Raw genomic sequence first — 51,719 nt, 5'->3', positions numbered from 1 at the left:
ACGAGGAAGTAAAATACGACCAGGCCGCTGCCAGGCCCCCCTCTCCTGGTCTCTACGAGCCACCGATACGCCTCAGCCCGCGATCAGCGAGAAGAGTGAAAGCGATGCCTGAGAGACCGAGGACTTTCGAGGAATTTGGAGAGGCGCCTCGCGCTCCACTCCAGTTCGAGTACGACTACGTCCGCACTGCTGAACCAGAACCTCTGTACGATGAAGTTGCACCGGAACCTTCCACGATGCCACCTTTTGATGACGCTGCTACTTCCGAGTCGGCACAATACCTGAAGGTTCTGCCATGAACATCATCGGTGCTCCGTTCTAAAGATGAATATTAATAAATTCACATTAGGTTGCGGAAATTAGACGTATATTCCTTTATCTCGTATTTTACTTATTTCGGAAAAAACCTTGATATTTTTAAGTATTTTATTATATTTTAATGTAAGATCCGTTGATTTTGATTTTTTACCTACGGTCTATTTTATCGGTTTTCTGCTAGCGTTGTAACCTTTTTCATTTTGTAATTTACCTGACCTTCTACGTTATATTATATGTATTTAAGACTTGGATGAGAATAATCGATTATAATAATAAAAGAAAATACCAGTCAAGTAGGCAGTGTAAAAGCCAACAACTTTTTCGATTTCTTTATTTTTTCCTTGATCTCGGTATGAAATGAGTCATGCGGCGATAAGAAAATTTGATCTCGATTTCACTTGCTTTATCCTTCGGCACATTTTACAAAGTAAATCTTTCAAAACGATGAGGAGGCTCCTTTTTGGGGCGATTCAAAGAATAAAAAAATTTTAGCCTCTTTTCTCCTTCATTTTTCAGTATATCCGTCATTTGAACATGTACTTTATATTCGGAAAAAAATCTTTCAACTAGTCTGCCGTACTGCTTGAATTTTGGAATTGTGGCGGCTGCAATTTTTCCTTGTACGTGCGCAAAGCAAGGCGAGGTGCGCAGGCCTGTTTCTGCGTTTTTTCCCGGCATCGATAGCAGCCACTCTTATCACCCCCGATTGACGCAAACAAATTTCCTGCTTCAAAATCGAAAGCAATACAAAAGTGCGGCATAAGCTTGATCCGTATTACATTTTAAACAGCTTATTTTTCAACTGTATAAATTTATCTTAGGCCCAGACACAGCGCTGGAGGCACTTGGTGTGACGTCACAGAAGGAGGGGGAAGTCGGCCAAACAAGCAGACAAGAGACTTTGAATGGCATAGCTAAGCTTGCGGAGGCGGAAACGAATGAAATTGAATCAAGAGCACAGAAGGTGGCGCTGGGAAATAAAATAAAAGGCACCTGCCGTTTTGAGAAGAGTAGAATCAAGCGGACCGACGCGCATTTGCTCTGCGCAGATCCAAAGCCTTCCCCCTTAATTAAATAAGTTTTCGCAGGTGGCTCTATATTAAAACTAGTGAAAATCTAAATTATTAAAAAATAATTGCATGTTATGCATATTACAAAGGCACTGAAAACCATAGAAAACCATAGATTAAAAATATTATTTTGCACTGGCCAAGTGAATTGATTGAAATTTAAAGTAATCAACTTTCAGCAGCTCTCTATGGCAATTTTTTAGACAATAAGTCAGTCTTGTTGCTTGAATTGTGGCTGCAATTTTTCCTTGTACGTGCGTTAACGTGCGCAAAGCAAAGCGATATAGGTGCCGGCCTGTTTGTGCGGTTATGCCAGCTGCTATTCTTATCAAACCCTGACGCAAACACGTATCCTGCTTCAAAAAGAAACTTAATCTTAACTGAGAGAGTCAACCAAAGAGAATAATGAGAGCTGAAATATACCTCCGCTCGCAAATAAAATGAGTGGTTAATCTAATAATTATTGTTTCTTGTTTCATCTATAGTTTAATAGGTAAAATTAAATATTTCTATAAACCATATCGCAAATTTTATTTTAAAATGCTGATTTCTGTGCACTAAAAGAGCCGATTTTAAATTAGTGATAGTCAAAAACCTTGGAGAAATCTTTTAAATTATTGTATTTTGAATTTTAAAATATAGGATCGATTTTATGGATTTTTTGCTGCTCTCAGTTTTCCATGTTTCGTGCGCAGGAACGTATTGTGTCTGCTATTTGGCTTATCGCACCTTCTGCGTTATGCTTTTATCAAAATTAATTGAGCCAAGTGAAAATTTCCTGGTAGGCTGCTTTTGAAGGCGAGCTCGTTGCTTCTAAAAGCCAATCAACTTACTGCAGTTTTGCCTCCGTTTATACCCAGCGAGCAGGTTCGTATTTTTTTAAAGCAGTTTCTGAATCTTTTTAGAATTTTAAATTTTTTATGCATGTTTTGTTTTCTGCTGCTACATTGTATTTATATCTACGGGTATAATTATTCTTTTCCAGCTGTCTCCACTTTTCCTTCCATGACGACCGAACCCAACAGTAAGTGTCCATCATGCGAAGGGACAGCGGGGCGAACGGAAGAATCCACAAACTATGCTTTGATCGGCTCGCTCGCCCTCTTCCTGGTCTTGAGCTGCATTATCAACCTGTGGCTCACCCTGAGGATGAGAAATTTGCAAAATTCCAACAAACAACGCAACTTGGGAAAGAAAATGCCAACTCTCCCGAATCCTGTCTCCCCGGAAATGGTGCACGAGGAAATCGAAAATGATTGATACGATATTACCTATGTTAAGCCACAAAAAACATCGATTAAAATCGATAAATATCGTCAGAAAAAATATCGATATTAAAAATCGATTTTTATTTGGCCATGTCTAGTAGAGGAGGCGGAGATTGCAAAGCCAATGCCAAGAGATAAGAGAAGGGGCCTGATATTGGTTCAGCAGTAAGTTGCCTTAATCACGGCGCTGGCAACTCTAAAACTCTTGTGACGTCACGAAGAGAGAGGGAAGTTGGCCAGACACTAGGGTTGGGACTTTGTGAAAAAGCTGCAAAGATTCGAGCGAACGCCTTGGCGGCATGCGTGCAGCGGTGGCGGGGCGGCAGGCCAGCATAACAGAACAGCGACAAGAATAAACCGTGTCCAAGTTTAAACTCGAAGGTCTTAGAGAGGCCACCAGTGGCACTGTTGTCGCCACAGCCCGACCGTGTTAGTTCCCAAGCTGCCTGAGATACGCCGCTGGTGGCACTTGAATTGACGTCACAGGGGGCGGGGAGAATATGGAATGTAGCAAGACTTTATGCGCGTGACTCTGAATAGCATAACGCAGGAGGGGAGCGAATGAAGTAGAGGAGGCGGAGCTTGCAGAGTAAAAGCCAAGAGAAGGGGCCGGTCGATAGTTCAGCAGTTGTTGCCTCTGATACGGCGCTGGAAGCGTTTTGTGTGCCAATCAAGCGAACACGTGACTTTGGATGGCATAGCTGAGTGTGCGCAGGGGAAATGAATGAAAATGAAACAAGTGCACAAAAGGTGGCGCTGGGGAATAAAATAAAAGCAAGCTGCCGTTTTGAGAAGAGTCTGATCTGATCAAACGGATGAAACGGACGGGCGCGCATTTACCCTGCGCAGATGCACGCCCCTCCCCCCTGTTAAACGAGTTTTCGCTGGCGGCTCTGCGTAAAAATTACTGAAAATAAAAATTATCTGGCTGTATTGCATTTTTTACATTTCTGGCCTCTTTTGACCATATTAGACAGTATATCCATCATTTTAGCATTTTATTTAGCCCTAGTCTGGTGTATTTATCGAAAATTTAATTACAAAAACTAACCATAATTATATTTTGGTTCGTAAAATATTTAAACCAGCTTGGATTGCGGCTGCAATTTTTCCTTGTACGTGCGCAAAGGAAAGCGAGGTGCGGAGGCCTATTTCTGCGGTTAGGCCGACGTTTGATAGCAGCCACTCTTATCATTCCCGAGATTGACGCAAATAAATTTCCTACTTGAAATTTAAACGCAATCTAGAGCAGTGGCTTAGCAGCTTGAAGTTAAATTTTAAACTATCTTTAGAGTAAAAAAACAGCACTCACCAGACGGCAGGAATGGCAAGAAAAAGCAGCTCGCCGTCAGAGGCTGCGCCTTTTTATTTCGGACAAGAAACACAGGGGATAGGGAAACCGGACTCGTGTGTGAGAACAATCTCTGATTCAATTGCATTTCGTGCACAGCCCTTCCTTAGTGTAATATTTATTTCTCTTCATCATAATAAAAAGGATGAATATTAATTTATGGAACGACATATATTTATTACATGAACCAGTTCGGATCAAAACAAAAAATATCATTACTCTGCTTGGTTTTTGAAACATTAATTTTTTTATACGGCATTGATGATTTGTCACCTTGTCGCCAATTTTGTATGCAGGCGTTTCTGAAGTTTACATCAAGCATTGGGAATATTAATTTAGGAACGCTTTTTCCGATCCCGTAGAATCCTAGCTGCACTTGCGCTGGAGTCATTTAATAGTTCTATTTTATACGACATATTGATACCCTGATTAACTTTTCTTCGTTAACAGTTTTTTAAGGAAGCAGCCGATCGCTAAATCAGCATAGCAGTTTTAATGGAACTCAATTTCTTTTTATTTCCTTCCTTCCATGTTTTATGTTACATAATTACAATAGAAGGTAGCTGTAAGCTTTTTTGACTCAGAAAACGCACTGGATGTTCAGAGAACGCCCGATGAATGAGAGAATGTCCGTTTCCTCTTCAATCTGAAACATGCTTTTTTTTCAATTTTAAAAAATTGGAATTGTGTTCAGATTAAGAAATCATAGAATTTTTCAAGCTTTTTACGTAAGTTTCGAATTGTAATTGACGTAATAATTTAAGAATTTCAACAACTCAATTCAAATATTTTGAAGCAATTAAACGGAAATAACAGTTAAAATAGTAAATAAACCGTGGCGCCAAATTTAAAGTTTTCATCGTAAAAACCCAAACAGATTAGCTTCAAACTATAAAGACGATTTGGGTCTCACCCATTTGGCGGTGGGCTTGCCGCCGCCATGTCCAGCCTTGGTCTCTACCTTGATGAGCAGCGGATTCGTCTGAAGCAGATGCAAAAGAAAAACATGAAGATTTTGGTTTTCAACACATCAAAAGAAAAAAGGATTTAGTAAAGAATGGTTAGTGGCAGGATTGAGTCTAAAATCGCAGAGGAAGTTTCTTAAAACTAAATTTATAACGAATGTATACGGTGGCGACAACTAGTGGATTGTTTATACAACAGGTCAAATCACCTGGAACTGTTGATAGGCATTTATGTCCCGAAAAAAACCCTGATTCTCGTATAGCCACGCTTATATATTTCTATTCAGGATCCGAATAACACTCACCTGAGCAGGGTGATCTCGCAGGGTGTGCTGCAGCTGGGCGATGAACTTGAGAGAGTGGAGGGGCAGGACGCGGTCGTCGTGGTCGGCGGTGAGCAGCAGCGTGGCCGGATACTGCCTCGGTACGTCTTCTTCCAACGGCAACTTGACGTTGTGCAGCGGCGAAATGGCCAGCAGGTTGGGGAAGTGTTCAGGGTCGTCCGGGCTGCCGTAGTCAGACACCCACGCGTGGCCGATGGTGAACTTGTGGAAGCGAAGCAAGTCGAGGACGCCGATATCCACGATGGCAGCGCCGAAGAGCTCCGGCCGCTGGTTGATGCACGCCGCCACCAGCAGGCCGCCGTTCGAGTCACCCTGGATCGTCAGACGGGGGCTGCTCGTGTAGCCCTCCGAGATCAGGTACTCGGCCGCGGCCTGGAAGTCGTCCAGACCGTTCTGCTTGTTCAACAGTCGGCCAGCGTTGTGCCACGACTCACCGTACTCTCTGGAAACAAACAGATGTTGGTTTAAGATTAAATATTGTTCGAATTCATCTGTCTAGGGTGTATCATGTTGGACACTCCGGTCCTCGTTCCATCACCAAAAATAAGCAACATTGAGTGCTGTCAGCAGCTGGACGGGTGACCACGCATAGCTCTACACAAACTCGCTACTTGCTGGTTTCCAGCATGCGTGATTTGGCTTCACGGGACGAATGTCTAGCGTTTCTAAAAGTCCCCCTTGCGGCCTGGTGCGTCATCCGTTCGCGGTGCTATTCAGACCAGGGTTTCAGCATTCGTGCCCTTCCCGGTCCTCGGACAAGGATAAAAAGAATAAAAATGTACTCACCCTCCACCCCTGATGTTGGCATAGACGAAGACTCCATCGAAATGCTGCATGAAGACCAGTCTCGTGACGCAGAAGCAGGGCAGCAGACCGACGTTGAAGCCGCCGTATCCATACATCAAGCATGGACTGCTGCCGTCCTTCTTCAAGTCCTTCTTGCGCACGATGAACATGGGCACCTTGGTACCGTCCTTGCTCGAGAAGAACACCTGCTCCGCCATGTAGGACGAGGCGTCGAAGTCCCTCAGCTCGGTTTTTCTGTACGGCTGAAATTGGAGAATAATTTTTAGATGCTTTTTTCTCGAAATAACTCCTGACCACAGGCTCGATGACCGACTTTGACATGTCACACATGTAAATCACTCCCGGCGTGAGGAACGAGGAGAATCTGAAAAATAACTCTGGGTACTTCCAATATGCAGACACGCTGGTCACCATGCCCACGTCCAGGGGCAGCTGCGTGATCAGATTTCCGGTGGCTAAATCTCGGATTTGCAGCAAGCTCTGCATTAAAAGGCATTAATATTAATTTAAAATCAATCAATCAAGGGTTGAACCGTGACGTCGTGGATGTAGCAAACGACGAGTTTGTCTTTGTTCGAGAGGACGGCCCAGTCGAGCACGTCCTTCGGGTGCTCAGCCACCAGGGTCCTCCACTGGTCCATGTTCGGATTTTCCAGGTCGATGGTAACCAAACGGTAGTTGGGCGCGTCCTTGTTTGTCCGGAAGATGAACTTGGACCCCACGTTTGTCAAGTACTGGGAAAATAATTTTGATGTAAACATCTCTTAAAAAATTCAACTTGATTTCCAGTATTTTTCTTTTTTATCACTTACCTAGAAAACTTTTGCGCAACTAGTAATTTATTGTCAAGGCTAAAATGGTTTTATTTTGCTTAAAATTCAGTTTCTCGTAAGATTGTCGACCACGATCCCTTATTGGATATTATTTTGGGGACCCTTACGACCTGTTCCAGAATACCCCGACCTGAGATATGCTTGACCGATATTTTATGCTTTTTTGGAGCACATTTGGTGATTTTTCACCCTTGCCTATCATCTTCCTTCCTCAGGTATATACTCTTTTGGTCAATTTCTCTTCCTCGACGGACGGTTGCCCCCTCTGGAGGCCATTTATCTTTTAAAGATGACTTACCTTATAGTCAGAGTCCAATTTGTGCACGATTTGGGTGAGGGGCAGCAATCCTTGAGGTCCATCGGGCAGAGAGCCGATCTCGGCAAAGAACACCAAATTATCCTTGCATTCCTTCGATAACAAGACGATCAGGTAATTGCCGCAGTCGCTCACACAATCACCTCTGTTTGATTTAAAAAGAATTAATTACTTGAATTAATAAAACGGTTAATCATACATTAAGAAACGCGGCTCGTCCGGGAACTCGACGACCAAAACGTCCTCCGACTGTGGGGTGTTGAGCCTGTGGTAGTACAGCTTTTGGTTCAACGTCGACTCCGTCTCCGAGCCGTCTGCTTTTCCCTGCTGTTCCGGATACATCTGATTTAAAAAAATAAATGTGAGATACACTAATTTTCTTAAATAGAAAAAAGCTTTACGGCATAGAAGATTCCTTTGTTGTCATGCGACCACGTCAGCGGGGAATACTTGACCTTTTCCAGCACCTCCGGATAATCACACCCTGAATTTCAAAGATTAATAAATTATAATCACGCTCTGTATTTTAATTAATGCCTGTTTCGGCATCTCTAAAGTGGATGGTGTTCCAGTCTGATCCGCTTTTGCTCAGGCTGTAACTCATGGTTTTGCCGTCCTCGGAAATATTAGCTCGAGTCAGCTCCACTGTGCCATCCTCGGACAGCTCGTTCGGGTCGAAAAACACGGAGGCCTCGCCGTGTAAATCATCCTGCACGTACAGCACGCTGAAAAAAAAATTTATGCGCAAAATATACAACTGCTCTTCCATCGGTAACCAGCAATATTACTCTTGATTCTGGAGGCCGGAGTTTTTGTTGAAGTAGTAGCGGTCGCCATGGCGCGAGGGACACCAGTATCTTGGAAAGTTCTTGAGCTGCGTGAGGCGGCTCTTGATTTCCTCTCTGTAATTGAAGTTTTCCAGGTACGGCTGGGTAATGGCGTTCTGCTTTTCCACGAACTCCTTGCACTCCGGCGAGTAGGGATCCTCGAGCCAACGGTAGGGGTCCGTGACCTTGGTGCCGTGGAAATCGTCCACGACGCTCTCGTCCCTCCTGGCAACCGGGTAGTTGAAGGCCATGCTCGCAACACGATCCTGCACGTTGTCCACCTGCTGCAGATAGAAAGGGGCTTCAAGAAATTTGGAATAAAAAATGAATCAAATAAACTGTTTAATTTTGACGAAACCAAATATTTTTAATGGGAATTAACAAAGCACATATTGACGATACAATGTAAACTGGCCAATCCGTGCCTGTTTTTAATTTGTTTGTCCAGTCCGTGCCTGAGACGCTCGCATGCAAAGCAGCGGAGCCGACGGGGGAGAGAAAAATGAACTGACAGGTACACAAGCTTCGCAAAGAAGGAAGGAAGAAAATCCAAATATTTGAGAAATAATTAAAAATTTTATTGCTGCGTTGTGAATGTTGAGATCGCAGAGAATGATTACTATTTATGCCGCAACTAAAGCTTCAGTGTAATAATGGTCTGCTTTTTATAGAAGCAATTCGGATTAATAAAACGAGGATTTAATGGGACGGAAAGGGGGTTGAGATACTACTTACTGACTTATTGATTAACTTTCACAACAACATTTAAAATGAGATTTATTTGGAGACTTACCGTGAACTGATGCTGCACACGGCGAGAAAATGTGGTGAGAATAGGAGAGGACTGACGTGTGCACTGCTCGACGCTTTGACTGACACTGAGCTGCAGTGAGCAGAGGACCACCCACCAGGCGACCGTTAAAAAGGTGAATGACCTGGCGGCTGCATTCCAAATAGGTGGTTTGGAAAGAAGCCGGCTTACAATTATTATTTGCGTGTTTCTTGGCCGGAAACAAATATTTCTGGAGGAAAATCGTAATCTAAGCTTACAAAAAGATATTTTGTGTCAGTTTGTTTCTGTTTTGAAGTATTTATAATCATGAAAAAACAGCGATAAGTCAAACTCTCTAAGCTCCCTTGAATTACCCACCCTAAAGGATTCTCCCTTATGAGACAGCGAAAATTTGAATTTGAGCAAACAGCCAGACGATGGCGCCACAATTCAGATTTGCAGCAACGCCTTATTGTTAGACTTTGACCACTCTTCCACCGCGTGGCAGCTCCACCACCAACTTCTATTTTTCTAGAATAAATTCGTAGTTCAGCGCATATTTTAGCTTACAAATTTTTATTAAAATAATTACACTTTAAGCGTGAATTCCTCCGCCATTTGACACTTTTTATTTTCATGGACAATGCTAGATGAAGTTTAACCACGAAATAAATGAGACCATGCATCTTCATAATATATTGAAAACCGGCAAAATCACCGATGTGACGAGAGCAAAACAAGAGGAGCTCGGCCATCACGCAACATTAAAAAAGGACGACACATTAATTCTCTTGCACCCCTAAAGGAAATCATGTTAAATAAAAAAGGATTTGATTGCCTTCTTCGTCCTTGAATTTCTGTTCGATTTGTTGCTTAGGGTGCGGCTCGGCGCCTTGAAAATTAAACTTGAATCAGCCAGCCTGCGTCAAAGGCTCACAATCAGACCGCGATTTCCTGCGTTCGCCAGCTTCCTGAGTTATTTACAATCGAGCCGAGTGAGCGATTCAGTTTTTCAATTAATTCTCAGCGGTCGAGCCAACTCTGGTTTCTTATCGAACCTCTGTTGACGCAAATCCGGCCTGCGTATCAAAATTACTTTTTTAGTATTTAAAATCTACTTAGTTTTTACATGATGGTAAAACGGTTAAAAAAACTTGCTGAGAAAAAATCGGCGTGTTATTTTGTAAAAATAATCAAAACGGGTGATTAACGGTGTAATTGAATGGAAGGGATGAAGTAGAATAGACGCGGACCTTGCAGAGTCGAAGCTACGAGAAGGGGCCTGACGTTGGTTCAGCAGATGCCTCACAATCAGGCTTGGCGCTGGTAGCGCTTGATGTGACGTCATAGACGGAGGGGGAAGTCGGCCAGTCACGCGGACAAGCAACTTCGAATGGCATAGCCAAGTGTGCGGAGGGGGAAACGAATGAAATTGAATCAAGAACACTGGCCAAGTGTATTGATCGAAAATTAAAGTAACGAACTTTCAGCAGTTGTCTATGGCAATTTTTTTAGATTTTTTTTTGTAACAAATCGGCCTAGCTGCTTAAATTGTGGCTGCAATTTTTCCTTGAACGTGTTATCGTGCGCAAAGCAAAGCGAGCTCCAGGTTTGTTTCTGCGGTTAGGCCAGCTGCTATTCTTATCAAACTCTGACGCAAACACGTATCCTGCTTGAAAATTAAAATTAATCTTAACTGAGAGGGTGAACCAAAGGGAATAATGAGAGCTGAAATATACCTCCGCTCGCAAATAAAATGAGCGGTTAATCTAACAGTTTCTTGCTTCATTTATATTTCAATAAATTAAATGTAATATTTCTAGCAAATTTTGATTTCAAGTGCTGTGTTTCGTGCACTAAAAGAGCTGATATTGAATTAAAGACAGTCACAAACCTTGGAGGAATAATTTTAGTTATTTTATTTTGATATTTAAGATTAGAGGACCAATTTAATGGATTTTTTTTGCTGCTCTTAGTTTTCCTTGCTTGGTGCGCAGGAAGCTATTGCGTCTGCTATTTGGTTTATCGCACCTTCTGCGTTATGCTTTTATCAAAATTAATTGAGCCAAGTGAAAATTTCCTGGTAGGCTGCTTTTGAAGGCGAGCTCGTTGCTTCTAAAAGCCACTCAACTTACTGCGATCGACACTGCTGCAGTTTTGCCTCCGTTTTTACCCGCAGCGATCAGCAGGTTCGTATTTTTTTGGAAGCAGTTTTTGTAGCTTTTAGAATTTTAATTTTTCACATGTTTTGTTTTCTGCTGCTACATTGTATTTATATCTGCGGTTAATTATTCATTTCTAGCTGTCTCCACTTTTGCTTCAATGACGACCGAACCCAACAGTAAGTGTCCATCATGCGATGGGACAGCGGGGCGAACGGTAGAATCCACAAATTATGCTTTGATCAGCTCGCTCGCCTTTTTCCTGGTCTTGAGCTGCATTATCAACCTGTGGCTCACCGTGAGGATGAGAAAGCTGCAAAATTCCAACAAACAACGCAACTTGGGAATGAAAATGCCAACTCTTCCGAATCCTGTCTCAACGCAAATTGTGCACGAGGAAATCGAAAATGATTTATATGGCGTCGTCCCGGCCCCGCCCACTCGACCAAGGCCTTGAGAAACCCAAACCTTCCGCATTCCGATCCTACAGAGTATGGTAGTGCTGTATAATTATTGTACTAGTGAAATATTGACTGTGTTTAGAATATAATAAAGATTTAATCTAGAATAAAACAATGTGTGCTCAAAAAATGTTAAATTGTATTTATCTCAACATTCCCAATTTAAAAGCCATTTTCAAACTACGCAGCATTTAAATCAGACCGGTTGCATAGTAAAAAATATTTTCCACGTCCTCTCAATGATTCAGCAAAATAGCCTTAAGTTAAAGAATTTCTTTAGTCTATGAAGGAAGTATAAAATATGACAAAGAGTAAGCTGATTTTCTGTCACTTGGTCACTTCAATTCTGACAGATTTTTAATGTCAGGTAATCGTAAGTGGTTGTCCTTTTCCTTTCACAGTTGCCACCAGAGGCATCGGGGAAAATAATGGAATATATGAATCATGCGCAAAAGGTGGCGCTGAGAAATAAAATAAAGAGCAAGCTGCCGTTTTGAGAAGAGTCAAATCAAGTGGACCAACAGACATTTGCCCTGATCAAGTCCAACCCCAAACCTCTGATCTTGTAAATTGAGTTTTCACTGGTGGCTCTATGTTAATACTACTGAAAATCAAAAATTATTTGAAATAATATAGGATGTTCCGCATTTTAGCACTCTTATAATTTTTTTCAATATTTCAATCAATTAAATATATTATTTATCACCGGCCAGGTTTATTAATCGAAAATTTTGGAAGAAACTGTCAGCCTGCTCTGCTATCAAAGGCATTTTATTTAGAATAAATATTTGGATCAGTCAGCCCTGTTGCTTTAATTTATCCTCTTACGTGTCAACAAGTGCGTAAAGCGAGGTGCAGGCCTGTTTTTCTGTGGTTAGGCCGACTTTGATAGCAGTCACTCTTATCAAACGATTGACGCAAATAAATATCCTGCTTGAAAATCGACCGCAATTCAGAACAGCGTCTCTCGGTGTTCTCATCTTAATACAAGTACTGAGCATTGTTTAAAAATATTAATCCAGGAAAAGAATAATGCATGGGTGGGTTAAAAGCCAAAATTTTTCTCGGTTTGAGTTGCGAATGAGGTTTTTGTCGCAAGTTTCTGCGATTAGGTCAACTTCTATTTCAGTTACTTCTTATCGACCTCTGACGCAAAACATATAAGCATTTATTCAATAGAAAATAAAACGCAAAAACTCAAAACCTGGTCAATGCATAATATATCATCTCTGTTTGAGAGCACTTTCATTACGAGAAGCGTTATTTTCTTCAAATATGCATCGCAAATTAGGTGTAATGTCGATTATGCTTTCCCGTGGAATGAAATACCATTGAATGATTTTCAAGAGCCACGGAGAAAGTGTTGAAATTATTTCAAGTTATATATTTTTGGAACGAAATATTTATTACATGAACCAGTTCGGACCAAAACAAAAAATATTATATCTCTGCTTGATTTTTGAAACATTAATTTTTTTTATACGGCATTGATGATTTGTCACCTTGTCGCCAATTTTGTATGCAGGCGTTTCTGAAGTTTACATCAAGCATTGGGAATATTTATTTAGGAACGCTTTTCCCGATCCCGTAGAATCCTGCACTTGCGCTAGAGTTATTTAATAGTAATAGTTCTATTTTATACGACATGTTGATACTCCTGATTATTTTTTCTTCGTTATCAGTTTTTTAAGGAAGCAGCCAATCGCTAAATCAGCATAGCAGTTTTAATTGAACTCAATTCATTTTTATTTCTTTCCTTCCACGTTTTATGTTACATAATTACAATAGAAGGTAGCTGTAAGCTTTTTTGACTCAGAAAACGCACTGGATGTTCAGAGAACGCCCGATGAATGAGAGAATGTCCGTTTCCTCTTCAATCTGAAACATGATTTTTTCAATTTTAAAAAATTGGAATTGTGTTCAGATTAAGAAATCATAGAATTTTTCAAGCTTTTTACGTAAGTTTCAAATTGTAATTGACGTAATAATTTAAGAGATTCAACAACTCAATTCAAATATTTTGAAGCAATTAAACGGAAATAGCAGTTAAAATAGTAAATAAACCGTGGCGCCAAATTTAAAGTTTTCATCGTAAAAACCCAAACAGATTAGCTTCAAACTATAAAGACGATTTGGGTCTCACCCATTTGGCGGTGGGCTTGCCGCCGCCATGTCCAGCCTTGGTCTCTACCTTGATGAGCAGCGGATTCGTCTGAAACAGATACAAAAGAAAAACATCCGATATAAAAGCTGTAGATTTTGGTTTTCAACACATCAAAAGAAAAAAGGATTTAGAAAAGAATGCTTAGTGGCAGGATTGAGTCTAAAATCGCAGAGGAAGTGTCTTAAAACTAAATTTATAACGAATGTATACGGTGGCGACAACTAGTGGATTGTTTATACAACAGGTCAAATCACCTGGAACTGTTGATAGGCATTTATGTCCCGAAAAAAACCCTGATTCTCGTATAGCCACGATTATATATTTCTATTCAGGATCCGAATAACACTCACCTGAGCAGGGTGATCTCGCAGGGTGTGCTGCAGTTGGGCGATGAACTTGAGAGAGTGGAGGGGCAGGACGCGGTCGTCGTGGTCGGCGGTGAGCAGCAGCGTGGCCGGATACTGCCTCGGAACGTCTACTTCTTTCGGCGGCACCTTGACGTTGTGCAGCGGCGAGATGGCCAGCAGGTTGGGGAAGTGTTCAGGGTCGTCCGGGCTGCCGTATTCAGACAGCCACGCGTGGCCGATGGTGAACTTGTGGAAGCGAAGCAAGTCGAAGACGCCAACCTGCGCGATGGCGGCGCCAAAGAGCTCCGGCCGCTGGTTGATGCACGCCGCCACCAGCAGGCCGCCGTTCGAGCCACCCTGGATCGTCAGACGGGGGCTGCTCGTGTAGCCCTCCGAGATCAGGTACTCGGCCGCGGCCTGGAAGTCGTCCAGACCGTTCTGCTTGTTCAACAGTCGGCCAGCGTTGTGCCACGACTCACCGTATTCTCTGAAAACAAACAATTGTTGATTTTAGATTAAATATTGTTCGAATTCATCTGTCTAGGGTGTATCATGTTGGACACTCCGGTCCTCGTTCCATCACCGAAGTTAAGCAACATTGAGTGCAGTCAGTAGCTGGACGGGTGACCACGCATAGCTCTAGACAAACTCGCTACTTGCTGGTTTCCACCTTTCCAGTATGCGTGATTTGGCTTCACGGGTCGAATGTCTAGCGTTTCTAAATGTCCCCCTTGCGGCCTGGACCGTCATCCGTTCGCGGTGCTATTCAGACCAGGGTTTCAGCATTCGTGCCCTTCCCAGTCCTCGGACAAGGATAAAAAAGTATAAAAATTACTCACCCTCCACCCCTGATGTTTGCAGAGACGAAGACTCCGTCAAAATGCTGCATGAAGACCAGTCTCGTGACGCCGAAGTCAGGCGTTAGGCTGCTGTTGAAGCCGCCGTATCCATACAGCAGGCATGGACTGCTGCCGTCCTTCTTCAAGTCCTTCTTTCGCACGATGAACATGGGCACCTTGGTGCCGTCCTTGCTCGAGAAGAACACCTGCTCCGCCATGTAGGACGAGGCGTCGAAGTCCTTCAGCTCGGTTTTTCTGTACGGCTGAAATTGGAGAATAATTTTTTAATGCTTTTTTCTCGAAATAACTCCTTACCACAGGCTCAATGATAGGCTTTGACAGGTCACACATGTAAATCACTCCCGGCGTGAGGAACGAGGAGAAGCTGAAAAATAACTCTGGGTACTTCCAATATGCAGACACGCCGGTCACCGTGCCCACGTCCAGGGGCAGCTGCGTGATCAGATTTCCGGTGGCTAAATCTCGGATTTGCAGCAAGCTCTGCATTAAAAGGCATTAATATTAATTTAAAATCAATCAATCAAGGGTCGAACCGTGACGTCGTGGATGTAGCAAACGACGAGTTTGTCTTTGTTCGAGAGGACGGCCCAGTCGAGCACGTCCTTCGGGTGCTCAGCCACCAGGGTCCTCCACTGGTCCTTGCTCGGATGTTCCAGGTCTATGGTGACCAAACGGTAGTTGGGCGCGTCCTTGTTTGTCCGGAAGATGAACTTGGACCCCACGTTTGTCACGTACTGGGAAAATAATTTTGATATAAACAACTCTTAAAAAAGTCAACTTGGTTTTCAGATTTTTTTATCATGTTATTCGAAAACCCTTGCGCGTCTCGTAATTTGCCAAGGCTAAAATGGTTTTATTTTGTTTAAAATTCAGTTGCTCGTAAGATTGTCGACCACGATCCCTTATTGGATATTATTTTGGGAACCTTTACGACCTGTTCCAGAATACCCCGACCTGAGATATGCTTGACCGATATTTTATGCTTTTTTGGAGCACATTTGGTGATTTTTCACCCTTGCCTATCATCTTCCTTCCTCAGGTATATACTCTTTTGGTCAATTTCTCTTCCTCGACGGACGGTTGCCCCCTCTGGAGGCCATTTATCTTTTAAAGATGACTTACCCCATAGTCAGAGTCCAATTTGTGCACGATTTGGGTGAGAGGCAGCAATCCTTGAGGTCCATCAGGCAGAGAGCCGATCTCGGCAAAGAACACCAAATTATCCTTGCATTCCTTCGCTGGCAAGACGATCAGGTAATTGCCGCAGTCGCTCACACAAGCACCTCTGTTTGATTTAAAAAGAATTAATTACTTGAATTAATAAAACGGTTAATCGTACATTCTGAAACGCGGCTCGTCGGGGAACTCGACGACCAAAACGTCCTCCGACTGTGGGGTGTTGAGCCTGTGGTAGCACAGCTTTTGGTTCAACGTCGACTCCGTCTCGGAGCCGTCTGCTTTTCCCTGCTCTTCCGGATACATCTGATTTAAAAAAATAAATGTGAGAATAAGGACTGGTCTTCTTAAATAGAAAAAAGCTTTACGGCATAGAAGATTCCTTTGTTGTCATGCGACCACGTCAGCGAGGAATACTTGACCTTTTCCAGCACCTCCGGATAATCAGACCCTGAATTTCAAAGATTAATAAATATAATTATTTAACCAGTATTTTGTTTGTTGCCTTTTTCGATGTCTCTAAAGTGGATGGTGGTCCAGTCTGATCCGCTTTTGCTCAGGCTGTAACTCATGGTTTTGCTGTCCTCGGAAAACTTGGATCGAGTCATCGCCACTGTGCCATCCTCGGACAGCTCGTTCGGGTCGAAAAACACGGAGGCCTCGCCGTGTAAATCATCCTGCACGTACTGCACGCTGAAAAAATATTTGATTCGTAAAATATACAACTGCTCTTCTATCGGTAACCAGCAATATTACTACTGATTCTGGAGGCCGGAGTTTTTGTAGAAGTAGTAGCGGTCGCCATGGCGCGAGGGACACGAGTATCTTGGAAAGTTCGTGAGCTGCGTGAGGCGGCTCTTGATTTCCTCCCTGTAATAGAAGTTTTCCAGGTACGGCTGGGTAATGGCGTTCTGCTTTTTTACGAACTCCTTGCACTCGGCCGATTCGGGATCCTCGAGCCAACGGTAGGGGTCCGTGACCTTGGTTCCGTGGAAATCGTCCACGACGCTCTCGTCCCTCCTGGCAACCGGGTAGTTGAAGGCCATACTCGCAACACGATCCTACACGTTGTCCACCTGCTGCGGGGAAAAAGGGGTGTCAAGAAATTTTGAATAAAAATGATTCAAATAAACTGTTTAATTAAACGAAACCAATATTTTTAATGGGAATTAAAAAAGCACATATTGACGATAGAATGTAAACTGGCCAGTCCGTGCCTGTTTTTTATTGGTTTGTCCAGTCCGTGCCTGACACGCTCGCAAATCAAGCAGCGGAGCCGACGGGGGAGATAAAAATGAACTGACAGGTACACAAGACACGCAAGGAAGAAAGGAAGAAAATCCAAATATTTGAGAAATAATTAAAATTTTTATTGCTGCGTTGTGAATGTTGAGATCGCAGAGAATGATTACTATTTATGCCGCAATTAAAGCGTGAGTGTAAGAAAGGTCTACTTTTTATACAAGCAATTCGGATTAATAAAACGAGGATTTAATGGGGTGGAAAGGGGGTTGAGATACTACTTACTGACTTTTTGATTGGATTTCACTACAATAGCTTTTTAAAATGAGATTTATTTGGAGACTTACGGAGAACTGATGCTGCAAACTGCGAGAAAATGTGGTGAGAATAGCAAAGAACTGACGTGTGCACTGCTAGACGCTTTGACTGACACTGAGCTGCAGTAAGGAGAGTAAAGGTGGTGACTCTGGCTGTTTATTCGCATCTCCTACCTTTACTCTCCTTAACTCTGGTTTCTTATCGAACCTCTCTGTTGACGCAAATCAGACATCCGGTCTGCGTATCAAAATTACTTTTTATTATTTAAAATCCACTGACGGTAAAACGGTTAAAAAAACTTGCTGAGAAAGAAGTGGCGTGTTATTTTGTAAAAATAATCAAAACGGGTGATTAACGGTGTAATTGAATGTGGGGATGAAATAGAATAGACGCGGACCTTGCAGAGTCGAAGCTAAGAGAAGGGGCCCACAGGCTTACGTTAGTACAGCAGGGGCCTCAGACGCGGCGCTGGTAGCTAACCTTGGACATGACCAGGAAAGCATGGTTTTAGAGTGGCAGGCATGTGACTTTGAATGGCAAATCGCAGGAGGGGAAATGATCGGAATAGAGGAGGCGGAGATTGCAAAGCCAATGCCAACGTTGGTTCAGAATTTGCCTTAACCACGGCGCTGGTAACTCTTTTTGTGACGTCACGGAGAGAGAGGGAAGTTGGCCAGACACTCGACATTGAACTGCAAAGAGCAGTGGGAATGAATTAAAATGCATGAAGCGCACAAGGTGGCGCTCGGAATATATATTAAAGCGATTATTTTTCCGCTTATCCATAGATTAAGAATATCGTTTTACACTCGCCAAGTGTATGTACTGCGCAGATGCACGCCCCTCCCCCCTGTTAAGTGAGTTTTCGCTGGCGGCTCTGTGTAAAAACTACTGAAAATCAAACTTATCAAAACGTATTGCATATTTCACATTTTTTAGGCCTCTTTCGACCATATTATGCAGTATATCCATCATTTTTGCATTTTATTTAGCCCTGGCCTGGTGTATTTATCGAAAATTTAGCTACAAAAACTGTTAGCCATAGTGATATTTTGGTTAGAAAAATATTTAAACCAGTCAGAACTATGCTGCTTGGATTGCGGCTGCAATTTTTCCTTGTACGTGTGTACAGCAAGCGAGGTGCGGAGGCCTGTTTGCGCGGTTAGGCCGACGTTTGATAGCAGCCACTCTTATCATTCCCGAGATTGACGCAAATAAATTTCCTACTTGAAAATTAAACGCAATCTAGAGCAGTGGCTAAGCAGCTTGAAAATAAATGTTAAACTCATATGCTAAAGTAATTTTAGGCCCACAGACAACAGATATATAAGGTTTCCAGGCTTCCTCTGTCTCCATATAATTTGCCCCATTTGAGAAAATCCCTTTTTGGTTTGGCTTTTCATAGGTTGCACCCTATTGGTGCAGGCCTGTTTCTGTGGTTAGGAATCTTAGCAAAACTCTGACGCAAAAATGCATCCTGCTTGAAAATGCGACTGACTCATGGATGGGGTAGAACTAAAAGTTGGCCCACGTTTTTGAAGCACTCTCCGCGGAGTGTCAACGCAATAATGGAAGTGATCTTATACTATATGGCTGCAAAAGATAGTTAATTAAGTGATGGACAGCTTAAATATTGGTTGTCGCGTCTTTCCAATGACTTTTGGAATAATTTTTTGCGTTTCAATCAAGTTACTCTTTGTTTTGGGGGCGAAAATTGGAAATACGATTTGGCCCAAGGTCTTGCAAAAACTCTGTGACCTAATAGAAATTCAGGGTTAAAATTTTTTATAAAAATTATAATCCGACTAAACCGATAAAGCTTTGATCGGTCAAGCTGCTTGTAGATCGATTTGTGGTGAGAATTCTTCCTGGTTTGAGTTATTTGCGACCGAGATTCAGGCCTGATTTTGACGCATGTTTCTGTGGTTAAAGCAGGCTTCTATTTTTAGTTACTTCTTATCGACCTCTGACGCAAAGCATACAATGTTTGAAAATAGAAGACTTGTTTTTTAATTTGTTACATGTGATTCAGCGCAATTTTGTTAGGAGAAATATTATTTTCTGAAAAAATAGATCTCAAATTTGGATTAAAAGTGCGTTTTTCCGAGCATTGAAAAAGCTTTTATAATGATTTTCAAGTGCCACCGTGAAAGCGTTGACATAAAGTTCATTTTATAAGCTTTGAAGCAAAAAGTGTGATATTTCCAGCTTGTGTTGCTCAGATTTCCTTATTTGGAGCGCAGGAAGGAGCTTATTCAGACTCCCAATTGGTCTGTTGCGTAATGCCTTTATCAAAATCGATGACAGAGCTAGGTGAAAAAGTTCCGTGTAGGCTGCTATAAAAGGCGAGCTCGTCGCTTTTATAAGCCACTCTACTATCTGCAACATAGCTGTAGTTTTGCCTTAGTTTAGCGAAAAGGTTCGTATTTCTGGAAGCATTTTTTCCAACTAATTGTAACAAATATTGCATTGATTCGTAATACATAGACAAATGGTTTTACGCTCGTATAGGATAAAAATGTGTTTCTCTATAACTTGTCGATTTTTTCTGTATCTTCCGCAGCTTTCTCACAAATAAGAGCGTTTCAATAAACATTTTCTCACTTTTTCAGATCGGAATCGTTCAGGTCATGAATAATTTCTTCACTGTCATCGTTTTGCTCGGCCTTACATCCCTGGCCACTGCTGCCAACTTCACTCAGGTCTTCGAGTGGCCCAATGGATTGGACTACGAGTGGCCGTCAGAGGCGAGCAGGACGCAGGCCATGAACGATGGAACTTTCAAACCAGAGAATATTATACCTCATTTCATGGCCGTCTTCGGTTCAAGGATCTTCCTCAGCCTAAATAAATTTAATGACATTCCGGTGACTCTGGTGACTTTGCCAACGAGCAGCACATCCTCTGAAAGTCCGAAGCTCACTCCATTCCCCTCGTGGGACTTTCATGTAAGTGTCTGAATTAATAATCAAAACATATAGCTATAGGCAAAAACAGGCTCTTTGAGTCGATAATTGTTTCTTCTATATGTATATGAAATCAATTGAAATTTGCAGCCATATTTAATAAAGTGTTTAAATTGTCTGCATTTCACATGGTATTGACTACTAAAAATTCTTTCTTATATCCTTCCAAGGATATATATGGAAGTTAATCACGTATGTGGCTCTTGAGAAAAATATTAACCTGAATAAAATAGAAATATATTACAGTAGACGGTTTTCACCTTCTCAAAAGTCCCCTCTTATTTATGAAAAACTGCAACGAGTTATATTTTGAAATTTCAGTTTTTCGCCCTCTTAAGTTTGATACAGCAATAATGTGAAATTTCGATGAAAATTTGTTCAAAAACGCAACAATATGCTTTTTGCAGGGAAAGGGAGACTGCAACAAAATTGAAGTCGCAAAAGGGATGCAAGTAGATGCTGTTGGAAGGCTGTGGGTGCTCGACAGCGGTAGCTCCGACTGCAAAGCAAAAATATGGACCACTGACTTGAGCAAAAATAATGACACCAAGCTGATCCATCGGTTTTCTTTTAACGGCTGGATGTACGACTTGGCCATCGACGAAACGCCACGTGGAACCTTCGCCTACATCTCGCGGTGGAATGTACAAAACATTGTCGTGTTTAGTTTGGAAAGAAACCAATCTTGGGTGGTGGACACGCCAGGAGTAAAGGTTTACTCCTTTGCCCTTTCCCCTAAGGATCAGGAACCGAGACAGCTCTTCCTTGGCGAATACAACTCCACTGAACTGTATTCAATTCCCGTTGACGCACTTCGCAGTGGAACTCTAAGTGCAATGCCGAAAATAATTGGAAAATGGACTGCAATTAAACCACATAGAATGCTGATGGACAACCACGGAACCATGTTTGCCGCATTCTTGTGGGAACACTACATACTTTCTTGGAACAATTCCCAGTCTTTTCAGGAGCAGCGTTTTCATGAGGTAATTTACCCAATTTAAATATTTAATTTTTAATTCTAATAGCCCATTGATATTTTATTATTCGTCAACATTTTCATGATTTTAATGTGTACTATTTCATTTGTTCAATTATAAAATTTCTTGGTCTTTGCTAAAATAAAGAGTCCGTTACACTTTTTAGGTTGGAGCACTGATTTATAGTTTTGCCTTGGACTTGTCGGGAACGTTATGGATAACTACTTTATTTAGATATGCAGAGAACAAGTACAGGTACAGGCTTCTAAAGGCTGCAATCGATACGAATTTTCAAAAGACAGGTAAATTTCTCTGATAAAATAGCTATTTCCGGAATTTTTTAACCATGAAGATAATGTGAAATTTAATTCTGTATTAAAGGTGGAAATTTCCCTGCAAAAAAGTCAGCAGACGAGTCTACTAACTCTGCTTTGGTCGGCTCGCTCGCCTTCTTCCTGGTCTTGAGCTGCATTATCAACCTCTGGCTCTACCTGAGAAAGAGAAATTTGCTAAATTCCAACGAGCAGCGCGACGCAGGCGCCGAGGAAACGGAAATGCCCGTTCTCCCGAATCCTGTCTCGCCGGAAATTGTGCACGAGGAAATTGAAAATGATTTATACGGCGTCGTAACGGCCCCGCCCACTCGACCAAGGTTCTGAGAAATATCCCATTTTATTTATACTCTTACATAAACTCTGCGCTTTTTTATTAGCTAATTGTAAAAATATACTTTTAGTTTTGGCCTGCAAATAATGATTTTATAATTTTTATGGTTATAGCCAGGGAAATTATTGGATTACACCGTTATTTGAAGTTGTATGTTTTGCATAAAACATTCCTTGACGTATTTTAGGTGAAAATTAATGTAATCAATATAGCCTTTAATCACTCTGTAATTTATGCATAAAAAATAAATATACAAAGACATTCCACCTCTAAAAAAACCATCCCCGTGTTTTATTTGAATCCCTTAAACACAAAAAACATTAATTTTTAAAATAAATTGGTTATAAATTATTTCCATTGCTGGTAGGGTTGGGAAAGCGAAGACGTGATCTGTTAGAAAGCCTTCAGAAAAACGAATGAACTCACAGAGCAGATGTATGCAACCTGCGCAGAAAAAAAGTCACGCCGGTTGCATGTAATCATTTCACACTTTTCAAAGTCCTGCGCGATCAAGAAATAACACAACCTGCGTTGCACTAATGTACGGCCGGTTGCATAGCGTTTTTTTAAAATAATAATGAACCAATAATGGATAAAATCAGTAGATGATGTACAACTCCTGATTCAACATCCCTAAGGGTCTCTTAATTACGTTTTTTGGCACTGCACTGCAGAAACTGCTCAGAAACTTAGTCAAAGACGATGTTAAGGAGTTTTTAACTTGTAGGATGTCTGAACGACATGGTGAAATGCGAGAATTGCCGGAAAGAAATCCCGAGATTGGACGTGGAGAAACACTTAAGGAACGTCCATAAAGGAATCCCCTTTAACAAGTGTGTCCAGAATGGCGAGGACTTGTTCAGAGCCGATCGGATGTCAGCGCACTACGAAAACTGCGTGGTCACGTGCGTCATCTGCGTGGCCAATGGCGACGTCGCCACGGCGCCGCAGAAAAGATTCGTTGAGCACGTGTCGTGTCGAATCACCGGCAGTTCGCGGTTTGTGCCATCATCGGTTGCAACAGGTGTTTCATCGATCCGAAACAAATGTTCGATCACTTGATGCAAAAACATGTCTGGAAACCTTGAGAAAAAAACCTCTGCGGAAATATATGAATTTTTTGTCGTACTTTTTAATGTATTTTTGGGTTTAAAACAAAATTTGGAATGATTTTAAGAATGACTAGAATTTATCCCGTGCATGAAACAAATTTTAAACCTTATATAGTGTAACTATGAAAACCGATAATGATTTTCAATCGAAGCACCCTGAATTTCAGTTTCAACTAGAATATTCTTCTTGAAATTGATTTTTTATTGAAGATTTTAAATATGTATTTGTATGCTTGGCGCCTTCTTTTGGCAGCTTTTGCAACTGGTGAAATCGATATAATGAAATGGATCGATATTTAACCGATTTGGGCAGTAGCTGTTCTCATCCGCTTACCTGTCCGTCCGACCTTCCTCAACTCTCCTAAAGGTGGCAGGAGAGCAGGGAAGGGAAACAGCTGTGCGATTGTAAACAGTATAAGGTGCAGAGGCAGAGCCTATCCAGCTTTTCTTTGATCTTACTGCAAAAAGAGCGAAGATTAAGCTGCTTCGATTGTACCAAAGAATTACGAAAACTAACACTGGGCTTTGATTAAAGAAATTTTTATTCCTTTATTGCTCTGTGGAGGAGATCTTCGCTGAATCATGAATTTTATAGGAGAAGGTATGTGATCCCTTTTAAAGTTATTTTGACTCTTAAAAACAGTTAAAGTTAAGCACGTTTTGTGTGGAAATGAATTGGTATCTTATTTTCCCTCCTATCCTGGTCATCTTATTGGGAACCTGACAATCAGGTCTTTTTAGATCAGCAAATAACAAATCTATTAATTAAGTGAATTTTCCGATTAAATTTCAGGATCTCAAGCCATACTTGTTGATCTCTCTGACCCTGAACAAGCCAGAGAATTTGGTCCAGCACCTAATGAACGTATGTTTTAAAAATAACTGAAATATATATATAATTTAAATTAACATATTTAGAACCGTTCTTGGTTGACGTCACGACGTGTGGGTTTTGCCACTTGCTATTTCCAGCAGCCGACGCGACCTTGGTGTACAATAAAAGGGATGAAGGCAATATTTTGATCTGCCAAGTCTGCGCTGATTTTACCAAGTACGTATTTTCCCAAATAAAATAAAATTGAACCTCCAACTACTTTTCTACAGACTCACCAAACAGAACATAGCTATAAAGATAGGATGCTACGAATGGAAAGATTCTGCACAATTAAACAAATTTATTCAATACTTTGAGCTTATTTACGGTACATACATTTATTGTGAAAAGAATTGACGGTGAAATAAGCTGTTATTTCAGAGCTAGACAATATCACCCCGCCTGACGGAGTCCTAGGATATTTTTGCAAAAGATTGAGGTGCAATAGATGCCAGAAGCCCGTGTCCCTCCACGAGACAATGGAGCAGCACGCTGTGGAGCACCACCACAAACGTGGGGACGTTTGGTATACTGAATGCCCTCATGGTTGCGAGAAGATCTTCCGGACCGCCAAACTGCCTGCCCATCAATTGAGTTGCAGGCCCACAATGATTTCAAATAACTTTTCCGTAACGTCCACACATATAGACGGCCCCTTCGCCGGAAAAATGTTTAAAGCAAGGGACTTAAAAGGAAAAGGCATCATTCAAGATGTGTTCATTTGTAGAGGTAGAGGCTGCTTGTCAGTATTTTTAAGGGATGTCGGTTTGCTGCTCAACCATTTGGAAGAATCCGACCACATTTGGAAATTTGTATCCGCGTCGAACTGATAAATAATTTTTGTAAAATCCCTTGATCGTATTTTTATTAATTCTGTAGCAAATCCCGTGTAAATTGCAACAATTTTTATGAGAGAGTTAACATTTTCACCGTCGACAAAGAAGTTGCCATGGAGGCGGATCATGAAGGCTTGAACTTCAAAGAAAATGGCAACGCTGGGCATAAGGATAGCGTTGTACAGTGTTTCAAGGTCAAGCTAAAAACATGTTAACAAAAAAACAAATCTGATTGGCTCTGGAAGTGATCAGAGCGCCACTAAAGGTTAGTTCCGCTATTTACACAGCCAGACGCAAAAAATATAGTTTCCCTCCCTCAATTCCCTCTCCCATACACGTAAGCAGCCTAGCAAAGGTGGAGGGGAAATTTCCCACTATCACCCTCCAGCGCAGGAAGCAGAAGGCACAAACGCCAGTTGCTGTTTGACGCGCAAGCAGAGTTCTTCGCAGGCAGAGTCCGATCGACTTTCTCTTATAAAATTCCAAAAATGAAAAGCTTTTGCACTTGTGACCACGGAGTTTTCTCAAATCTTCCGGAGAACGCGTTAGTTTGCCCAACTTGCAATAAGTTAATATTTAGGTAAACATTTTTAGTTAATTTCCTGATTTCAACTTAACAATTTATTTATTATCAGGAATGCTCCGCAACAACCACCACGCCAGCCTGTTGAGGAAGCTCGAGGTAAATAATTGAGTTTTTATTTAGAAATAAGGTTGGAATAATAAGGAATTCTAATTTTCAGCTCTGCCGTCTACCAGTGGCAATGAAGCTCAAAATCCTTATTTCCAAGGGTATAATATAGGTAAATTTCGCCACACATTTTGGTTCATCTTTTAATAAACCACATTTTTCAGCTCCCCCGACAATTCCTGGAATGCCGATCGGATGTAGACCTGCCATGTTGCGCCATTATTTACCAGGTAACGTTTATTGCATATAGAAACGTTTTTTTTTTTTAATTTAAAGATCGGCATTTTTCAGCTCCCCCGGGAATTCCTGGAATGCCTGTAATGTTTCTCCATTATTTTCCAGGTAAGGTTTATCGTGTATAGAAACATTTTCTTTTGTAATTCAAAGACCGGAATTTTTCAGTTCCCCGGCCCTCATTTGTACAAATTCCACGCATGAGATTCCAGCTTCCTCCCAGACCTGTTTTCCCGCTGCCTCAACAATATTTTAAGCTTTCTGAAACTACTTCATGGGATCGAGACCGAGAAATGAGTCTCATGTATAATTATTACAATGTGCCACAATGTTCCTGGTGTTATTGGGAACTTGGGATAGTCCCATGGAACAAGATTTACCGCAAACAAGAAACGGCCGACGTTTGTCATTATTGCCTCCAGAGAACAGAGTAAATATAAAATTCTTAAAAATAAAGCCACTATAACCCTTTTCACCATTAATTTTTCTAGGATATACAGCAGGGGAGTTTTGAAATTCATCAAAGCGAGTGAACAATTCATGGAGTCGTTCGAAGGTATGTGAATTCTTTAGCATGGAATTTGTCAATGTATAATGCAGATGCCTCTAGGGCTTCATGCTGACGAGTTCGTCGGATTCGTGAAATATACGGTCCAGTGCAGCGAATGCCAAAGAGAAATTCCCGGAGAAATACTTTCTGTGCATTTAGAATTCATTCACAAGTTTGGTTTTGTTGTGCAATGTCCACGGAATTGCAAGAAATTCTTCAAACTGGAAGAGATGGATGCTCACAGTGCAACTTGCAAAGAGATTTGCAAAGTTTGTCTCGCCAAAGGCAAAGTGTCACAGGAGCTAGATTTCGCAGGACATGTCATCCGTCATCACAGCAATCTCGCGGTTTGCGTCTTCGACTTATGCTTCAGAACCTTCACCGATTTTCAAACCATTTTCAACCATATCGTTTATGAACATATTTGGAAACTTTAATAATAATATTTATAACAAAATGAATTTCTGCCTGATCACAGAGTGCTTTTTGCTTTTGTGATCGTCATGTTTTAGTCATGCAATTTTTAGATAAGACTGATTAAACTATGTAACAATAACAACACCTTTTTATTTCAATGTGAAACCCTGGAATCCTATCTTTGCTAAAAAAATATAACAATTTGAAACATAAATATCGAATCGTGATATCTGCTCTTTGAATTGTCTTTTAGACGTTAGAAGCATAACAAAAAGAATTACATGGTCCTTAAAAAGAGAATAATATTTTTACAATGATGGCAATGTTTTTGTCAGTTTGTTATTCATCAAAGTCATAAGAACATTTTCCACCATGGATGACAAGATGAAACTACATTTGACCAAGACTAGGCTGAAAAATCTCGAGAGGGACAAGAGTTTGCTTGAACTAACGAGCAAAAAGATCATGATAAACATGCGTTTGTTTTTTAAGAACGAGGGGAGACACACTACAATTGGAACATTAAAACTTTATTCTTTACAATCAAGCTGTTGGCGATAATTGCAACTAAATTACCGGATCTTTTTTTATGTGCGTGAAACCGTAATGCGAAATGTTCGGCATAGAAACAGCTGAAAGGTAAAATGATGCTCACCATCTGGTGACAGATAAGATAAGATTAACCAAGCGGTTCTTAGACTTTCGTGCGCGGCGGCTGCTCTTTCTTCTCCTCATATTGACACATTGCTGATAGTGAGGAGAGCGAAGCCGCGGTGCCTCACTTTCTGCGTGCATGTGACTCGCGAGAGGTGCATCGCCAGGCAGCCGCTCCGCACGCACCCCACAAGGAGAAGCAGCTTTCGCGAGTCGCGGGTGTGCACATCCTAGCGGCGACGGAGAGTTGGTCACCCTTCAAATTGTGAGGGCAGCTGCCCTGAAAATTTCCTCAAGTCGTCCGACTACATGTGAGATCATCTATAAGGTAGGTGGAATGTTTTTAGGGTTCATTTGTTCCCGGCGGCTGTACAAAAGCCATTGAATATGCAACTTATCACCGGGGGCCGGATTCACGTGATGGTCAGATATGGCGTATCTGGTTGAGTGCGGCGGGAATGATACAAACGTAAAAATATCATGATAGCTTCAGCAGGATGAATATTTTTGTTGTTGTTCCTTTTAACTAACAGCTGATTAGCCCATAATTGGCGAGTCGACCGTTAGATGTTACCTCAGGCAAATGGAAATAATGTAACAAAATTATAAAACTATTAAGTCGGCACAACTCTCTTAGACGCTTCTGATTGGCCGCTGTACCTTCTGCTGATTGGCCTCCATTATTTCGACGCCAGTTTGACTTCTGACTGGCGGAAAAACCAACAAAGATCGCAATCTGGCCCCCTGTGGGAATTGCGACTGCGCAAAAGATTTTAATTCAGGTCACGCATGCGCAGTGTTGAGTTTCAGCCTCCCTGTGAGATGTTGAAGTGATCTGAACATACTGCGCATTATTACAATGCGCACAAGTTTACTGCGCAGCTTCAAAATGGGCAAATATTTAAAAAAAACTATAAGTTAATTAAAGCACCTTGAAATCTATAGTGAGTGAGGCTATTTCGACGCCATATTGAGTTCTGACCTGCGGAAACTAACACAGATCGCTAATCTAGCCCCCGGTGAAATTTATTATATCCGTCGCTTGAAAACTAAAAGTATTATTCCTTTGTTATCGTTTTCATAGCATCGAGGCTAAATGAAAAAAGAAAGTAAATAATGACTCTTCCATTATAATTGACTGTTAATTTAAAATTAATGTATCGGGCATTTTACGGAGTGCTCCAGGGAAATTGAATAGGGAAAAAATGCAAGAATTATTGGGATTCATATTTTGATTTTTGTACAAAATTAGAAAAAAATTTCCCTTGTAAAATTAATCCAGCGAGCATACGTAATAAAATAATGCTTGTCGTCTGCTGGGTGTTCAAATAAGATAAGATAAACCGAGCAGGCATAAGAGCGGCTCTTTGAATTTTCGTGTACACGTGCGTTCCTCTATCCTGCCCGCATCCGCCGAGCAGCTGCGCGTCTGATCAATGGATATTTGTTAAATAAAACTTCTTTCACTGGAAATTATGCGTTCTTGCACGTCAAATAAAACTTATCACATTCAAAAGTTGTTTTGTTCTTTAAAAATAACTTTATGCACTTTATATAGGCATTGTTGCACCGTAAATCAAACTTCCTCCATTTTTATAGTTACCTTGCACGTATAGATGGTTTGTTTTTGCAGAGTGCTCAGTAAAATGAATAGATAAAACACAGCAAAAATTAATGGAATTCATGTTTTATTTTTCATACATCATTGCGGATTTTTTCGTCCCAAATTTAGCCTCCGAGATTGCGTAAAATAATATTTGCCGTCTCCTGACGCTGACTGTTTAAATAAGATAAGATTAAAGGAGCGGCCATAAGAGCGGTTCTTTCATTTTCCTCATAATTAGAGGAAACGCTGCAACAATTCGCGGAATTCATTAGGTGTGCAGGGTTGTTTAAATCTCGATCGGGCCCATTGGAGAATTAAAACAGAATAAACAAGAGTAGGCCTTTTTGCGGAGGTTGGGGATGACGGGGTTAGCGAATGCGCCTATAACACGTAGAATTTTACGGCGAGTTTGGGCAGCACCGGTTTTTGGCTGTAATTTAAATCAATTTGGCCTATTGCAAGACTTCCCAGAGAGTTTTAGAGCCGTGCGACCTCCTAGAGGTCCTGGGCGATGTTTCAAAGGTTCAATTCACAATTTTTCGGCTCCCAGGGACTCGAAACCAAAGATTCGGATAGGGCTTGCAGAGACAAAGCTAACGGTGTGCGGGCCCATAGCGCTAAAATGATTACCCGAGCAAATTTGCCCATTTGCACCCTGAGTAATTTTCGTCAGGTATGCGGACGTCCCTGGGTAAAAATTTAAAATAGAGCTCATTAATCGATGCGCAATTTATCTGGGAGTGTTTTAAGGCCAAATTTCACATCCTGAGACGCAAATTTTTGGCGCGCGTCGCGGAATGGTTTTTGTGCCTCCCATTAGGATAATATAGGAAATTTAAATTAGCGTTTTAGTAAGTAAAAGTTTTTGGGTTTGTGTGCGTGCGCAGCAAAAGGCGTTCGGAGTGCCGGCCGAGACGAATATGGATTTAATTTTGGCTAAATTCAACCGTTCGTCGGATAGTCGACCACGATCCCTCATTCAACAGGGCTCGCAAAGAGCTTCAACCTGGCTTGACCAAACGACCTTTCTCAGGGTACCGCGACCTGAGATTCTTCTCCAGGCCAAATTTACATGTTTTTATTTGACAGTGCTCAATGGCGATTTTTTTGCCCTCGCCACCACCTACCTTCCTCAGGTGACTGCTGTAATTACGTGGATTTTTAGGGTTCTTTCCTTATTATCGGCTCCTCCGCTTATTTTACTTAGATTTCATACTCGCCAAGATGTTCAGTGTGCGCAGGGACTTCTGGCCGTCTCGCATACACTTTTAGTTGATTTTTGTTTTAAATTCGTGCATTTGTCACATGGTCGACCACAACCCCTCATCCGACGCGTCTCGCGTAGGGCTTACACCTAACATACCTGAATGACCTTTTCAGGGTATCGCGACTTGAAACTTGAAACTCTTTCCAAGCCCGAATTTTAATGCTTTTTCTGCAGTTTCGAGTTTATTTGGACACACTTGGCGATAATATTTCACCCTCGCCACCACCGACCCTCATCAGATCGCGTGACCTGATGACTACTTTTAAATAGTTTTGGCAGCGCCGACGCTCATATTTTTGGCGAACCACGTTTCAGCAGAGCACCTTTCCGCAGCGCTGAGCAGCAATGTGCAGCGCGACGTTGCAGCGGCGCACGGGGTGGCGAAGCATTATGCGGCACCGCGCGGCGCCGCTAACTCTTTCTCTAATTTTCCACTGCGTGCGGAGGAGCGCTCTGCAGCGAAGCGATTTTCGGCGGCGTGTCGAAGCGCGTAGCGGCGCTGCGAGTAACGGCGCAACGCGGCACCCAAACAACCCTTAATTGAAATAACGCCGTTCATTGAAAACCACATTGATGACATTCAGCCATCGCAACGATAATTTTTAACAAGTTTACCAATGTAACCTGGCGACGTTTTAAAGGTTTGCCCCAACCAGAGATCAATATATTTTTTCTTTCTGGAACCGCCGGGCCCACGCGTGGTTTCGGGGGGGAGGGGGGGGGGGTCGAAATTTCTCCTACATCGACGCGCAACCTCAAAGCACTTGTATAACTCCTTGTATCATAAAAGTTTCCTTGCACGTTAAATAGGTGTTTTGTAGAGTGCTCAGTGCAAAATATTAAGCTCCTCCTCCAATGATGTCACAGCAGGAAGTCATTGGAGGAAGGGCTTAATTTCCCTTATCGATCTGATGGATGCGGATAATTTGTATAATCTTGCCACATTACCGATTAAAAATATTCAGATTGCAACTAATCGCCCAAATTAAAAGCCTTTTAAACTGGTCGCCATTAAATTACGCTTAAACGATTTTTGCTTTATGTTGTTTTAGAGAAAAAACTGCAATGGAAAGATTTCAAGTGTAATTAAAAATTAGAAATTTATTAACGATTGACTAAACGCGGACTGAACCACTTTATTTTGCTGGTTTATATAAATATTAAAATCGTTATTTATTTGGACAGCTTTCATAATTTTCTAAGACATAAATGAGCTAGAATGAAATATTTTTAAACAATCAGATCATTAAAAATAAGCCTTTATCTTCCAGTTCTGCAATTGATAAAAAATGAAGGAGGATTATGAAGATATTATCAAAGAAGGTAAGCATTGCATACAAAAAGTTTGATGGTCTTTCCGTAAGCAACATTTATTGGATCATTAAAACATTTCAGGGGAGAATAGGGGTCAACTTGAAGGGGAAGCGAAACTAGGATGTTTCATAGAAGATGGAAAAAACGTAAATGCTAAAAAGTAAGAAAATGCTCAATAATTGCAAGATAAGTGACTAATTTGAACTCTCGTCAAAGCGTTTGCGTTCTCGTAGTCGACTACGACTTTAAAGAGGCCACAAGGGTAAAAAGCATCAATCTTTCTCGAGAGGGTAATGAAAAAGATGTGGAAAATTTGGAATATACCTTCAAGAAGAGGAGAAATTGTAACTTTCGTAGACTCTTTTCGCCAAGCAAAGAGTTTTTGCTTACTATTCTTGCAGACAAAGACAATCTACTGCGATACTTCAGCTCCACAGGTATGAAGCACGTTATCAAATCTTAGTTTATTATAAATATTATTTATTTTATTCATTTAGAAGTTCCATCAGTCTTTGTGCTTTACGTGTTATCACACGGAGGTACAGAAGGGGTGATTATGACAGACCACTATAAGAGCGACGACTCTGCAGAATTTGTTTCTTTTACAACGACTGAAATATTCGAGTCTTTAAAAAAGTTACCTGGCTTTGAGAACTGCCTAAAAATCATCAATTTTGGAGTAAGTAATTACAATATTCATAAAAAAATTGAATTCAAATCTCATCGATAGCCATGTCGAGGAGACTGGTTCGACATGGTTTATAGTGCCAACCAACAGAAAGAGGATCATGAGTACGAAAATTCATGTCGCATCACTTATTCCCCGCAGATGCACAACTTGGTCGTCTTCTACTCTTCAGTCGAGTGTAATTTAAGTCAAATTACTAAAATTTCAAACACTCTACGTTTCACTCCCGCAGCGACAAGAGCTAGACGCAACCCAAGCGGAACAACTTTCGGTCTCAGTAGCTGCCAGGTCTTAAATTCAATGGAAAAGGACGAGCCCTTGATAAATATCCTAGCTATGGTTCAATACCACATTCACAAAGATACGGAAATTTTCGAGAGCAAAATAGTGGGTCAAACTCCAGAGGTCAAAATGTTTTCCTTAAGCAAGAAGTTTGTGATCTCCAAGTAAGTTCTTTCTATTTTCATGACAAACCTTGAACCAATTGAATTTTGTATAAATTTGTAGGAGTGCGTCACCCTCATCTAGATCAACCTCTGACGCTTCTGGAGTTAGGACAAAACAAGGCATTTATCCTTGGGAAGCAAGCTCGGGAGAAATGATACGACACCGCCGGGCGTTCCTTCTATTCACAGACTTCAATGAATATATCAATCAAATCAAAAATGCCCTCCAAAATAACCTTGATTTTGACACCACCGAGAGGATACTAAATACTTCCTCATTGGAGCGGTACTTTCAAGAAGGTTTGATATTTCTCGTGAATCATATAATTTTTAAGCTAACAGTTTCTATATGCAGTATCGCGCTTGGAATCTGACATCGGCTGCGTTTTATCAATTTTCTTTGGACAAGTATGCGAGCACGAAGACACAAATGAGGTTTGTGTTCTTGTAGACAACTCAGAGATGAAATTCTCCGACATTCTGCAACGATTCGTGGGCCCAAAGAATGAAAAGTGGATTGGAAAGCCCAAGCTATTTATTATCATCGATCAAAGTGCAACAGGAACCGATGACGGAGTAAGTATTTTAATAAAATAACAGTTAGTTTAGTTCATGCAAGCAAATATGTAGCTTTGAACTAAGAGAAGAATATTAATAATCTAATATTTTATTATCTTCAGCTACCACCGAATCACAACCCGGTAATATCTGCCACCTATCATAGTGGATGGCTCGTTCTGGTTTTGCATGACAAAGGTAACATGATTTTAAACCTATCACCATTGATAACTCTTTAATCCAAATCGTAGAAAGCCTCGAAAAGCTGATCAACATCCTCATGGACCAAAATCTGAAAAGGGGGAAAAGCCTACAAGAAGAGCTCGAAACTTTGCTCATTTCTGGGACAAAGAGCAACAAAAATTTGCTATGCTCAACGCTGCAGTTTCTTTTAAGTTTTCCAGACCAACCTAAGTCTTTTGTCAAACTTCATTTTTCAGTGCAGGAATCTAACAAAGAAAGTACGGTATTGACTTTTGACAAGCTATTGAACAAAGTAACAAAAGAAGCCCGAATTTACCTCTTGAGTTCTATCGCTGGTGCGGGAAAGTCAACTTTCCTGAGAGAATTAGCTTCTCATCTCGGAAGATGTATTAATTCTTATAATATACTCTTTTTACAATTACCAAAAGTATCATTTAGCTCGTTTGCATCGAAGAAAAAAATAGGAAAAGAATTAAATTTCCTAGCAGCAGCCTCACTTTATTCAGAAGAAGAAATTGAAACATGGGTTGATAACAAAAAATGCATGATTTTGCTAGATGGCTATGACGAAATCAGTTCTGAAAGCCGAGAGATGATCCTTAAGCTGATCAAATATTTGAATGAAAAGAATATTTGCGTATTGATCGGAACGAGACCACACGAAGCAGAAGCGATCCAGAAAGTAGCATCAAATGCAGTTCGTGTGCAAATCAAGCCATTGGGTAAAGAACAACAGCTTGAATTATTGCAGATTCATACCGGCAAAACTGAAGACGAGTGCGAACTATTCATAAAAAAATTCAAACAGAAGGGCATTCTTGAAAACCCTTTGTACCTCATTTTGGTTGCTCAATGCGACAGCGAAGGAAACTTGTACCAAATTTTCGACCAGGTTGTGAGGCAAAAAGTTGAATTGGCGTTAGTTCGAAAAGGATTTGACAAAAGCCAGAAGGAAAAATTTGAAGAAAAATTCAAATTAGCGATGAAACTCCTCCAAGAGGTTGCATATCGCTTCATGAATGGAGAAAATCTCGTAGGGCCTGACAAGAGTAAAGAAGACTCGGAAAAAATAAATTCCTTGGGCATTGCTACATTTGAGGGCCATTACATCTATTTTATTCATCAGACGTTTGCCGAATTCCTCGCAGCACAGAAATATATCAGAGATATGGAAGACAATGAAGCTTTCCTGAGTTTCGATGAAGGGTCGATAAGTTCAAACCTGTTTTACGGAAAGCGGCTAAAAAAGTGCAGGGAGTTTGTTGACCACTACTATTCCACTTTAAAAGACAATGACATTATCGAAATCCACAGTGACGCAATTCAATTGGCTGCCAAATGGAAACCAAATGAATTTTTGAAAATAGTTGTTCGTGATGGCTTAGTGCACACGCTCCGAATATTGAAACCTTTTATCAAATTCAATGAATCCCAAACTGGTTCAATTTGCTTTGTGAGAAACTGGAGTCTGTTTAAAGATGCGACAAAGAACGCTGAAGAAATTGCTTCTCAGTTGATTGAATTGGATATAATCAAAGATGAAGACCAGTTGCTCAATGTCCTGCCTTATTTGTTTAAATTAGTGGCATTTCATGACGCGATATCCACTTTTCAAAAGATAATGGAGAAATTTCCTTCGTGGCGAGAGCTGATCCGCTCTGGAAGTCATGTCATCTTTGACATTGCACGGAGTGCAGCTAAAGAAGGACATTTCCAAATTATCGACTTCCTCTTGCAGAACGGCGTTCTAAAAGAAAACAAAGAATATGGAAGCAGACTGATTTACGTTGCAATTACTACTGGCAATATTGAATTTGTAAAATCTTTGCTAAATCATGGCATGTATGAGGCTATCAACGATAAGGGTAAATCGAATGACCCTCTGAAAGTGGCTGTTCTCTCGGGGCACCTAGACATGGTCCGATTCCTTTTGGAGGAAAAAGTCGAAGGATTTGAACGCAACGGTGAAACATTTGAAATAGAACAATTCAAAGGAAACCGAAATGTTTTTCACTGCTCCGTGTTTGAAGGATACAAAGATATTGCAAAATATTTGTTGAGCAAAAGCCCGAGCATAAAAAATGTAAACACAATGGAAGGAGAGAGTCCTCTGCAATTAGCAGTGCGTGGATATTATTGTTTTAGCAGTTTTGAAAGAATCTTTGAAAGAAATTTTGAAATATGTCAATGGCTTGTGAATGAAGCAGGCGTTGACGCAAACACTTTGTTTCAGAGTGGCGATCGAAATGACTGGTCAGAGTATGAAGAACAAATGGACTTTTACCTGATGCTTCAAAGCGATGTCAACAAAAAAGACGCAAGGGGAAAAACTCCACTTCATTGCGCAGCAGAATACGGTTTTGATGAACTTGTCCAAAGTCTAATCGATCGCGGTGCTAATGTTCAAGCCAAAGACGAAAATGGAATGAATGCTTTTCATTTTGCATGCAAGAATTATGGAGAGGTTGGAAGGGATTTGGATCAAGAGAATAATGAAAAAGTGTTAAAATTGCTGCACAACACAGACGGCCAGCTGGCCAAGGAGAACACCAAAAGTAGCAAAACCAGCCTGCACATTTTAATCGAGAACAGTGATGATGATGATGATATTAGCGAAGTACTTCGTCTTCTCATCGAAGAGTATGGTGTCGACATTAGTGTTAAGGACAACAGAGGCAGAACAGCTTTAAGTTTCGCTGCCAAAAATAAATGTATCCCTGACTTTGATTACTTGATGACGATGTTGATGTCAAAAGATGTCGACCCAACGATCAAGAATAACGTTGGACAGTCGTGTTTGCATCTTGCTGCAGAAAGAGATGACACGAAGTTTCTGCAAATGTGGCTCGATTCGGGCGAAGACTTGAACATCGAAGACTATAAAGGGTTAACCGCGTTGCACTACGCCGCACAAAGAGGACAATTAGATTTCGTTAAGAAGCTTCTTGGCAACGGTGCGAACTCCAACGCTACAGATTTTGAAGGGCAAACCGCACTCCATGTTGCATGTCAACACGGTCGTCTCGAGGTCATCAAATGTATTTTGGACTGGAAAGCTCCTCGAATTTCGATTGCAGAAGAAAAAGCTCGTTTAGCTGTGGCAGACAAGAGAGAGTGGAACGCTTTACACCATTCATTATCGAATATAGATGTTTTTCTGTTTATCCATGAAAAAAACCCTGATTTGCTAGGACAACGACTTAAAAACGGAGATACGATCCTGCACGTGGCAATTCAAGCAAACTCTGACTTTAAAGTCGTTGATTGGTTGTTGCAACAAAGTGAAGTCGATTTGAACGCGAAAAACAACAAGAACAAATCTGCGCTTCTTATGTCATTCAAGGAAAAAAAGTGGGCATTCGCTAAAATGCTGATGGACAAAAATGTTGACGTCAACCTTACTGACCGTGATGGGAATACCGCTCTGCACTTTGCAGTACGATCTGGTGACCTGGATTTGGTGCAAAAATTGATTTCAGCCAGAGCGAATTTAACACTTAAGGACCACTGCGGAATGAATGCCTTTCACCACGCTATGGACAATTTGCAGATCGTGAAATACATTCACGAGAAAGATGGTCGTTTGGTAAAACAGCGCCTGAAAAACGGAAACACATCTCTTCATCTTGCAATTGAATCTGGTGAGTTTGATGTCATTCAGTGGCTCATTGAGCAACAAGTTGTTGATTTGAACGCTGTAAACAATGAGAACCAATCTCCTTTGCTGCTGGCTTGCAAAAAGGAGAATTGGAAAACTGTTGAAATGCTGCTGACCAAAAACGTTGACGTCAACGTCCTAGACGGAGATAAAAAATCGGCACTTCACTACGTCATAGAAAGTAAAAAAGTTCATTTGGTGCAAATGATACTCGAGAGCGGGGCAGATTTAACTGTTGTTGATAAGAGTGGACAAAATTACCTGCATTACGCAACATCAAATTTGCAAATTATCAAGCTGATTTTCAAAATAAACAATGGCCTCGTGAAACAGCTATTGAGCAACGAAGAAACTTTTCTTCACTTAGCAATCAAATCGTATGATCCTTATCGTAGAGTTGGTAGTGTTGGCACGTGCAACGATGACGTCATTCGATGGCTTGTGGAGCAAGATGGCGTCGATTTAAACGCCAAAAATGCATCCGGGAAAACAGCGCTGCTGCTCGCTTGCCAACTTTGCAGATGGGAGGCGGCGAAAATTCTTCTAACCAAAAATATTGACGTCAATGTTGTGGATTGTGACGGGAAAACTGCTTTTCACCACATGTCCCTTTCAGGAGACTTGGATCTTGCCCAAAAGTTTATTGAAAATGGTGCAAACTTGTCACTGACGGATAAGGAAGGCAAAAATGCCTTGCACCACGCCATACATGATTTCAAAATGTTTCATCTAATACTTGAGAAAAATAACAGTTTAGTACATTGCCGGTTGGAAAATGGAGATACCATTCTGCATTTAGCGATCAGTGTATCTATAAGTGATGGAATTGTTACATATTGTCTTTCTCGGCCAACTTCACACTATTCTAAGGAATATAGGAATGGTATTATATTTTCGATCATAAATCAAAATGGCTTCGATTTAAACGCAATGAACAATCAAAATGAGACTCCTCTGCTTCTAGCATGCAAGGAGAACAAATGGAATGTTGCCGAATTACTTTTGACAAAAAACGTTGAAGTCAACGCAATAGGTAAAGATGGAAAAACCGCTTTGTACTACACCGCAGAATCGCTTTCTTGTATATGGAATAGATTTAATAAAGTTCATTTAAGGAATTTGGTTCGTTCGATCATTGAAAAAGGAGCAGATGTCCCACTGACGGTAGATTACCTAGGAAGGAATGTTATTCACGAACTATTGTTAAAAGGATACGTTGATTCTTTCATGCTCATTCACAGAAAAAATGTCAATTTGGTGAAACAGCAGCTGGAAAACGGAAACACAATTCTTCACTCTGCTATTGAATCTCACTGTAAGTATAAAGTCATTCGTCTTCTCGTTGAGCTGTTGAGTATCGATGATTTGAATGCAACAAACGATGAAGGCACTAACAATTTAGTAAATTGCCGATTGGAAAATGGAGATACCAGTCTGCGTTCTATGAACAGTTCATCTGTTGACGAAAAGAGGTATAAACATTTTGATAGTTTTGCTACTAATGATTATCGGGTAGTTGACGTTTTGAACGCGTTAAACTATAAGGGAATGACTCCATTGATGCTAGCGTGCAGAATCAGCAAATGGAGCGTCGCTGAATTACTTTTGACTGCAAATGTTGATACCAACATTCAAAACAGAAGTGGAAAAACTGCTTTTCACTACGCCGCACAATCGATTTCTAGTCGTTCAAAGGCGGCGATTCAAAATTTGATTTTAAGAATGTACGATCAAGGTGCAGATCTGACTCTGACGGACAATGAGGGATATAATGTTTTGTACTATTTGATGAAAGACTTGGACACTTTCAAATTGCTCCATGGAATAAATTCGAATTTGGTAAGGAATCGGTCGAATGACGGCAGCACAATTCTGCATCTGGCAATTGAAAAGGATAAATTCAATGTCGCTGAGTGGCTTGTTGAGCAGAATGTCGTAGACTTGAATGCAACAAACGACAAAGGCATGACTGCACTGATGCTGGCTTACAAGAGTAAAAACTGGGAAGTCACTCAAATGCTGGTGGACAAAAACGTCGATGCCAATATTGAAAATAGTAAAGGAAAATTAGCAATTCACTACGTCACAAAGAGCGGAAATGGTAAATTGACACAAAATTGGTTTGAAATGAGTGTGAATAAACCGAAGAAAGGAGGAAAATATTGCCTTCACTACGCAGTCACCAACTTGAAAATGTTTCAGAGCATTTACGAGCAAAACAATGATTTAGCAAAACAGATACTCACTAATGAAGACACAATTCTTCACTTTGCTATCAAATCGTATGAACCTATTCGTAAGGTTGGCACGTGCAACGATGACGTCATTCGTTGGCTAGTGGAACAAGATGGCGTCGATTTAAACGCCAAAAATTCTGCCAACCAAACAGCGCTGCTGCTCGCTTGCAAACGTAGCAGATGGGATGTTGCCAAAATTCTTTTAACCAAAAACATTGACGTCAATGTTGTGGATTGTGACGGGAAAACTGCTTCTCACCACATGGCCCATTCAGGAGACTTGAATCTTGCCCGAATGTTTCTTGAAAAAGGTGCAGACTTGTCACTGACGGATAAAGAAGGAAAAAATGCTCTGCACCATGCCATAAATGATTTGAAAATGTTTCATCTTATTCTCGAGAAAAATGTCAATTTAGTCCACTGCCGTTTGAAAAGCGGGGATACCACTCTGCATTTGGCGATCAGGTCGTCTGTTAAAGAAGAGAGGGGTAAATATTTCAAAAGGTTTGATTATCAGATTGTTGAAAATAAGGAATGTAGAATTGGGATTGTTTCTTCGATCATGCTACAAAGTGACGAAGTCGATTTAAACGCGTTGAACCATAAGAGAGAGACTCCCCTGCTGCTAGCATGCAGATACGGCAAATTGAGCGTCGCTGAATTACTGTTGAATGCAAATGTTGATACCAACATAAAAAACAGACGCGGAAAAACTGCTTTTCACTACGCCGCATCACTGATTTTTCGTCGTTCACAGGAAGCGAAGCAAAGTTTGATTTTAAGAATGCACGAGAGAGGTGCAAATCTGACTCTGACGGACAATGAGGGAAATAATGTTTTGTACTACTCGATACGTGACCTCGACACTTTCAAATTGATACATAGAATAAAATCTAATTTGGTAAAGCATCGGTCGAATGACGGCAACACAATTTTGCATCTGGCAATTGAAAAGGTTTTTAAATCCGTCTATGAATTCACTGTCGCTGAGTGGCTTGTTGAGCAGAGTGTCGTAGACTTGGATGCAACAAACGATATAGGCATGACTGCACTGATGCTAACTTGCGAACTTAAAAAGTGGGAACTCGCTCAAATGCTGCTGGACAAAAACGTTAATGTCAACATTGAAGACAAAAGAGGGAAAACTGCCCTGTCATACGCCAAAGAATCCGAGGAATGTGATCAAGAGGTATTGCAAGCTTTAATTGAACGTAGTTCACCAGTCAATAGCATTATCTAGGTTAATTAGTTTTGATCTTTCTTTGGTGTTGATAAATGTACTGACTCGTCAAGATAGAATAATACATAGTTAAATCTGAATTTCAGAGTGTAGCTTTCTATGTTATTGAATATCTTAGTATATCATGTATGTGAAAACAATTGCCTAGAACCCCCATGTCTTATCGATCAATTTAACATACTTTGAATAATTCACGCTAAGACATGGGAGTTCCAGGCTATATGTATGTGTGTGTTTATATATATGCTTATTTTTCATCATAAGATTGATAATTTCGATCAAATAGACTTAATTTTAGAGCTAACTATGATATCCGCATTCGTTTTATGCCAACTTAGATTCAAGTAAGAAAAGAAATCAATGTAATTCAGCTGTTGAATTTTGTATTAAAAAAATAAGAAAGATGTGAATATAAATTACACTTTAATTACAATAACAAATTTTTATTGAACGTGCTTCAGCAATCTATAGGGTTTCTATAGGATAATTAATTATAATTTTTGGTCCAGGTAAATAGAAAAAAAAATTATTGTTTAGTCAAGACGGAATAGTTATAATTGAGATTTTCATATGATTAGAATATCTTAGAAATTATATGAGACATGTATGTATGTAAATGATTGACTAGAACACCCGTATGCCTTTTCGATCTATGCAGTAGCTGTAGTAAAATAAATCTAGGAAGAAGTTATTAACAAAATTTCCATGAGTTATATATGCATGCCAAAATAAAAAAAAATTATTATTATTCTCTGATATTTTCTCTTTGATTAATAATAATTAAAATTAAACATGACCCGATGAGCCTACAAAAGAGGCCAAGTCGGGAATGGGCGCCCGGACAAATCAGAATAGCCGGCGGGGTCATCTCCGAAGGCGAGTTCAGGGCGCCGGTCCTCACTTCTCAGTCAGTCATGGTCCCAGTACGCAGCCATCACCCACCAGAAGCCGCGAGGCCTATTCGACTGATCAGGATATGATGGCCAAAAGGACTTCATCTTCAGCTCGGATTGGTTTTCTCAAAATTGACTTCACTATGGATTAGAAGCATAATGAGCAGCCGGGCACTAGCCAAGGCATGACGCTCTATCCACGCTGGCCCCCAGCAACTCGTCAGGGAGGTTGGACGCTGGAACTCATATTCACATCTCCGGCCGGTCTTCTTCGCATACAAATCTGATAGGCTCTGGAAGTGATCAGAGCGCCACCAAAGGTTAGTTCCGCTATTTACACAACCAGACGCAAATACTATACTTTCCCTTCCTCAATTCCCTCTCCTATACAGGTAAGCAGCCTAGCAAAGGTGGAGGGGAAATTTCCCACTATCACCTTCCAGCCCACGAAGCAGAAGGCACAAACGCCAGTTGCTGTTTATCTGTTTGACGCGCAAGCAGAGTCCGACTTTCTCTTTTAAAATTACAAAAATGAAAAGCTTTTGCACTTGTGACCACGGAATTTTCTCAAATCTTCCGGAGAACACGTTAATTTGCCCAACTTGCAATAAGTTAATATTTAGGTAAACATTTTTAGTTAATTTCCTGATTTCCACTTAACAATTTATTTTACCAGGAATGCTCCACAACAACCACCACGCCAGCCTGTTGAGGAAGCTCGAGGTAAATAATTGAGTTTTTATTTTGTAATAAGATTTGAAAAGAATGAATTCTCTTTATTTTAGCCATGCCGAGTTATTTCCCTTTTCCCAGTGGTTCTCAAGCTCAAGGTTCTTATTTTCAAGGGTATTGTAGAAGTAAATTATTTATTCCCATTTTTGTACGATGTCTATTTAGAAAGCCGCATTTTTCAGCTCCTCCGAGATTTCCTGGAATGCCGTTCGAATCTGGACCTGTTCTCTTTTTACCAGGTAATTTTTATTGTATATAGAAACATTTTCTTTTGAAATTGCAAGATCGGCATTTTTCAGTTCCGCCACCCACACCTGTACAAATTCCACGCAGGACCGAACCTTTTGCGCCTCCTGGAAATGCTTCAGGGTCCAGTAATTATTATGCGTCACTATGTTCCTGGTGTTATATTGAAATTGGGTATCTCGCTTGGAAGAAGGTTTACCTCGAAGAAGAAATAGCCCAAGTTTGTCAATTTTGCCTCCAGAGAACAGAGTAAATATACAATTCTTTAAAATATTGTGATTAACCCGCCATTTCACCATTAATTTGTCAAGGATTTCATCAAAGAGGCAAATTTTGGAATTCATCAAATTGAGTCGAGAAATGTCGGAAGAATATACGTCCGATCCGTACACAGGTATGTGTGAATTCTTCCGCTAGGAATTTGTCAATGCAATTATCTCATTTATGCGTTTTTCTAGAGGTTTCCGGGGTCATCGGATACGTGAAACATACCATCCAGTGCAGCGAATGCCAAAGAGAAATTCCGCGAGAAACATATGCCCAACATTTGCGCAACATTCACAATTTCGGTGTTGTTGTGCAATGTGTACAGAATTGCAAGAAATTCTTCACACTGGAAGAGATTGATGCTCACGCTGCAACTTGCAGAAAGATTTGCCGCACATGTGTCAACGAAGGTGATGCTTTGCAGCGACATTTTGCTCAACATGTCGCCCGTCATCACAACCATCTCGTGGTTTGCGACTTCGACGGTTGCCTGAGAATCTTTCCCTGTTATAGAACAGTTTTTGACCATATCATTCATGAACATATCTGGCAAGAAGTCTCGTTTTAATTTTATTCAACAAGCTTTATGATTTTACACATTTAAAAAGAATTTCTGCCTGATCACACAGTGATTTTTGCTTTTGTGATCTTTTGTTTAAGGCATGTAATTTTTTAGATAAGGATGTAACATTAAAAACACTTTTTTATTGCAACGCGAAACCCTGGAATTCTATCTTAGCTAAACAAATACATAACAATTTGAAACATAAATTTGGAATCGTGATTTTTCTTTTAAAAGTTAAAAGCATAACAGAGAGAAGCTGCTGTAAACATTTACAGATATATCTTGTCCTAAATTGTAAAAAGCTGCTGAGCGACTGAGATTAGAGCGAAACGCGGAGGCGAACCGGCAACCTCTCTTCCATAGGGCCAAGAAGGTCACCGCCCGAAACGTGAATAATTACGTCACGTCACGTGACTCGATTCGCGAGGCCGACGCCACCACTCCGCTCAGCAACAGCACACAGCCTCACAACGAGAAGAGGAGCCGCGCGAGAAGCACGCCCGTGGTGAGTACGCTGTCTTGCGATATTTTTTTATTTATCTCTAAAATGTACAGCTGTATTCACTAAAAGCATATTTTACTTGAGTATTAAATTGTATTTATTTAATTGTAATTTTATTTTACTAATTAGGTAAAAAACGGTTATTGATAAAATTTATACGCAAGAATAAGCAAGCATACAAAAGTCATAGACTTGTTTTTAACCTCCGATCAAAAATTTAAAAGTAAAAGAAAAATACAAGTTCATCTGGAATTTAAATGTTAAATCTGGGTTCGTTTCAATGCCATCTGAACCTCTGGTTTTAAATTATTTTTCACTCATCGCTCATTGTCAGTTCCGAATTTTCCTGTAATGCATGTTTTTCTGCCTTTTGTGGACAGTTTGAAGAAGCTGGAAGCATGACTCCCTTCTTCGCCACCTTTTTCTTGCTTGGCCTTTCATCCGTGGCCGCCACGACCAACTTCAATCAAGTCTACGAGTGGAAAGAATTGGATTACGAGTGGCCGTCCGAGGCCAGCAGGTCAAAGGCCTTGAAAGATAAAACTTTCGAACCAGACAACATTTCTCCTCATTTCATTGCGGTCTACGGTTCAAGACTCTTCCTCAGCCTTGAGAGTTATGGCGGCATTCCGGTGACTCTGGTGTCCTTGCCGACGAGCAGCGCGTCCTCCGCACCCCCGAAGCTCACTCCATTCCCTTCATGGGACATGCATGTAAGTATGCTCTTTTATTGGAAAAAATAGATCTAACTTGAAACGCAGTTAGTTTCAATGAAAAACAGGACCAATAATTTTTATTTTAAAAGTGCAAAACAACTCTCATAATTTTGCAGGGAAAAATAGGAGACTGCGACAAAATTGAAGAAGCAAGAGGGCTGGAAGTGGACTCGGTTGGAAGGCTGTGGGTGCTCGACAGCGGAAGCAACACTTGCAAGGCCAAACTATGGACCATCGACTTGGCCAACAACGATCAAACTAAACTCATTCATGAGATTGATATTAACCATTCCATGCACGACTTGGTGCTCGACGAAACGCCAAACGGAACCTTTGCCTACATCACGCGGTGGAGAGAAGAACACATTGTCGTCTTTAGTTTGGAAAGAAACCAAAGCTGGTTTGTACACTGCACGCCAGGATTACGTCTTATTTCCATCGCCCTGTCCCCAAAGGATCAGGAACCAAGACAGCTCTACCTTGCCAAATCCAAAGAACTCTATTCATTTTCCGTTGCCGCACTTCACAACGGAACTCGAAGAGTAAATCCGAAACTAATCGGAAACTGGACCGGACCACCATACAGAATGCTGATGGACAACCAGGGGACCGTGTATGCCGCCTTTTTGTGGAAGAATTACGCATCTTCTTGGAACTCTTCCCAACCACTTCAGGAGCAGCGTTTTCGTGAGGTAAGGATAAGGAGTCGCCAATTTAAAATAATATTTCACAGTAGAATAAATAATTTTGTGGGCCAGTAAAAGCATTGTGCTCAGCCTTGAAGATCAGGCACCATCAAAAATTTCCCTCCAGCATTTCAACTGTAAATTTCACTAAACTTCCACTCATTGCTTGTTTTTAGGCCGCTGGAAAGGATAGTTATTGGCCGTTTACTATTGCTTTGGACCAAAATGGAACCCTTTGGATGACGGTGTTTGACACGAACAGAGAAAAGCCAAGTCAGAGGCTTTTGAAGGCTGCAGTCGGAGCCAAATCGTACATGTTCGAGGCCCCGCCAGGTAAATTCCTTTGAACTTCTCGAAACCAAAATAAATTCTTAGTCCACCTATTTCTTAAAGTCTGCTATATTTTTAATAATTGATACAATAACAAAATAATCTTATTTTATACTTTCCACTCATTGCATTATTTAGCTCCCGATTTGCTCGCCTGTTTCAGAATAGATGGTTCAAGCGGTGCAGAGGGAAACGTTGCGGGAAAGCCACCTAAAGAAGAATACTGATCGACTTCGTTTTCCTCTTGGCTATGGCCATTTTGTAGTTTTACTAGCGGGCTTATAATCATTTTCAGTTCAAATAAAGGGGAATTTAGTGATTATTAGAAAAGTGCAAGGATTTTTTTAATAGAGAGGTGACGTCAGTTGGAAGCCATAGCGTAAGACCATCAAGAAACCGCCCTTCAGCTTCAAAAAATTCAAAATCCTTCTGGTTTACCTCGTTTTGATTCAAGAGTCTTTGTAACAGTTAATAAATTTTCGCATGTTCAAAAGGATCCTGTTTTGTATTTTTCCAAATCTACCAAATACTTTGAATGTTTTAAGGCATGGAACTAAATTAAAGAGTGCATCTCAACACGCATTTCTTCCTCTCTCATCATAGGCCGTCCAGAATATTTAAATTAAATTTTTAAAGATAGAAAATTGGCTAATATTTAAAGTGAAAATGCGGCCATCCTACTTAAGCAAAGAATTTGTTTAATTCCCTTGTTGTTTTCTAAATTTATCTATCAAGCACCACGATTCGGATTCGTGTTCACGCCTAAAAGATCATTGACCGCACTCTTCCGCCGCTCTTTTTTATCCTTTTCGACGAGCATAAAGTTTGAAAGTTAGGAAAACAAAAACAGCCTTTGGTCTCTTTATCACTGCTAGAAAACCCCTTCACTTGGCATAATAACGTGATTGCGGTGGAAATGGAAAGCACGCAACACTGATATCAGAAACCGCGAGCAGAGGCGAGTGTGCGCGGATGCGAAGCGGCAATCACCGATGTGACGAGAGCAACAAGTGGAGCACACATCCGTCTCGTCTCGCACTCATTCGCTGGATAAAAAAGGTAAGCAGAAAATGTGTTGCTGCTTTTTGGCTCTTGGATTTATCAAGGGAAATCCCAAAAGCGCTGAAAAATTTCCTGGTTCAAATTAGAAGTTGGTTTAAATTCTTCTAACTGTGCGTGTGGATTATTAAAATTTAGAACGCATTACTTATGAATTTTCTCCTGTTTATGATAATTTTTTATTCACTCTAAGAGCCATGAAGAGGTTGTAAGGGACGACTTACGTTCTCTTGCGCACCTTCAGGAAAACATTAAATTAAAAAAGACCAAAGAGATAGGGATTTTTTCAGACAATTTCATTGCCTTCTTTCTTGAATTTCAGTTCGATTTTTGTCTTAAAAAGGGTGTGGCTCTAACGACAGAGTTGTTTGCTTGCAAGAGTCTGCGGTCGACGCATGAAAAGAAAGGTAATTTTCCCCTTTCTCATGATTTAAGAGAATAAACTTGAATCGAAAACCTTTAACTGCTCGCAGTTTCGCTCAAATTTTGCTTCCACGCAGCCCTTTGTTTAATAGAAACACAGCGTAAAATTAATTAAAAAAGCGATCAATCCTAGGAGAAACAATATAATTATAGTTGCTGCTCGACATTTTGAAATTTTCATCAATAAGCACAGTTTATGGCGGCCACTTTGTGCGTGTCTGATGAAATTATATCGCGACTCTCGCCTCCGCGCACACGTAACGAAATGAGTTTCGAGTCACTATAGCTCGCATTAAAAGCGCGGGGAACATCTATATTTGTACAGAGCAAGCAATTAATTCACTCGCATGTTTCCCATCCAGCTACGCTTATCAAACTCTCCAACATCCTGCCTTGATACGGCGGGAAAGGGGCACAGGTGCTGCCAACTGGTGGAGTCGAGGATAAGCTCTAGAGCATAGCTAAAAAATTGTATTTGTGGCGCCATCATCCGGTTGATAACTCAACTGCACAACCTCACCCTCTGGGACGTCAATTTGGAGATTTCAACGCTAGCAATTGCGGATTATTAATTTTTTATGTGCCTTTTAGCGTGCCGTAGACTCATTTTTAAAGAAACAGTGTATGAATCAATTCTCCGTTTCTGTATAAGAGGAAATAAATATATCAGCGATTAAATCACGATGACAGTCTGCACGTCATAATAACACAAAGTTAAGTTATTAAATTAAAGTAAAAACAATCTCATCACTTTGCAAATTTTATATTCTACAATTGCGTGGTGCTTGCGTTTAACATACGTTTGATCTCTTTTAACAGAAAGCAAGTTTTGTGGTGGACGTGATTTTATGAGTCTGGATGTGCTTGGTGTGCGCGCATAAAGGCAACGAAGCGAAACGAGCACTTCCGTCAAAACTGCTTTTCAGGAAACGCACAAGCTGACAGGAAACAGTCTCTCTGGTCGCTGGTGTTGAACATCACTTTTAACAGAGTGAAAACGCAACATGGTTGTGGCGAAAAGGCTCTTTATTCAAGTCCTATTTCTGCTCTCCCTCCTCGTAATTGTTGCAGGTTTGTTTAGAATTTCTATTTAATGCAGGAACTGGACTCACACGTTAATTTCTTTAGAGGTTTGGGGTGCAACTACCACTCGCAGGCCGGAAGCAACAACCAAAACCCTGAAAAATAGAATAAGGAAATCGACAACTAGAACTATTGTCAAGCCAACGACTACCAGTCCGAAAACAGAGAGTCCGAATTATCCATTTTGCAGAAATTACAATCGAATAAAAAAGGTTGGTTCATAATTTTGTTGCAAATATTTTTAAAATATGTTTTTTATTAAATTAGAACGTACAAGACTCGGCACAAAGTGAAGGTTTAGCAACGATTATCTATAATTTTACAGTATTTAAATTTTTATACAAATTATTCAAGATTTCATCACAGGAAACCGTGGTAATAAATATCTAGGATTAAAATCAATCATAATTAATTTGCGTCTAAGACGTCATAACCGAAGTACTTGACGATCGAGACCGACAGCTCGGAGCGTTCCACCAAAAAGGCGTAAAAGGATTGAGATTTTCTTTTGAAAGCTTTGACAAAGTAAATTACTCCATATACCACTAAGAATTAAGTCGATATTTTCCCTTCAAATAGGTCGAGTACGGCATTGCAGTGGAGGCGTGTTTGTACCGGAAACTGCACCTGCTGGCGCTCGACACGCCCGACGAAATCGCCGATTCGTATTTTTACTTTCAAGGACTAAAATATGGTAATTACACAGGAATAAAAATAAATTGAAAATTATAATCTTGCTTCAGAGGCCAGAGAGTTTTTGTGGACGAGTGCAGCGCCGTGTTCGAAGGGCGATCCGCTGAACAAAGCCACGAATTCGTGCTCGAGCGTCACCTGGTGTCCAAACAATGTGGAAACTCGGCTGAACTACACTTTGAATTTAAGCAACTTTACTCGGCCCTACTGCATTATTTACAGAATCCGAAAGAAGAAATTTGAACCGATGGATTGCTCCTTTGAAGCTATTTTTTCCTGCGAGGTAATTCAAGTCGTAGCTTCTTTAATAAATACATTTGCATTCTGGAATTTAGTCGACGTGCACGAGGCCCATTTTACCGCCACAGAATGAGTGCCAGAAAGATGTAAATGGAAATTAATGAGATGTGAATGTTTAATGAAACAATGAAATTTTGGCAGGAGTCCTTATTTGAAGTAATTGGCGGGAAAACCTACCTTAGAAAAGGTTCCTCTTGAATTTTTCGTAGAAAAATGTCTTAATTTAAAACAGAACTTGATATCCGTGGAACATGGGAGCGAACCAAATTAGGATTTTATTTCCTTGGAGAGAAATTGGTATTTTTCATAGATATTTCCCAAACAAATTAAAAATATACTCTCGAAGGTGAACTGGAAGGAGAATTGGATGACATGCTGCAGTCTGGGCCTCAAACCTTTAGCTGTGACGAACTATCTTTGGGATCATTTCGACAAAGCGAATAACTGTAAATATCTTTAAAAATCGTTCCCAAATGCGACTTTTTGACGTGACCAATCATTAACAGATGGTCGATTTCGGTTTTTAAAACGAAAATCAGTGAAAACATAAATCGTCGTTTTCTTGCAACGGTATTTTATCGTTCCTGACCAAAAGTTTAACGTTTCCACCGATTTTCGGCATGTTGGCTGAGGAACTAGGCTCCAAAATAACATGATTCGGAGTGTCAGGGAGCCCTGTCTAAAAATCACTTTTTGCAGCCGTGCAGAATGTGGTTTACTGGTCGGCAATGACTCGAGCGGGTTGCCCTCTTCACTTTGAAAACTTCCTCCACAACGCATCAGAATCTTTCGAAATTTCCATCTATGGAATCCGAAAAGGGGGGAATTGCGTGGCCGTTTCGTTCCGAGAAAAAGGAACCAGTGAGGAGAGCGCTGCTCTAGTGGTGAAAACCACCGTCTGCGCATCCAAACTGCTGTTGGGCTGCCAAGGAACGGAACAGACCTTCGAAATCAGGGTTACAAAAACTATGATCATTTAATCGATTTAAAATATGTCTGGTAGGATGACAAAATAAACAACTGCGATCTGCCAGAGTGCACAGGGATACCTGATTGCGTCATGGAGGTACAATTAGGAATCCTAGAAATAATTGTAAAATTTATTGGTATTTTTCTGTAGGATGAATTGTTCCTCAAGCAACCCTTTCAAGTCTTGCTTGGTGAGTTGGGAATCAAATCCTTCAAATGTATACTTAAATTCAGTTAAAAGCACCCTGGCGTTTCGGGAATTGGCATTCATGTTGCGACAGCAAGATCCTTGAGCTGCACGATGAATATGTAATGAATTCACAATAATAAAGCATCGGATTTAACGAAATCTGAAATCAGGGCACTTGGGACGAGGCCTACAAACGGTGCTGCTCCCTTGGAATGGACCTCCTTTCAGTCCACAATCCAAACAAGCAATACTGCTTGGGCAATCCTTACAGTTTAGCTTTTTTAAAGTTCTATTCAGATATTAAAATTATAAAAAAAATCAGAAAATAGTAACCCGAATGAGAAAGGGGATCTGCCTTTTCGGACGGAGGTCTGGACAGCGGGGCGGGATATCGAGTCTTGCCGCGGACAATTGCGATGGTGCACCGGCTACCTGAACGACTACCTGAAAAACGACCTGACTTGGAAAAAGGGCCACGATCCGAGATTTGCGAACAACTCGTGCGTTTACATCGATTTTGGGGATCCAGTTGAGCCTAGTCTGGCGCTGGCAGACTGCTCGGAAAAGAAACAGATCATCTGCGAGGTATTTTGTCAGAATAACGGGATTAGAATTAAATTTAATTTTGTAAAAAGGCGCCAATGGGAGTGGGCTTCAAATCGCAGATGCATTATCAACCTTGCAGGAGGAATTTCAGAGTTAAAGAAAGTATTTCCTTACTTAGTTTTGATGCTCTTCCAATTCTTAAATGTTACTAAGGCGATGCCGAGAAAATTTGGAACACTGGCGATTTGAGCAGAACCAGTTACGCAGCCAAAGTGAAGCCAAATTTATAAACAAATTCGATGTAATAATTTAGTTCTTCTTGCAGAAAATGATTCAATGCCTAGCAGAGCACATAGGACTGGTTAAGTCGAGGAAAGGTTTAATTAAGATAAATTAATAGTTTAAACAACACAACCTAGGTGTACAACTCGACCAAAATCAACCTGCACGTTTACCTGACATTGTTGTCAAGAATGATGCATCCCATGTAAATATTTAAATAAAAATCAAACAGTTGAATCAGAAATCCATTTTTTTCTAAAGTGACGCCGATACGATGAACAAAGCGGAGACGAACCGAAAGTTTATCTCGTCATTCGAACCTCTTACCGGTGAGAAGAGCAAAATATTTGAAGATGCAGCGTTTGATGAAATGCTGGACGAATTATACTCGGCCCACTTTGATTTCGCCTCTGAAATGTTGAACAAACTCTACGAATG

General features: G+C 40.8%; 4 protein-coding genes and 2 long non-coding RNA genes across 7 annotated transcripts; 4 read left to right on the top strand and 2 right to left on the bottom strand.

Moving 5' to 3' along the window:
* Positions 1–4,587: 4,587 nt before the first annotated feature.
* LOC135936207 (prolyl endopeptidase-like) lies at positions 4,588–8,367 on the bottom strand. The gene is made up of 11 exons (XM_065478948.1): positions 8,061–8,367; positions 7,810–7,997; positions 7,674–7,756; positions 7,472–7,614; positions 7,255–7,417; positions 6,657–6,857; positions 6,418–6,603; positions 6,103–6,365; positions 5,278–5,758; positions 4,921–4,989; positions 4,588–4,653 (listed from the first exon to the last, which is right to left on the bottom strand). Exons 1-11 carry the CDS (start codon positions 8,348–8,350, stop codon positions 4,588–4,590), a joined length of 2,133 nt encoding a protein of 710 aa, XP_065335020.1. The 5' UTR covers positions 8,351–8,367.
* A 4,939-nt stretch (positions 8,368–13,306) lies between these two features.
* On the bottom strand, positions 13,307–17,104 carry LOC135935985 (prolyl endopeptidase-like). Its single transcript, XM_065478640.1, has 11 exons — positions 16,798–17,104; positions 16,547–16,734; positions 16,410–16,492; positions 16,205–16,347; positions 15,988–16,150; positions 15,399–15,599; positions 15,160–15,345; positions 14,845–15,107; positions 14,009–14,492; positions 13,638–13,706; positions 13,307–13,372 (listed from the first exon to the last, which is right to left on the bottom strand). The coding sequence occupies exons 1-11, from the start codon at positions 17,085–17,087 to the stop codon at positions 13,307–13,309; spliced, it is 2,136 nt and encodes a 711-aa protein (XP_065334712.1). The 5' UTR covers positions 17,088–17,104.
* Positions 17,105–20,231: 3,127 nt separating this feature from the next.
* On the top strand, positions 20,232–22,206 carry LOC135935885 (uncharacterized). The gene is made up of 4 exons (XM_065478501.1): positions 20,232–20,549; positions 20,975–21,474; positions 21,782–21,849; positions 21,929–22,206. Exons 1-4 carry the CDS (start codon positions 20,232–20,234, stop codon positions 22,204–22,206), a joined length of 1,164 nt encoding a protein of 387 aa, XP_065334573.1.
* An 11,073-nt stretch (positions 22,207–33,279) lies between these two features.
* On the top strand, positions 33,280–33,918 carry LOC135936980 (uncharacterized). The gene is made up of 3 exons (XR_010574418.1): positions 33,280–33,478; positions 33,583–33,658; positions 33,712–33,918. It is a non-coding gene; the product is annotated as an uncharacterized LOC135936980 (long non-coding RNA).
* Positions 33,919–42,202: 8,284 nt separating this feature from the next.
* On the top strand, positions 42,203–46,232 carry LOC135937137 (protein yellow-like). Of its 2 annotated transcripts, XM_065480224.1 has the most exons (11): positions 42,203–42,315; positions 42,369–42,415; positions 42,478–42,549; positions 42,607–42,663; positions 42,724–42,919; positions 42,982–43,064; positions 43,129–44,007; positions 44,385–44,717; positions 44,837–45,412; positions 45,583–45,739; positions 45,905–46,232. In XM_065480224.1, exons 8-11 carry the CDS (start codon positions 44,403–44,405, stop codon positions 45,961–45,963), a joined length of 1,107 nt encoding a protein of 368 aa, XP_065336296.1. In that variant the 5' UTR covers positions 42,203–42,315; positions 42,369–42,415; positions 42,478–42,549; positions 42,607–42,663; positions 42,724–42,919; positions 42,982–43,064; positions 43,129–44,007; positions 44,385–44,402; the 3' UTR covers positions 45,964–46,232. The 2 variants fall into 2 exon arrangements, with proteins under 2 accessions (XP_065336296.1, XP_065336297.1); XM_065480225.1 differs by lacking the exons at positions 42,203–42,315; positions 42,369–42,415 and having other exon boundaries at positions 42,482–42,549; positions 45,900–46,232.
* A 4,289-nt stretch (positions 46,233–50,521) lies between these two features.
* LOC135938001 (uncharacterized) lies at positions 50,522–51,460 on the top strand. The gene is made up of 4 exons (XR_010574587.1): positions 50,522–51,161; positions 51,213–51,271; positions 51,325–51,360; positions 51,419–51,460. It is a non-coding gene; the product is annotated as an uncharacterized LOC135938001 (long non-coding RNA).
* The last annotated feature ends 259 nt before the right edge of the window (positions 51,461–51,719 follow it).

Source organism: Cloeon dipterum, chromosome 2, assembly GCF_949628265.1.
Source record: "Cloeon dipterum chromosome 2, ieCloDipt1.1, whole genome shotgun sequence".
Classification (NCBI taxonomy): domain Eukaryota; kingdom Metazoa; phylum Arthropoda; class Insecta; order Ephemeroptera; family Baetidae; genus Cloeon; species Cloeon dipterum.
This window is presented reverse-complemented; position numbering and strand designations above follow the sequence as displayed.

Coding starts and splice junctions, on each gene's coding strand:
- LOC135936207 (XM_065478948.1), bottom strand. CDS start 8,350: ATGGCCTTCAACTACCCGGTTGCCAGGAGGGACGAGAGCGTCGTGGAC. Junction 6,858..7,254: donor AATTGGACTCTGACTATAAG/GTAAGTCATCTT, acceptor TTATTTTCCCAG/TACTTGACAAACGTGGGGTC. Junction 4,654..4,920: donor GCAAGCCCACCGCCAAATGG/GTGAGACCCAAA, acceptor AGCATGTTTCAG/ATTGAAGAGGAAACGGACAT.
- LOC135935985 (XM_065478640.1), bottom strand. CDS start 17,087: ATGGCCTTCAACTACCCGGTTGCCAGGAGGGACGAGAGCGTCGTGGAC. Junction 16,735..16,797: donor TCCGGCCTCCAGAATCAGTA/GTAATATTGCTG, acceptor ATATTTTTTCAG/CGTGCAGTACGTGCAGGATG. Junction 15,346..15,398: donor GCTACATCCACGACGTCACG/GTTCGACCCTTG, acceptor CTTTTAATGCAG/AGCTTGCTGCAAATCCGAGA.
- LOC135935885 (XM_065478501.1), top strand. CDS start 20,232: ATGAATAATTTCTTCACTGTCATCGTTTTGCTCGGCCTTACATCCCTG. Junction 20,550..20,974: donor TCCCCTCGTGGGACTTTCAT/GTAAGTGTCTGA, acceptor TGCTTTTTGCAG/GGAAAGGGAGACTGCAACAA. Junction 21,850..21,928: donor TACGAATTTTCAAAAGACAG/GTAAATTTCTCT, acceptor TCTGTATTAAAG/GTGGAAATTTCCCTGCAAAA.
- LOC135937137 (XM_065480224.1), top strand. CDS start 44,403: ATGACTCCCTTCTTCGCCACCTTTTTCTTGCTTGGCCTTTCATCCGTG. Junction 44,718..44,836: donor TCCCTTCATGGGACATGCAT/GTAAGTATGCTC, acceptor ATAATTTTGCAG/GGAAAAATAGGAGACTGCGA. Junction 45,740..45,904: donor CATGTTCGAGGCCCCGCCAG/GTAAATTCCTTT, acceptor GTTTCAGAATAG/ATGGTTCAAGCGGTGCAGAG.